At 41.8% G+C, this 72,089-nt stretch overlaps 1 protein-coding gene across 1 annotated transcript; it reads left to right on the top strand.

Moving 5' to 3' along the window:
* The first annotated feature begins 54,488 nt into the window (after window positions 1-54,488).
* Sprr4 (small proline rich protein 4) lies at window positions 54,489-67,392 on the top strand. Its single transcript, XM_057793828.1, has 2 exons — window positions 54,489-54,605; window positions 67,180-67,392. Exons 1-2 carry the CDS (start codon window positions 54,489-54,491, stop codon window positions 67,390-67,392), a joined length of 330 nt encoding a protein of 109 aa, XP_057649811.1.
* The last annotated feature ends 4,697 nt before the right edge of the window (window positions 67,393-72,089 follow it).

The following is a 72,089-nucleotide window of genomic DNA, read 5'->3' as shown; positions in this document are numbered from 1 at the left end:
CTTCTATTCTGGCTATTGGGGGTGGCTTGCCCATCCTAATTCAATAGCAGCTTGCACTAGTCAAACAGCCTCTGCTCTTAGTCCACAGCAGAGCAGAGCTCTATGCTTCTCACCTCAGTCTAACTCCCCATGAGAGGAGAGGAACCAGAAATATGCCTAGTGTGTTTAGAGGATCCACTGGGTCTGGTAAATACTGCGAGACTTTCCCTCCTGGCTTTTCTTTTTTCTTTTTTTTTTTTTTTTTTTTTTTTTTTTGGATTTTTCGAGACAGGGTTTCTCCGTAGCTTTTGGTTCCTGTTCTGGAACTAGCTCTTGTAGACCAGGCTGGCCTCGAACTCACAGAGATCCGCCTGCCTCTGCCTCCCAAGTGCTGGGATTAAAGGCGTGTGCCACCACCGCCCCGGCCCTCCTGGCTTTTCAACTAAAGATTGTCTTCATGCTTTCTGAGTCTTATGGCATGCTTCAAGAAGACTTTAGTAAAACAACAGCACATTGCACATAGTAGGGTGAGGAGGCAGTCTCTGGATGAGTCTCAGAAGAGAAAATGAGAGTGTCATTAAAGCAAGTAAAGACCCAACTATCGGTAAGTACAGAGGAAAAATGCCAAGTAGAATAGACAAAGACAGGTCATCATCACCACTGCTGCTACCCTCATGCTGTACCCTGCCTCCCTGACACTTCTGTAGCCTTTACCGCCAATGTCCACATCAAAACTCTAGCCACTCTTCTCCCTGGAGCCCTTAGCTCTCTTTCCATACCTTTTACACCACAGTCACTTGCCTTTAGCCGTTTAGCCATATTGTGTTGGCATTGTGTCTCAAGTTATAGAAAGCTTTTTTACTACAGGCTTGAGGGGATGCCAGAGACATCCCCATTGAAGAGTCCATGGGCACTCAAGCTCAGTCAGCTGGACAGCATTCAGCAGCCTTTTCATCCCTACTCATTCCCAGTACTCACCTCTTTAGGAATCTTCTCTTCAGAGTGATAATAACAGGATTTAAATTCTTCCCATATATAACGATATCACCTAAGCTCAGGATGAGGACCCCTTTCATCTGAACTATTTCAATAGACTCCAAGCTGCTCTTGCCTATTCTCTGTCTCTGAGCACCTTGCTATCTGTCCATCACAACATGTTCTTAAACTTTCCCTGAACCAGATCAGTACTTGGGTTAGCCCTCATCAGTGGTTCCCATCAGTTTGGTCCTATCATGAGGCATGAGGCACAAGCCCTGATAGCCATCAATTTGAATACAACAATCAGAAGTACCCATAGGAAATACAATGATTTTTGAAGTCTTGTGTCATCATTGTTGGAATAGATTATTGTGGTTTGAACCATGCACATTTGACACAGGCCTGTGTTTTGAGTATGCTTCCTAGCTGGTGGTTCTGTTTGGGAAGTAGGATGAGCTGTGGAACCTTTAGAAGACTGGGGCCTAAATGGTAGAAGTAGGTAGTTAGGAGCAGACCTTTGAACATTATAGCCTTCCTCCTAGCTTTCTGCTCTCTGGACCACACCATGTGACCAGTTCTTCCACATTTTCCCCTACCCCTTTCTAAAATCTCAACTGTTTTATAATCCCTCACCTATTATGATGGACTGGAGCCAAGAGGGAAAAGGGGGAAATAGGAAAAACTACAGGACACAAAAGTTCCAACAGCTGTGCCAAAACAACAAAAGAACACAAGAATCACCAAGCCATGCTCCACTGTGACTCACCCACAAACTGATAACCTTTCAACTAAAGAAAGAAAAGACAATGAGATAATTGAACTGCCAGAAAATACTTCAGGTCCATATCAAGAACTCAATAAGCAGACGAATGAAGTAAGAAGGTAAAATTGGGGATAAGAAAGTTACAAAAATAATTCAGGACCTAGACACAAAGTTACTAAACAAAATAATCAATAACTTGGAGGAAACCTTTAAAACCATGGAAGGGAATTTTAACAAGGAAACTGAGATGCTTAAAAGGAACCAAACAAAACTTGGAAATGAAAGAGTCAAGCTAATGAAAACCACAAAGGGAGGCATCATCTATAGACAAGACCATGCAGAATAAAGAATTTCAGGACATAATGAAGGTCAGGATAGTAATGCATATAGATACATGTGATGAGGCCAAACTTAAGAATCACCAGTGTAGAAGAAGAAGCTAAGATGAAGTTTCAGGGCTCAGGCAACTTATTCATTGTGATTATGGGTACAAATTCGCCAAAACTGGAGAAAAAATGTTTATCTAAATGGAAGAGGCATGTAGAAACACGAATAGACATTATTAAAGAAAAACTGCTTCCTAGCATACCCAAGTCAAGACGTCAACGATACAAAGAAACAGTAATGAGAGCTGTAACCCAGCTCACACATAAAGACAGAAATGCCAGAACAATTTCAGGTCTTTCATCATCAAATCTAAAAATCAGGAAAGCAAATAACTGCCAACCAAGATTGCTACCCTCAGAACCGTTATCTCAAAATTGAAAGTGAAATAAGAGTATTTTGATTCAACCACAAGTTAAGACAATTCATGAAAGCATAACCAGCATTGGAGGAAATTCTTAATATGAGAGAAAAAGAAGAAAGAGCTTTATTCAAGAGAAGGGAGAAAAGTATATACTTCATAAAAGGAAGAACAGATAAATAATGCAGATAGTTACAAATGAATATATATATATATATATATATATATATATATATATATATATATATATATATAGAGAGAGAGAGAGAGAGAGAGATATACATATGTTTAGGAGAGAATCTGGAGGAAACAACACAGAAAGCCACCAAACTCCTAATACTGCATAAGTGAAGAAAAGAATCAGCCAGAAGTACAACCAACAAAATCACAGGAAATAGCAAGTCCTTCCTAACAATAACCATAAAGGCAAAGAGAAAAGATTCAGACCAACCAATACAAAACAAACAATAAAATCTAACTATCCATTGTCTTCAAGAGACCTACATAAATATAAAGATGGTATAGCAACACTCATGACTCATAAAGTAGATTTCAAATCAAAATTCATCAGAAGAAACAAATATGGCCATTACATATTGATAAATAGAACATTTATCAAAATGATGGAATTTTAACTATTGCAAACATTTATGCCCCAAATCTTGAGGCTCTCGATTCTATAAAATAAATCCTAAAGGGAATAAAAGGCCATTTAAGTTCTGACAAAATAATAATGGGGGGCTTAAATATCCTTATTGATCTTTAGGTGGATCTTCCAAATTAAAAAAAAAAACAACAACAACCAAGACATTTCAGAGGTAAACAATGCCATAGATCAACTGGATCAACAGAAATCTAAAGAATAATCAAACCAATAGAGAAACAAAACATTCTTCCCAACAGCACACATAACCTTTCTCCAAAATTAAGCATATTACATGCTGAAAAACCAGCTATAGGAATACAAAATGTTGTCATTTCATGTATCCTATTTCACAGCAAATTAAAACTAGAAATCAATAGCAAAAGAAGCCTCAGAAACACACAAATACTTGGAGAATGAACAATACATTTTTGAATGAAGAGTGGGTCACTGATGAAGTAAGGGTTCCAGGAAAAAACATTCTAGAATGAATGCAAATGGTAGCACTATCTGACAGAATCTCGGAGATACAGACAAGGCAAAATCCTAGGAGGAAATCTCAAATAAATAATCTAACAATGGGCCTCAAGATTCTAAAAATAAAATTGGAAGTCAAACCCAAATGCAGTAAAAAGAAATAAAATATAAAGCAGAATTTAATGAGAAATTAAAAGAATGAAATCTAAAAATCAATCAAGAGCCAGTTCTTTGAAAAAGTTGATAGAATTGAAAATGCATGTGCAAGAAAAATTATATGAAGAGAATAGGTTGTGTTTAAGAATATGCATATATATGTGTGTGTGTATGCAATAACAATTAATTAAAGAACAGACCATAAAATTGAAGAAGAAGGGCAGGTATATGGGAAGGCTTGAAGGGAGGAAGGGAAGGGGAAATGTTGTGATTTTATTATAATCTTCAAAATAAAAACAATAATAAAAACCTGTAGTCAAACTAACAGAAGGAGAAAAATGACACAACTCAATGAATGACCTGAAAAGGAGTTGTTACAACAAAATCCAATGACCTTCAGAATAAACAGAGATTGCTTTGAAAGCATAGACCCTCCGAACGACAAGAAATGAATGAGCTTCTAATTTAAACACACCCACAACACGCCATGAATTTAAATAATAACTGAGCATCTCCCCTCAAAGAGAAGTTCAGAACTAGACGAACCCATTGTTGTCACTGGTGTTTGCATCTTGGCCATTCTCACTGGGGGGACATGAAATCTCAAAGGGGTTTTCATCTGCATATCTCTAGTGCATGAAAATGTTGAACATTTACAAAAATGTTTCTAAGCCGTGCGTTATTCTGTCTTTTGAAAATTTACTGGTTAGATCTTTGCCCCATTATTTAATTGAGTTGTTTTCTTGATTTTTGGCTTTTGTTTTTTCTTATTGTTTTTGTTTTAGTTCTTTATATATTTTGGGTACTAGTGCTATGTCAGATGTATGACTGGTAAAGGGGTTTCCTATTTTGCAGGTTACCTCTTCATTTAAATGCTAGTGTTATTTGTTGTACATAATTCTTTCATTTTCCTGGGGTCCCATTTGTCAGTTGTTGATTTTATTACCTGGGCTACCAGAGTCCTAGTTTCCCTTACCAGAGTCCTTATTTTCTCTCTTATCAGATCCAGGGTATTAGGCCTTATGTCAACACCCTTCTTCTTATGGAGTTGAGCTTTGTGTCTAGTGAGAGATAAGGAACCAGTTTTGTTCCTCTATATGTTACTATCCAGTTTGGCCAGCATCATTTGATAAAGATGCTCCAGCATAGATCTGCATTTCTTAACCTGCACAAAAATCAACTCTAAATGGATCAAAACCCATAATATAAATTTGAAAGCTTCTCCTGCAACGAGGGACTGCAGCTTCCCTAGCATGGATCCTATACTCTGCATACAGTGCTCTGACACAGGAGACTCTGGCCAGTTTATCCAAGTTGGTCCACAAGTTGAGAGAATCTCATGGCACCTGATCTCAGGATAGTGACATGGAGGAGACATTGAAGTCTGCCCTGACTTCAGAGAGAAGATGGTAGGGACAGAAAATGCTCTGTAGGTAATCTCCCAGTTCATGGTGAACAACATACTAACTGTAAATCTATGATTATCTTGGACTTTCAGCCCTATTTAATCTGAAACGCCTGCATAAAACCAGCTAGCTTATAGCAAAACTGGAGCCAGGGTGCCACCTAAAGCTGAAATACTGGCAATGATAGAGAACAACCAACGTGTTGCCAGTATTTCAGCACTAGGTGGCACCCTACATTTCAGATTTTGCATTAAGATTTATAACAGTAGCAAAATTATAGTTATAAAGTAACTACATAACTATTATTATTTTGTTTGTTTGTTTGTTTTTTGTTTTTCGAGACAGGGTTTCTCTGTGGTTTTGGAGCCTGTCCTGGAACTAGCTCTGTAGACCAGGATGGTCTCGAACTCACAGAGATCGGCCTGCCTCTGCCTCCCGAGTGCTGGGATTAAGGGCGTGCACCACCATCGCCTGGCACTACAAAATTATTTTATGGTTTGAGTTTACCACATGAGGAACTGTCTTAAAGGGTCACAGCTTTAGGAAGGTTGGGAACAACTGCTCTAGAGTTGTAAATGAATTCTGTTGCACCACGCTGACGTCTCCCGTGGGCGATCTGCACACTGGTGAAAGCACACTGCTGAAGTCGTTTATCAGGGCCACATTGCAGCTAGTCTCTCTCATTGAGTCTAAGAGTGACCTCACTGTGTAGCTTCATGCTTTGGTCTGAGGTAGGTACTTGTAATTCGTGTTTCCTTTTGCTGAATTGTCCCCCTTATCCTTACGTAATGACCGTGCCTCTTTCCCTGCTTTTGATTTAAAGTCTTTTTATTTTTAATTTGACATTCACATGGATATTCCTACCTGATTTTGGTTCCATTTGCTTGAAATATATTATTCTAATCTCTTGAATTTCAGTTCATGCGTGCCTGGAGAGAAACGAGCTTCTTCTGTATGGCATATGGTTTGTTTGTTTGTTTGTTTGTTTGTTTGTTTGTTTGTTTGTTTGTTTTGGGTACCAATTCACTCATTCTGTTCTTGTAACTCATTTGTGATACTCTTAACTCATTTGTGATCAGGGTGTTCATCGATAGGTAAGATCATTTGAGAGACATTTTGCAGTTTGACTTTATCATTTTCCTGTGATTCTTCTCTCTCTCCTTTTCATCTTCTCGTGAGGGTGCTTGACTTGCTTTGCTTGGATTCCTTGCTAGGGTTTTCAGTTTGTGGATTACAGTATTTGCTTTATGCATCCAATAGTGCATACAGAGAGAGTTTTTTATTATGACAAGTTATTTTGAATGATAACAACGTACAATTAGAAATAAAACTTAAAAGCCAGATGGAGCTGTGAAGAAAGGGTGAACACGCACCAGTGAGACATTGTCCTTGCACGCCATTGCTGGGTGTGCTCGATTCTTGACGCCATGCTTGTCTTTGAATGCTGTCTCGTCAATCTGTCCTTGGCTTGAGTTGTTTTCTACTTTAGGTGTCATACCAAGCCTTGAATGGTTTTACAATGCTGAGACCCTACAAATTTGTTTTTGTAGTTGTATTCTTACCAATTAGTTTCAAACAAGGGTTTACTTCCAACTTGTTAACATCTCCTTCAGCTCAAAGAACTACTTTGTGCATCCAGAAACACCTTTATTTCCCCATCATTTCTAAAGCATCATCTTCTAGATGAAGCGTTTTCCTCAGCCATCTTCCTCCCTCAGTATGGGGCAGATGTCATGTCACCCTCTTCCAGCTTGGGAGGTCTCTGCTGACAGGCAAGTTAGGGCACTCTGTGTTGCTGTTTGCTTCTTTTGTTGCCTCGAGAATGTTTGTCTTTGATGGAGGAAATTTTGAGTCAGGTTATGCACAACTGAATCGAGGCCTTCTTTTACTTGCATGTCTGTATCCTTGCTTATGTTAGGGGAGTTTCCGCTTCTGTCTTGAAGTAAGATTTGTACTCCTTTGGCTTCCTCAGATTCCCCCTGAACTTGAGGGTATAAATGAATATTTGCTTTTTTGTGTGTGTGTGTTGTCCCCAAATCACATAATCTCTAGCCCCTCCTCTCCTATTAATAAAAATATTTTTTCTAAACCTTTCCCTCAAATTCACCAATCAATCATTTTATGCACTGTATTCTGCTCTTAATGTTTTTATGTTTTTATGTTTTATATTTTTCAGATTAGGAGTTTTGGGGTTTTTTAATTTTTGCATCTCTCTGCAAAGTTCCTGGAAGATTGCTGTGTTGTTCTTCTGTGTTATTTTAAATCACTTTTTTACTTTCTTTGAAAGAGTTGTTTTATATTCCCTTTCAGAGGGTTTGAATACACCAGTTAGTATCTGCTCCGTCCTGGTGACTGACATTCACAGTTTATGTGAAGTCACAGTTCCCTGAGGGTTCTTGGTCCTTGATGGAACGCAGCATGACATACAGTGAAGTGTTTTTATCCCAGTATTTTACTCTGGCTTGGTTTGTTCCCTATTTCCAGTAATTCTAAGCATGCTGTCTATTTTCTTTGAGACTGGGGTCCCGTTATCACTTCAGTGCAGATACCATTGCTTCTTCTGCTGTTTAGCTGGAATGGTGTCAGCTCTAGACAGAAATTGCAGCTGATGTTTAGTTCTTTGGGTCTATGCACCTGTGTCTTCAACCCTCTCCTATGATGTCATTGCAGACCTTGGTGCCTTGTCTATCATCACTGACCTGTGGCTATGAACCATGGGATTCCTCTCAGTCCTGGCTGTACTCACCATGTGTCACCAGCTCCAGGTTTCTGTTTTATACTTGCAACCATAATGCCATAATACTCTGCCATATCTGTGCCAGAATCCTGTGGAGATCAACACACTGCTGAATAAGACTAAGAGCTGCATTGCTGCATTCTTCTTATTTCTTAGGTGGATCTGTGGCCCAAGATGACTGAATTTTGCCTTATTCAATTGATTTAATCCTAAGAATAGGCACCCATAAAAGATAGATACTATGTAGTGGGAAATCTTGACTGGTTTTAACTATCATTCAGAGCGAATTTTGTAATTTTGAAAGTGAGGAGGATTGGAAGTACATCCACAATGGCCGACTTTTGACTTACATGCTTTGGACAATTCACAAGCAAAAAGGAATGAAAGCATATTTTAAGCAATAGCCTGCCAACGGGTGAAGCACCCTACTGGTGAGGATAGCAAAATGTGAAAATGGTTAGTCTATATTCCACAGTTTTCTTTGCATTTTTCCCTACCCACTAATGTTAGGATGCAGAACTGCAAAACCGATGTAGAATGGCTTTGCTTAAACCCTTCCCCTAAGAGGAGGGGCACCTGAATAACTCGGTTTTGTGTGGCAACTCTCCAAACACACAGTAATGCATATGTCTCTCAAGGATTCAGAGTAGAAACATATGGTAAATGCACAGATGCTTCTACAAAAATAATTGCCGCTGTTGTTGAGCGTTGGCCACAGGTTAGTCAGTGCCGATTGTGTGCTCATATCTCATCTTCCCAACGCAGCAACACCTGAGGTGTAGACAGGGCAAGTTCATTGCTCAAAGTCACTCTGTTACTCACAGTGATCTAAACTCAGCTACGTGTGTGTCTAGACACTGGGCCCATAGTGAGTGCTTTGTAGCCACAGAGAGGGTCTATGGGTTCCTACATGGTTTTCCTCAGGGAGATGGCATAAGAGTGGGACTTGGAAGAATAGGAACCAGTGGACAGAGAAGGTGGATGAATAGAATTGGTGAGGTGTGGAAAACAGAGAGGGAGAGAAAAAAAGAGAAGAAGAACAAGAGAGAGAAAGAGAGAGAGAGAGAGAGAGAGAGAGAGAGAGAGAGAGAGAGAGAGAGAGAGAGAGAGACAAAAAGCTTGAACGACATTATGGGACCCACTACCCATCATGCTTTCCTATAAGATCCAGTTACAGTGATGGAGAAGAAAATAATGAAATAAAAGGTACATTTTCATTTTCAGTTGGTATGGAAAGATGGACACCTCCAGCCCTGACTGACCTCTTACTGGATAGCATAAAAGCCCTGGAACATGCAGGAATTCTGGGGGGAACCTGATGGGGAAGATGGGGTGAAATTGAGAAGCTCAGTGGGGCAAGTCTGAGGCAGGGGATCTTCCATGGAGATGCATATTAGGATTGATTTCCTGCAGCAAAGGGCCATTTGTCTCTTTGTCTACAGTAATCCCTTCCTCCACATCTCACAGTGGGGTACACAGTCTGACAAGATTGAATGTGCTCATACAGAAAAAAAATAAAGACTAAAATGTAAACCACTTTTCTAGAAGTAAGTAAACCTCTGCCATAGTACTGAAAATTGAGTGTTTTTTTCTTGGATTGTTTTCCCTTGTTCACATGAATATCCAAGAAGGAGACTGGAGTCCCAGCTCTCACCTGATCAACCCAATGTTGAACCAGAACCACCTTTCACAAGCAAAGCCTAGATCACATCAGAAATGACTCAGACTTCCCAGTCCCCCACACCCTGTTATGATAGTCTCTTCCTGGCTCTCTGATCGAGCCTGCTAGTCACCAAGCACTCTGCAATCCCACTATGCCAAGGGAACACATCAAGACAGCCTTTCACTCATAGACCTATTCATGATACCTTCCCCTCACTCCCTCCCAGCTCCCACACCTCAGAGTGGCCTACCTCTACCCCGATTAAATACTGCTACGCCGTGGTTTCTCCATAGCCAGCATTAACTGCCTGTAATTGCTACTTGCTGGCTTTCTAATTGTATCTGCGCACGCCATCTATCTTTCCACACCCAATAAGCTCACCAGACCTTGCGTGTGTCCTCCATGCCTTGAAAGTGTCAATGCTCTGGGGTTCTGTTTGGCTATTTTATCCTTTGGATGTTTGTGGGTTTGGTGTCATAACCCCCACCCCACCCCCAGGACAAAAAAGAAAGAAAGAAAAAGAAAAGAAAAAAAGAAATGTTGCCAAGTTGAATGTCACAAAACCTTCCCCCTCCATTTTCTTTCTGTGGCTTTGCACTCTCAGATTTACACTGAAATCTCTCATCCATTTTCAGTTGGTGTTTGTGTGGAATGTAAGATAAGGATCCACTTTTGTTCTTTTGCATGTGGATATCCAGTTTTCCCAAAATCATCCTTTACCAATACATCTTTTTGTGACCATTGCTGAAAACCAGTTGATCACATATGAGTGTGTGTGTGTGTGTGTGTGTGTGTGTGTGTGTGTGTGTGTTTGGAGGCATTCTCATGCACCAAAGATCTACATGGCTGTTTTATACCACATTTCTATTGCTCTAGTTTATAATACATTTTGAATAATGATATAACCACATTTGCTCTTCATCGAGATTGTACTCATTATTTGGTATCTTTTGTGATTTCATATGAATTTTAGGAATTAAAAATCTCTCTATAAAAATGAAATTGGGATTTTGATGGGGATCACATTAAATTTGTGGATGACACTGGATATTGTGGTAATTTTACACAGTATAGAATCTTATGGCCCATGAATATAAATTTCTTTCTGTTTCCTTACATCTTATTTAATGTATTTCAACGCAATAAAATTATCTGTACAGAAAAGGAAATGGCTGAGAAAAGAAAAACTACAAAATGGGAAAAGTGTTTACAAATAAAACGTGTGATAAAGAGCTGACATCCAAAGTAATATAACAAACTCCTAAAATCAGTAGCAATAAAGATAGTAATAATTTAATTTTAAAATTGGAGCTGGATAGAAGGTAGAACTAATGATTCACAAACAGCAGTAACTCCAGTTCCAGGGGGCAGATGCCCTCTTCTGGCTTCTGCAGGCACCAGGCACACGTGGTACACAGACATCCGTGTAGATAAAACATCCATACACTTATGTCTTAGTTAGGTTTCAATTGCTGTAAAGAGACACCATACCAACGACAACTCTTATAATGGAAAAGCATTTAACTGGATGGCTTACATTTTTAGAGATTTAGCCCATCATCATCATGGTGTGGGATGCAGCGTGCAGACAGACATGGTGCTGGAGAAGGAGCTGAGTTATACGGCATGACTTGCAGGTAACTAACAGGAAGTGGTTTGCAATACTGGGCATGTCTTAAACATATATGAGACTCAAAGCCCACCTCCACAGTGACACACCTCCAACAAGGCCATACCTACTCTGACAGAGCCACACCTCTCGATAGTGCCGTTACCTGGGAGATTATGGCAACCAATTACATTCAAACTACCACAACATATATTATTTTATTTAAAAATGAACAAAGGATACTAATAGACATTTCTCCAAAGAAACTACTCAATGGCCAACAGGTGCATGTAAAAGTGCACCTTTACATTATTAGATCATTAGAGAAATCAAATAAAAACCACAATAATGAACTGGCTATATGCCACAGCCATAGGCATTTGCTGTCAAGTCTGACTACCTTCTTAAGCTTGATTTCAAAGAAACACGCAATGGCAGAAGAGAATTGACTCCTGCAACTTGCCATCTTATCTCACATGTGTGGTGTGAAATGTGAACAACTGCTATATAAATAAACACATACATACATATACATACATACATACATATATACATAGCTGGGCATTGTAGCAATGCCTTTAATTATACCACTAGGGAGGCAGAGACAGGTTGATTTCTGAATTCCAGGTCAACCTGGTCTACAAAATAAGTTCCAGGACAGCCAGAGATTCGCAGGGAAACCCTTGTAGTGTATGAACTGCGGGCAGGCCTGCTTTTTGTCCCATCTGGCTCCCACACAGCTAGCTTTATACCCAAAACAACAACACACAAATTGTATTCTTTTAAACACTGCCTGGCCCGTTAGTTCTAGTCTCTTATCAGCTAATTCTCACATCTTGATTAACCCATTTCTATTAATGTGTGTAGCACCACGAGGTGGTGGCTTACCAGGAAGGATTCTAGCCTAAGTCCGTCTTAGGAGGGAGCTTCATTGCGTCTGCCTCACTTCCCCTCTTCCCAGCATTCTGTTCTGTCTATGCCACCTACCTAATTTTCTGACCTATCAGGCCAAGCAGTTTCTTTATTAATTAACCAATGAAAGCAACAGATAGACAGATGACCCTCCTCCATCAAACCCTATCTTAAAAACCCCCTAAATTGAAAAATAAACAAAGAAATAAAATTTTAAAATGTACATTATATCTATTAGTATCTTAGTGTTTTTTTATTACTGTGAATTGGCACGATAACCATGGCAACTTTTATAAAGAAAAAAATTTAATTGGGGCCAACTTCCTCCAACACACTTCCTCCAGCAAGGCCACACCTACTCCAATGACGCCATTCCCTGTGAGTCTATTGCAGCCATATTCATTCAGGCCACCACAGTTAGGATTGTTATTATAAAACACAAAAAGGTTTGAAGAACACGAATAAATTGGAATTCTTGTTAATCTTTAATGGGAATTTAAATGGTTCAGCCACAGTCTTAAAACAGTAGTTATTTGAAAATTATAAATATACAAATAATTCAGAAATCCAGATTTTGGACTATAGACAAACAAATAGAAATTTTGATCTCAAAGTGATATCTCCCATTATTGCAGAATCACTCACTATAATAAAGATATTGAAACAATCTAAAAAGGTGTCTAGCAGATGAACACACAAAGAAAAAGCCCTGTGTGCATACTGTGGAATAGTATGGTGGGCCTTTTCTGAAAGAGTGAAAAAGCAGTCATGACATGGATGACCAATATGCTACATGTGCTTAGTGACCTAAGCTGCTTACAAAAGGATAAACACCGCATGATTCCCCTCCTTGAGGCGTCTAAGACAGTCAAGCTCATAAAAAGAATGAAAACATGGAGAAAATAATGGCTGCTAGAAGCTTGGAGAAGTAGGAAGTTGGTGATCAATAGCTTTGAAGTTTCAGATATGAATGATGAGTAAGATATTGAGCACTGTACAATACTGTGCCCACAGTTAACAGCAAATAACATAACTAAAACTTTGGTGAGGCAATAGATATTGTGTGCAGTGTTCTCACTGAAATGAAGAAAAAGTTACCTGGAGGAGGGTAGGCATCCAGTGTTTGTCATCAACAGCAACACGTGTGCAAAATATCTGAAAATCAAGAGCTCTGTGAATGGTGTATTTTCATAGCATTCACCATTGTCTCTCTGGCTCACCCTAGTCTGTAACAGGAAGTTCTGTCTCCACCGCTGTTGTAAGATATTTATATACAGATCAATTGTGATCGACAAATAAAAAGCTGGATAACCGATAGCTAGGCAGGAGGTATAGGTGGGACTTCCAGGCAGGGGTGGTGGTGGAGCAAGGGAGGGAGAGAGGGAGACAGAGAAAGGAACTGGGAGGAGGAATACAGGTGCGTGCTTGATTTCGTCAGCACACTTGGAGCAAGCCAAATGTGCCATACTAATTGAGCCATGTGACAGAATAAAGATTTTTTTTAATGGGTTAATTAAGTTATAAGAGCTAGTTGGAGGAAAGCCTAAGCTAAGGCCAAGCTTTCATAGTTAATAATAAGCCTCTGGGTCATAATTTGCAGGCTGTCAGTCCAAAGATAGTCCAACAAAAAGCTTGGTACATACCATGAAGTTCACCCCTAGAAACTGGCCACTGTCTTGCACCAATTTCTGGACCTTCCCTACAGGTACCAAATTTTAAACCTGTGTAAATCTAGAAGGGTTATAGAATGATGGAATGGTCTCAAAGGGACTTTGGGGGAGGCCAAATACTGAGAAGGCAAAATTTTTCTAAGTCAGCATAAGTAGTATAAAGCTATCTCTAAATCAGAATTCAGGTAGAGAGAGGCAGGGAAGAACATGTTTGCCTTCAACTCATGATGAAGGTCTGGAGGAAACAGTACTGAGTGGGCTTTATGCTTCCTGGGAAGCTATGGGCAATAGCTTTGGGATGTTTGCTTTCCTATCTATGTGATACTGTAGCTTCTATGGGACTCTGTCAAGAAGCTCACTGTTATCTTACTAAAATCATTCACTGAATCTTTCAGGGGCAAGTTCTGTTTTATTTATCTCTGAATTCCAAAGCAAAGTTCAATGCCTGAAACAAGAAGCACTTGTTTAATGCTGAGTGATGTTTTTTTTGGGCACAACTGAGTGAGTTCTGCTTCCATACTGTGAATTTCCCATGGTTCTTCAGTGGACATGCCATACTGTGTTGTTGTTATCTAAGACCATACCCAACGTAGCCAATGATTTTGGCTTCAAAATCAAGTGCCATGCAGCAGAAGGAGAAGCCCAGAGAAATAAATGTGAAATTTGAGTCACGAAAACACCATTCTGTTTATACCATTCCTCAAAGAGAAACATAGACACCAGTATACATGAAACCAGAGCAAAATCTTCACACAAGTGTGCTTCTTAGTGTGTATGAAAGAAGTGTGTGTGTGTGTGTGTGTGCGCGCGCGTGCGAGCATGGGCACGCACGTCTATTTTGGAATGGAATAAAGAAGCTGTTGCTCACACAACCATCTCTTAGGCAGCCTCCCACAGCCTTCTATTTACAGTAGTCATTCAGTAAGTATTTATTGCGCGGTATCCCATATCAGAACCTACTGGAAGACATCACTAGACGATTCATGGCTTGCTTTGGTATTTAAAACTCTATTCCTCTTCCCCAAAGCAAATGCTTCTCTAGTGTTTTCTTTCACCCCGCAAGGCTTTATTTCTTGGAACAAGTACTGGGATCTTAGTCAAGGGGACTGGCTCTGTGCCTATCTTGGATAATTTTTCTAATGTGTTCTTGGATTCGCTTTGCCAGTATTTTGTTGAGGATTTTTGCGTCGATGTTCATGAGTGAGATTGGCCTGTAATTCTCTTTCTTGGTTGAGTCTTTGTGTGGTTTTGGTATCAGAGTTACTGTAGCTTCATAAAAGGAATTTGGTAATGACTCTTCTGTTTCTATATTGTGAAATACATTAAGGAGTATAGGTATTAGGTCTTCTTAGAACTTCTGGTACAATTCCGCATTGAAACCATCTGGTCCTGGACTATTTTTGGAAGGGAGGTTTTTGATAACAGCTTCTAATTCTTCGCGACTAACAGGTCTATTTAGGTTGTTCACCTGGTCCTGGTTTAACTTTGGTATATGGTATTTATCTAAAAAAGTATCCATTTCTTTTACATTTTCCAGTTTTGTGGCATACAGGCTTTTGTAGTAAGATCTAATGATTCTCTGAATTTCCTCTGTGTCTGTGGTTATGTCCCCCTTTTCATTTCTGATCTTATTAATTTGCAAATTCTCTCTCTGCCGTTTGATTAGTTTGGATAGGAGTTTATCAATTTTGTTGATTTTCTCCAGGAACCAGCTTTTTGTTTCATTGATTCTTTCAATTGTTTTCTGTGTTTCTATTTTGTTGATTTCAGCCCTCAGTTTAATTATTTCCATTCTTCTACTCCTCCTAGGTGAGTCTGCTTCTTTTTTTTCTAGAGCTTTCAGGTGGGCTGTTAAGTCTCCAATGTGTGCTTTCTCTGTTTTCTTTAAGTGGGCACTTAGTGCTATGAACTTTCCTCTCAGGACTGCTTTCATAGTGTCCCATAGGTTTGAGTATGTTGTTTCTTTATTTTCATTGATTTCAAGGAAGACTTTAATTTCTTTCTTTATTTCTTCCTTAATCCAGGTATGGTTCAGTAGTTGACTGTTCAGTTTCCATGAGTTTGTAGGCTTTCTGGGGGTAGCATTGTTGCTGAATTCTAGTTTTAATCCATGGTGATCTGATAAGATACAGGTGGTTACTAATATTTTTTTGTAACTGTGGATGTTTTCTTTGTTACTGAGTATGTGGTCAATTTTCGAGAAAATTCCATGAGCTGCAGAGAAGAAGGTATATTCTTTCCTATTTGGGTGGAATATTCTATAGATGTCTGTTAAGTCCATTTGATTCATTACCTCCATTAATTCTCTTATTTCTCTGTTAGGTTTCTGTCTAATTGACCTGTCCATTGGTGAGAGAGGAGTGTTAAAGTCTCCTACTATTAATGTGTGCGGTTTGATGGCTGCCTTGAGTTTTAGCAATGTTTCTTTTATGTACGTGGGTGCTTTTATATTAGGGGCATAGATATTCAGGATTGAGACTTCATCCTGATGAATTGTTCCTGTTATGAGTAGAAAGTGTCCCTCTCTATCTCTTCTGATTGATTTAAGTTTGAATCAACTTTGTTAGAAATTAGTATGGCCACACCTGCTTGTTTCTTAGGTCCATTTACTTGACAAGCCTTATCCCAACCCTTTACTCTGAGTAGGTGCCTGTCTTTGTGGTTGAGGTGTGTTTCTTGTAAACAGCAGAATGTTGGATCCTGTTTTCGTATCCAATCTCTTAGTCTGTGCCTTTTTATAGGTGAGTTGAGTTCGTTGACATTAAGTGATATTAATGACCAGTGGTTGTTAAATCCGGTCACTTTTTTAGTAGTAGATTTTGTGTGTTTCCCTTCTTTGAGTTGCGCTGGTGAAGGGTCTCTAGATGTCTGAGTTATTGTGGTCATTGTTGGACTCCTTGGTTAGTGATTTTCCTTCTATTACTTTCTGTAAGGCTGGATTTGTGGCTACGTATTGTTTAAATTTGTTTTTATCCTGGAAAATTTTGTTTTCTCCATTTATAGTGAACGAAAGCTTGGCTGGGTATAGTAGTCTGGGCTTGCATCCATGGTCTCTTAGTTTCTGCAGTACATCTATCCAGGACCTTCTGGCTTTCATGGTTTCCATAGAGAAGTCAGGTGTAAGTCTGATAGGTTTACCTTTATAAGTAACTTGGCCTTTTTCCTTTGCTGCTCTTAATATTCTTTCTTTATTCTGTATGCTTTGTGTTTTGATTATTATATGGCGAGGGGATTTTTTTTTTTTTTTTGATCCAGCCTATTCGGTGTTCTGTATGCTTCATGAACCTTCATAGGTATATCTTTCTTTAGGTTGGGAAAGTTTTCTTCTATAATTTTATTAAATATATTTTCTGGACCGTTGAGCTGTGCTTCTTCTCCTTCTTCTACTCCTATTATTCTTAGGTTTGGTCTTTTTATTGTGTCCCATATTTCCTGAATGTTTTGTGATGAGAATTTGTTGGCCTTGCTGTTTTCTTTGATCAGCGTGTTTATTTTCTCTATGGTATCTTCAGAATCTGAGGTTCTTTCTTCTATCTCTTGTATTCTGTTGGTTATGCTTGTTTCTGTAGTCTCTATTCGTTTACCTAGATTTTCCCTGTCCAGGCAGCCTTCTGTTTGTGTTTTCTTCTTTGCCTCCATTTCAGTTTTCAAGTCTTGAACTGTTTCCATTATCTGTTTGATTGTTTTTCCTTGGTTTCCTAGGGTATCATTCACTGATTTACTCAATTCTTCAAACTTTCTGTTATACTTCTCATCCATTTCTATAAGGGCATTTTTTACATGCTGTTTAAGAGCGTCAATCACTTTCATAAAGTCAATTTTTTCTACTTCTTCATGATTAAGGTGTTCATGTCCTCCTGTTGTGAGGTCGCTGGGTTCTGGTGGTTTCATATTGTTTTTCAGATTGTTGGGTGAATTCTTGCATTGACGTCTGCCCATCTCTTCCTCCAAATGCTCTCCTATGGATCTTCTTTTACAGGATCAGGTGTCCTTGCCTACTGATGTACCTTCCCAGTGATGGCACTCCCCAGTGATGGCTCTCCTGGTGCTCCAGTGATGTCTCTCCTGGTACCAATATCAGATCTCCGTGCCCAATGATGGCTCTCCTGGTGCCGAGATTAGCTCTCCTTGTTGGTTGGGTAGTAGAGTCCCTGCAGGGGGCCCAGGAAGTATAGGGGGGATGAGGAACTTCAGAGTTCCCTGTCCTGGGCTGCTGCCGCTGGTCACAAACTCACCCCACTGATGGCTCTCCTGGTGCCGAGATCAGATCTCCATGCTGGTTGGGTAGTTTGTAAACAAAGCGCCTACCTTGCTTGGTGCAGGCAGGCCAGTGAAACAAAGGAACTCCCGCCTGCCTACTTGCCCTGAGGATTCACCCCCAGTGCTCAGACAGGCTGAGCTGGATGGTGTTATGTGCCCAACGAGGGAAGGGTGCAGAAGGAAGAAGGGTTCTGGATGCAAGCTGGGTGGGATAGGAAGAGAGAGGCAATATGCGGGGAGTAGAGTCCCTGAAGGGAGCCCAGGAAGTATAGGGGGGGATGAGGAACTTCAGAGTTCCCTCCTGTGCCTATCTTGGGAAAGGCATGCATGGTTACATCCTCAGGGACTTAATAATATTTAGAATAATAAATCCTATACATCTGTTTCTTAAGAACCGAGAATTTTCTAGGATTCTAATAGAGCTAGGGAAGACTATGGTAGTGAAAAAAATGTCTATCATTAGACACATTTCTTGTGGATGAGGAAAGTTTTGTGATGAAATTTATATTTAAAGTTTCTATTTTAATTGTTTATTCTTTTTCTTTTCTAGTCTACAAGAAAGAAGCACAATATTGGAAATATAATGAAGGTGGATGACTTCATTCAATTTCTGTCCTCTCCCTATGGAGCAAAGCTTCATTTCCAAACAGAAAAATCTGTTTCCTAGGTTAGCTTTGAACTCCTGGCCACATAGTACCTCTGTCTTCTCTTTGTCATTACTGTTTTGCAGGTCTTCCATGTTCCATCCCCAGGAACTCCAGTAAAAGCCCACCCATGTGCCCATGCTCTATTCCCAGGGACTCCGGTAACAGCCACCATGAGTCAAGTTTTTTTCAACTTCCTTCCCAGCCTGAACGATAGTCAAACTACTTCTCCCATGTCTTCTATTGGGAGGAGGAACTTCTTATTGACCTCATGATGATCCAGGTCATCCATACCCAACTTCACTGCTTCTTAGTCTGCCTGCAGTGGTGGTTTCAAAGATTATCTGTGGGTGCATTCTTGGCCACCACAGGACATATCACAATTCTGCTTGATCATAATACGTTCTTAAAGTTATTTCCCTCAGACAGGTGTTTTTCTCTCTCCATAACCAGATTCTCACTGGACATGCAAGAGTCAGAGACTGAAGAGATGACTTAGTGGTTAAGAATATCTGCTGCTCTTTTGAAAAACCTGATTCCAAAGAGTCTGAGCTTTGCTCCCAAACCCCGCTGGTAACTACAGCTGCAGCAGATCTGACTCCCTCTTTCAACATCCATGAGCACCTGCAGAGACATGGCATCCACAAATGTACACACAAGCACATAAGCAAAATAATAAAAATAAACCTTTTAAAAAGATATTCACATAAATTTTGGTATTCACATAAATGTTGAGCTTCTTTATTTGCCTTCATATTCTTCATGTAGACACCAACAACTTAAATAAGAAAATTTACATTGCCACCATTTTCCATGGTACCCAGTCCTGTGCTTAGATAATGGTTGGTATTCAACAATGCTTAAGTTACATTAAGTATATGCTTTCATTAGTTGTCACAGAGGAACACTGCAAAGAGAAGCCCCTTGCATAATAGTGAAACACATTCTGTGTGTATGTGTGCACATGCACATGTGCGTACGGGAGCGTGTGATACAGGACACAGAGAGACCCACCCTTACGGAAGCTTGACGTGACTCAGAATTCCAGACACAATGTCTGATCTCCCTACCTGGAAGCAAACATGATACCTGCTTCTCTGAGTTTCACACACCCACATGCCAGTATTGTCCCTGTTGAGGGTGTGTTTGGAAAGGGAGGTGGAGGCAGGAAGGAAGTCACCACTGCCTTCTTCTATTTAGCCACGGCCTCATAACTGAGAATGAAAGGGTTTTATCAGAGACCAGGAAACAGGTACAATGAGACTTAAATCTGCCAAGACACGGACTTTAGCTCCTTTTTGTTGTGCTTTGTTGAATTTCTGTGCTCACTTTTTGGGATTGTGTGGTTCATGTCTATGGAAAACCAAGACTGGGTTTCTACCACCTAATTATATTTCAAAATGTGTATTTTGGTAATTTCTCTTTCGTTTTTTAAGAACCAAGACATGAACTTACATTTTCACATTAAAGGGATCTTGCCATGAGCACTTATATATCTAATACATACAATTCATCAGAACCAATTTACAGTACATTATAATGCTGATGCCTGCACAGCGGCCTCAAGAGTATTTGTGAAACTATTTGCTAGGAGGCAGTGGATGAAAGCATCATTTTCTCAGTGTGGCCACCGGGGTATGAGCTGAAGTGCGACACACATCTCCTACTAAGTGAGGACAAGAAGGCTGTCCCTTGTGGGGCATAAAAGGGCTGTTTAGGGTCCTGAAAAGGCATTCTTTATTGTATAAACAATGGCCAATGGCCTAACGCCATTAACTTTTCGTGGATTATACTGACCTAGACAGTTTAGTCACCCTTTGGAAGAAGTCTCTTTGCTTTTTATTTTACCATGCTTCATTTGTTTTAACTCCCTTTTTTTCTAAATTTCTCTCTAGTTATAAAGCCTGGGGAATAGGGAAGAATGGCCTCTGAGCATCTGTTACCCTTTAAGCAATTATATTCTTCCTTAAAATCTAATAGCAAGGGAGGGCCTGGAGGGAAGGCTCAGTGGTTAGGAGCATTTGCTGCTCTTCCAGAGGACCCACGTTCAACTGTCACCTCCCATTTAGTGTCTCACAAAATCTGTAATTCTAGTTCCAGGGAATCTGATAATTTCTCCAGGCCTCTATAGGCACCAGGCACATGTTTGGTGTACAGACACACATATAGGCAAGCATTCATAGATATAAAAACAAATCTAAAAGAATAAGGGATGCTTCCATCGATACTATTGTACAAGTTCTTAAAAATTGTATTTCTTAGCCGGGCGGTGGTGGTGCACGCCTTTAATCCCAGCACTCGGGAGGCAGAGGCAGGTGGATCTCTGTGAGTTCGAGGCCAGCCTGGTCTACAAGAGCTAGTTCCAGGACAGGCTCCAAAAAGCTACGAAGAAACCCTTTCTCAAAAATCAAAAAAAAAAAAATGTATTTCTTGTCAGGTGTAGTGGCTCAGTCTGAAAGTTCAGGGCTTGGGAGATGGAGGCAGGAGGATTTATTCAAATTCAACTCTACCTAGAGATAGACTCAGAAGGAAGGAAAGAAAGATAAACAAAAATTAGTCCCTTAAAGAGAAGCCTTCCCACCCATCCATTTTAGACCCAGATGCACATTCTGCTGAGAGCCTGACACGTAATGTCCAGAGCAGTCTCATCCCCCTTCCCTTTCCTCCCAGGCTCTACCCTTTAATAAGATCCACCTCGTCTATTTTCTTTAGTTTACTGTAGTTTTATGTTGGTGTTATTTTGATTTCCTATTGTCTCTTGGATGATTCCAAACAGTATATATAGAAAACCAAGTGAGGAGATGATTTCCACCCACTTATTACATATGTTATAATTTCTTTACTCTTTATTAGATCTAGATCCAGCAAAGAGATTCATAATTCTCCTGGATGCTCTTTAGGAAATAGTGACTTCCAGCTCAAAATTCTCTCTCATATTAGGAGATTCATAGCAACTATTCCTTTGAACTCCTAGACACTATGGATCTTAGGGATCTTTCCAGACCAGCAGGTATATTTCACCAAAACCATTTAAATTCCATAGATTACCACTTTGGAATATTTAAAAATAATTTTGAAGAGTGTCTTATAAACATGTCAAGACAAATGGCTGGCAAATCTGAAGCTGGGTGAAAGGTAGATCTAGAAGAGGACTTGTGTGTGTCACCTGTCTGTCATCCACGTTTCCCACCCTATGCACCCACTAGGCTTAAACATACAGATTCCATCACTCTCCAGTTTAGTATCTAAATGTATCTTATCTAATGTAATAGGGTATTTTACCTCTCTATGGAGGAGAAGCAGCCCTTCAAAGAGACATGAGAGTGAAACAATACAACATGACAGCGGTTTTGACTTGATGACAAGAGCTGACAGTCAGTGATCGCTCTTGGAAACTTTGAGTTCATCAAATGCATTCTTTGGGTTTTCTGCCCCTGTCTGTATCCATTTAGAACAACAAGGTATCCCTTAGAAATTCTGTGTCTTCATTATAAGGAGAGAGAAACCAGACATACAAAATTGGGGACCAAGCACAGCAGCCAGTTCGTAAACAGTTATATAAGATATAGTTCCATTCACCGCTCTGTCTAAACCTGGGGATCAGCAAGGGGAGCTGGGTTTTCATAGATTTCCCATGCAAAAACTATGAGACAAAAACATCTCAGTAGAGAAAAGGAAGCATCAAGCTGTCAACCAGGAATGGTGTCAGCTCATTTAGATGGGACATAACACATGAACAAGAGCATGTGGGATGGCGGGAGAAGAGGTAGGGCTCCTTCATGCTGGAATTCCAACTTTGTCCTGTAGGTGATGTTTGGAATGACAGTCCTTTCAGAGATTCTGTGGAGGAGAGTAACATAGGTCCATTTTTACTTAAAAATGTTTATTTTTATCTAATTTCAGGTTTATAGGCAGTTTTAATAGTACAGATATTCATATATATATATGTATGTATAACTAGATATACCCAGTTACACTCTTCTTAAATGTGTTCACTCTCTTTCTACCAAATGTTCTCTGCTTACAGTGTAGTTTCATGTAGATAAACCAATCATAAGCTGAAAACATTATAAATAAAAGTGATTTTAATGCATCTAAGCCATACACTTATAGCTTACCTAGTCTTATTAAATGTACTCAGAACAGTTATATTAGCCTACAGTTGGGAAGAACCATCTAGCACAAAATTTATATTATAATTTGTTGCTGAATGTTTTCTGTAATTTACTGAATACTTTATAGACAGTGAAAAACAGAGTATATGTAGACTCAAAATGTATGTTCTATTTAATATGTATCACTTTTGTACTGTTGTTATGGAAAAAATCATAAACCAAGTCATAAATCTATGATACATCTTTCCAGAAAGAGAGAGATAAAAATAGAGAGAGAGAGAAAGAGAGAGGGGGAGGGATGGGAGAAAAAGAGAGAAGGAGCTGTTATATGTAGAAGGGAATATGGAGTAAAAAAGATTTGAAACAGCATATCTCTCTCCATAGGCAAGGGCCAAAGCCCATAGCTTTATCACTATAAGTGACAGAGTCAGAGGTGATGTCTAGGGTCTGGCTGGGACTGCTGAGTAGGTAGTAGGTAGAGATTTTATTCCTGTAAACAGAATGTGAAAGAAAGGAGGAGGAACAGAAATTTAAGTTTTGAATGTATTGAAACAAAGGTGGTCATAGATAGCCAGATAAGGAATATTTTTAAACAACATATTAAATTTTAAAAAACAAATAATAATTTTGAATTATGGGGTTCAAGGTATGCATGCACAGAATAAAAACATAACATTGTGTTCAAGATGTACCATGATGTCTGGACATCACAGATCCGAAGTACAGGTAAAAGTCTAGGTCAGTACAGAGGTGGTGCGAATCACGGGAATGAATGAGTTTTTCAGTGAGAGCAGGGGCCTCAGGCACCTCCTGAGGGCCTCAGCCTTTCAGAGGCTTTATTCCATACCTCAGAACCACAGAGCGTAATCAAGCTATCAATCATCCTGCGTACCTCAATATTCCAGAATTCCTCTATTATAAAGATAAAACCACAGGGTCTGCACATGGAAAAGTCAGGTGTGGACCTTTACAGGCAAATTGCTCATTTCCTTTGAGGAGAGACTTCTAAGTGTCAGGAAGAGGACAGATGTGCAGAGGAGTTAATCCCCATGATCTGAGCAGTGGATCGGACTGGGAGACCTAGTTCCACCCCAGTGAGGTCATGGTGCAGGCCACAGCATGTCTCCCAGGAAAGAAGGTCAGGCCATAGTTGTGCTTTGTATGCTAGAGTCAAGGACAGGTAAGAGGCAGGAGTAGGCGTCGTAACAGGCCTGCTCCTGCCACCTGGGAAAGGTCTGGCATCCAGGTGGGGAGGGCAGGAGGAGGAGACTTTCCGACGGAGAGTGTGACATAAACCCAAGTCCTAATTTGTTTGTTTGTTTATTTTAGTTTGCTTTGGAATGGTTAGGTATCTAGAATGCAAGGCCTCTCTGATATTTTAATAAAATATGACTTCAAACAAATCACTTCCTTTATCTTACTCATTTGTTCCATATTTAGTCCTGGCAAGACATGTCCCACACTAGCATATATAGGTTTTAGAGTTTCACTGAATATAATTTTAAGTGTAATGAATAATGACATTTTGTGTTGTCAATTAAAAGCAAAGGTCTTTTACAATTATCACAGTTCACAAAATAAAGATAATTCTTAAAAATAGTAAAGAGAATAGTATCAAATATAAACCAACAGCCGGGCGGTGGTGGCGCACCCCTTTAATCCAGCACTTGGGAGGCAGAGGCAGGTGAATTTCTGTGAGTTCAAGACCAGCCTGGTTTACAAGAGCTAGTACCAGGACAGGCTCCAAAACAACAGAGAAAACCTGTCTCAAAAAACCAATATATATATATACCAACAAACTAAAGACCTCCCAAAGACATAAAAATTACTGTCATTAAATCAATGTCTCTAAAACATTCTCAACCTGTTGGTCGTGACCTCTTCGGCAAATTTCTCTCCCCCAAAATATTCACATTACAATTCATAACAGTAACAAAAGTTCAGTTATAAAGTAGTAATGAAAATAATTTTATGGTTGGCGATTACAATGTTAAAGGATCTGTATTATTAAAGGATCACAGCACTAGGAAGGCTGAGAACCACTGCTCTAAAAGATACAAACATGACTCTTCTGTGCATTGTTAAGAATGGTCTCGTCATTAAGCATATAATGTGTGATCCTATAGAAGCTAAATAAGAAAGTGAACCCAAAGAAAATCATATAGTCATCCGCATGGAGAGGGGGAAGTAGACAAGATTCCAGGGCAAAAACTGGGAACTTGCGGGTGAGGTGGCATGGGGCAAAGGGGAAATGGGATGAGAAATATGAGAAGGGGAGGATGGGAGGAGCTCGGAGGATTGGGATGGTTGGGATATAGGAAGGATGGATACGGGAGCAGCGAAGTATATATCCTATCTAAGGGAGCCATCTTAGGGTTGGCAAGAGACTTGACTCTTGAGGGGTTCGCAGGTGTCCAGGAATATGTCCCCAGCTGGTACCTTGGGCAACTAAGGAGAGGGAACCTGAAATGACCCTATCCTATACTGATGAATATCTTGCATATCACCTTAGAACCTTCATCTGGCGATGGATCGAGGTAGAGACAGAGTCTCAATTTGGAGCAACGGTCTGAGCTCTTAAGGTCCAAATGAGGAGCAGAAGGAGGGAGAACATGAGCAAAAAATCAGGACCACAAGGGATGCACTCACCCACTGTGACAGTGGAACTGATTTATTGGGAGCCCACCAAGGCCAGCTGGTCTGGGACTGAATAAGCATGGGTTGATTCCGGACTCTCTGAGCATGGCGGTCAATGAAGACTGATGAGAAGCCAAGGACAATGGCACTAGGTTTCGATCCTAATACATGAACTGGCTTTGTGGGAGCTTAGCCTGTTTGGACGCTCACCTTTCTGGACGTAGATAGAAGGACCTTGGTCTTCCCGCAGGGCAGGGAATTTGGACTGCTCTTCAGTATCGAGAGGGAGGGGGAATGGAGTGGGGGGAGGAGAAGAGGAGTGGGGATAGGGGGAGGGAAGTGGGGGGAGGGCAATATTTGGGAGGAGGGGAGGGAAATGGGAAACGGGGAGCAGGTGGAAATTTTAATTAAAAAAGAATAAAAATAAATAAATAAGTAAAAAAAAAAAAAAAAGAATGGTCTCGTTGTTGGTAGGGATCTGGGATACTCTATTTGACAGTCAGACTTCTTTCAGCTCTGGCAACATTTGTGCTTGGACACTCTGGTGCTTACCTAGGCAACTGTCTGGGGGACGGATGCCATGCCTGGCTCTGAGCTCCCTTGGTCATGGCTGCCTTTTCTTCTCCCCTATCCTAGAGATCAGCACATAGCAAGTACTCAAAGGGAAAAATTTCCCTCCTTCCACTCCCCGCCCCCGTCATTGTTCTGCTTCTTAGGTGCCTTGACCCACCACCACACACGTGTATGGACAAAAGTTTGGTTGCTATGCTTCCTCCTCCTAGGTCTAACCTCCATGTCCTCCAATTTTGTCACTTGGAATAACGAGTTCCCTTAATTCCTTGCCTTTCCTTCCAGCCTGTCAGTCCTCCAGCACGAATGTGTTCTTAGTTGGATCGTTCTTAGGACTGCTTTCCTTCTCTCTTTTGTTGCTGCTGCCCAGGGGAAGGGTCTTACCACCTCTCCTTCCCATCCACTCTGTGTGTCTCCCTTTCTCAGCTTCTCCTGTCCTGGTTCATTGTGTGTGTTCCTCCCTAATGCCTAGAGTGCTTCCATCTTGTTCCCTTCTTTGGCTTCCTATTCCCCATGGGAAAAAGCATTCCATACCCACACGGTGGCAATCCTCAGGTTAATTATCTTCTACAGCAGACAAAATCCTGAGCTTGGAAAGAGGCCAATTATCCAACAGTAGCACGCAGTAATTATTGGGCAATCTGAGAGCATACCTGGATTTCCCTAATACACACGCCTTGCCTTTATCCCTCCTTATGCCAATCAAACCTTCTTTAAAATTGTGGTATTCACCACTGCACTGCTCAGAGCCAAGGCCCAGGCTCCTGTACTGAAACAAATCTCCTGGCCAGTCTGGGGTATCAGACTTCTCATGCAGTCTGGTCCACAAGCTTTTCCACTGGTCATTGCCACTGACCCCCACCACTCTATACCAGTTTCTTTCATTCCAGAGACACAAAACACCTTCTCGCATGTGGTTGCTTTCTTTCTGCTATAATGCTTTAACTCACTTCACAGAAACTGATTTACTTCCAGTTCTGAATGATAATCTTTTTTCAGGCACTAGGAGACTAACAGGGAGTCTCCTGTAAGGAAATCTTTAGTCTAGGGGTTTCCCCATCTTCTCTGGTGCTTCATTGTTGGCGCCAGCCATGTCCCAAGGCCTTTTCTCTGGGCTCTATGACACACTGGTTCTTCCCTGTCATTGTCCAGGTCCTGATTCACAGTGTCAGTCTCTGAGCTCCAGATCTTCCATTGCATTGGGCCAGACACATGTTCCTAAGACCAGAAACCCAGTTCCCAGCCCAACAGTCCTTGGCATAGTCTGACCCTCTACACTTGCTGGCTGAATGGACTTCGTTAAGCTCAACCCTGGCCCCTCCTGGCCCAACTAGGCTAAAGTCCTTTTTGGAGCCAGATATGCTATTGGTGTTTCAGACTAAAAACAAGCACATGGGTATCTATTTGCCAGCCGTGGGTACCCTGGCCATGGGGGATTCTTTCCACATTCTCCTCCAGCACACACAGCTCTCACATCACCTCAATACCATTCTGTTTACATTCATGAAACTGAAGTCATGATGATAAGAGCTCCAAGGAAAACCTGTGCAGGGAATAACACCATCAGCTGCCACATAGAGTCTTGGGAGTATGGGAAGGGTACAGAGTTGGGATCCATGACCAGGTAGCAGACAAGGAGCTAAGGCAAAAAGGGTGTATATGCATGTGCTTTGGAAATTGGTAGAAGATACCACATTCAACCTTATCAACTTTTAGAGTGCTGGTCTATGATCCCATGAGCACGTGGGCCACAGTATGTGTATGTGTGTAAGGGAGATGGGAGATTGAAGAACATGACAGAAAATGAAACTGATGAAGGTCAATGGAAGGCATTATCCAGAGATTAAAATAACCAATGGCTTTATTAGTGACTTCTAGATTACCTTCTCCTTTGGTCCTCTGGCAACAGAAGCAATATTACATCATACATTTTTGAGGTTGCCGACCTCACCACAAAACATCTGTTCTGGGTGCTTAGGCACATGTAAGAAAAGCTTTACCAGATTTAGCACGCCAAATACACCAGTTAGTGGCTGTTCACAATTTACTCAACAATGTAGACATGATACTAAAGACCCTTGAGTTTCATTTACTCAGCTAATCTAAGATGAATAATAGAAATAAATATGTAAAGGAGAAGCACTCACTACCCCAGCACACTGGCACAGCTCCAGTTCCCAGATGTAGAACTAACTAGCAGAGCTCTTTCCTGCTTTGTTATCTTAGAAATAGCAAGGGCCTGACCACTTTCTTCCCTTGTGTCCTAGGCCTAGGGGCAGTACATGGGCAACTCAGCCTGATGAGTAACTGTCTATGCCAGAAAGCCTACCCATATGGCCTTTTCTTGCTGCTTTTGGGGTCCTGAGCTAAAACTCCTTCCTAATGCCCATTTAGGCACAGTTACTTCTAGGTGAATGATACCAGGCTGAAGGAATTTATCTCTTAAGAAGACCTAGATTTTTTGGGGTCTTTCTTAGCTCCTTGTCCACATGCAGACTATGGCCCAAGTTGATCAGGACTATAGTTTAATAAACATTTTGATATCTGTACTACGCAACATCTTATTTGAGCGATTTACTATGTACTTACAGTTGATGGCTTTGGACTTAGCTTCTTCACTAGATCCAACACGCCAGGCTGGAATTTAGTCCCTCATGCTAGTTTCCTGTTGTAACAACAAGACACATTGTTGAATTATTTGTATTTCCTTCTAGAAAACAGGAAGGAGATATGGGAAGGGGAGAAAGAGGAGTTATAGACAAAGAAAAAGAAAAGGAGAAGAGATGACAAAATTGAGAGAGAAGAAAGAGGAGGAGAGAGGAAGAGGGAGAAGGGGAGGAAGGAGAGGAAGAGAAGAAGGAAATGGGAGGAAGGGAGAGGAAAGGAGAAGAGAGGAGGAGAGGAGAGAAGAGTTCCCAAAGCTGGTAAGTTTCAGCTCCTGTGGTGAGCCCGTCCTTTAATCTTCATAAGAAAGGGTATTTAAACCGGGCGGTGGTGGTGGTGGCGCACGCCTTTAATCCCAGCACTCGGGAGGCAGAGGCAGGCGGATCTCTGTGAGTTCGATGCCAGCCTGGTCTACAAGAGCTAGTTCCAGGACAGGCACCAAAGCTACAGAGAAACCCTGTCTCAAAAAAAAGAAAGAAAGAAGAAAGAAAGAAAGAAAGAAAGAAAGAAAGAAAGAAAGAAAGAAAGAAAGAAAGAAAGAAAGGGGATTTAAAACAACCACTCTGTTTCTGTTGTTCTGTTTCTGCTTTCCTCAGTACTTCTCTGTCTGTACATATCTGCAGCACAGCTCATTAGAATACTCACTGTATTTTATAGAATAAAAATACCAAATAAATGCTGCTAATTTTTTTTTAATTTGTTAGAATTTTCTCCTTTGACCCAGACCTTTTTCTCTTTTTATTTTAATATGTGTGTTTGTGTGTGTGTGTTTCATTGTTATAGGGACTGCTCATTCAAGCACTCGGGACTTCCTGTGTGTAACAGCCATGCCATGTTCACAGCTTCCATCCTCACCCTGTACCTCTTACCTTTTTGCTTCTCCGTGTTCTGTGTTATACTCTTAGACACACATGAACACAGATCAGCTACCCACACAAGACCCACACAGACGTTTCCCCCATGTTAACACGAACACTTAAAAATCCTGTCATGTTACTTTGCCGTCCATTGTTGTTTAATGTTGCCACCATGAATACAGTAATCTTGTTATTCCTCCTATGGCTTTAATTCGATATCTGGTGACACTGAGTGTCAAGTGCCACAGCTGCCTTCAGTTTCCTTCAGCTACCTATTTAGTATTTCAAGATCCATCTTACTCTGGTATTGAAAGCTCAATTCCATGAAGCAGTTAACAACTGAACACATATCCTCCCAAGCATTTTGTCTTGGCTCTTCATTTTAATCCTAACTCCTGACATGCAGGGTGGTGTCATTATCCTCATTAGCAAACGAGGAAGAGGAAATGGAAGCTTAAAACATTAAGTGCTCAGTTACTCAAGCGGCAAAGGCAGTTCCCCAGCTGGAGCACCACGCCATCCTTCCTCAGATGGGACAGCAGTGAAGTCTGTGTCCAGGATCCCCAACAGGAGTGTGGAGGAAACCAGGGCTGCTGCCATCAGAGCCCAGACTCCACCACCCAGCAACCTGGAGTCTTCCATGAGCTCATGCTAACTCAATGCTTCCTACTTCCCCCACCCCTCCACCAGTGTTCATGATAATCACTTCCTGGGAACCCTGCAGTCTGAGTAACTTATACATATGCAGAGGAGCAGAGAGATAAGCATCGTCTACCTTAACCACCCAGTTTATCTTGATAGGAACTAATGGTTTTCCCAATAGCAGGCAGGACAGAGGGCTGCAGCCCCAAGTTCTTGCTTAGATGACAAGAAGAAGAAAAAATTCACATTGTCTTCCCACCAGTGCAGTCTGGTAGCTTCTATGCGCGAACAAATCAAAGACTTAATTTTCCTTAATTTAATGAAGCCCTAAGAGAACCAGTCACCTCCTCTGCCATTTCTCTGATAACAGAGCTATCTGAATAGACTCCCAGGGCTACCCCCAACCCCTCTGCCCACCAGAACATCTCAGAACTCTCCCCTCACAGCCCTCACAGCCCCCACGCCCAACACTGTCCTGAATGCCTGCTTGGGACTATCCCAGATGCCAAGGTTCTAAGTCAAAAGTCACGAGTGGATTTGGAAATCCAAGGCCAACCCTTGTAAAGCGATGGGGAGGCGGGGCAAGGGCGATGGTGAGGTCATTGTCATCCCCAAGTCCCGCCATGCCAAGAGGGAGGCTGCCACCCCTAGGGGGTGAGTAAAACCTGAAATTTGAGGAAGGGCAGATGGGTCCTATTGTGACTAGAGACTAATTAGTACACCCCAATCCTAGGCCACCTCATGGCCCCAGGCAGAGAGGTGACATGTATAAAGGTGGGCCAGCTGAGAGCGCCCCATACAGCTCAGCGTCTCTACACTCCAGTCTCTGGTGAACTCTGGTAAGTCCTTTGAGGTAGGACGCTCAGAGCTGCCTGGCTCTGTGTGTATTCCAACAACTGGGATTCGGTCTCTGGGTGGTCTGAAAGGGAGGCTTTCTCTGGGTACCTGCCTCTTCCCTACCATTTTAAGCCAACCTACATTGGACCTTCAAGTTATCTGGCTGAAGATCTGGGGAGACTGACCTGAAGCAGAAGAGGACTCTACAAGGGCTGGCAAGGTGCAGGCTTTGTGTTTTGCCGGATGTTAAGAAGGAACCAGGAGAGGAGAACCAGCTCTGGGCTCACCGGCAAAGTTGCCCTTCAGGGAGAAAATCAGGGTCCAGGGAAGAAGTGAAGCACGCTGACTTGGCTTAGGACAGAGTAGGGGAGCCCAGAAATACAGAACAGCAGGGACAGGACAGTGAAGCCTTAAGAAGACCCCTGCTCTGGGAACCATGAGACCCCTCCTCCACTGGCCTGTGCTGGGTGGTTATGGAACTGTGCCTCCTTGTCTTTCTGAGTTGCTTTCTTCAAAAGCAGCCAAAAGACTGAATCTAGATGGTTCCCTGCATCTACCTCTGGGCCTCTTGGTTTGGAAAATTCCCTTAGAGAGAGGTTAAGGTGCTTATTTTAAATTCTTATACATTTATTTGCTAAGTTGACACTGTGTTAAGTCAGTTCTGGAGCCTCTGTGGATGGGTGGGTTCTGATAGGCACATCCACGCATGTTAGCAAGCTCGGATGTATTTTACACGCTGTTTAGACAGCAACCCCGGAGGAGGTTGGTAAAGAAAATACATTGATGGAAACCAGTGCTTTAGGCAGGATCCAGGTCCCAGGAAATTCTGTCTTCGGATCCACAGTTTTATTTATAACATACATAGCTGTTTATGTCTATATCTTTCTTTCCTTTTCTTGGTGTCTTTTTCCTTCTTCCCTCTTTTGAAAAATTTTAAACATTTTTCTCCCTCTCATTCTCTTTTTCTTTTCCTTTCTCCTATCCCTTCTACCTCCCCTCATTCATTCCTTGTTTTTTGATTTTTTGTTTTTCATAAAGAACTGAAACAGCGTACAAACATTTAGTTAAACTTAACATGTAAGCAAGCACACACGCATACACACACACATGCACACACACACACACACACACACACACACACACACCTTAAATACATAAAACAATCATGTCAGGGTCAGAACAGCAGCATGTGGTATGTGACTAGCAAGGAGAATCACCTGACCCCAGGATCTTTGACTCAATTTGTCTCATTCCTTCTGTTTGTTTCTAGTTGGAAATCCAGAATGTCTCAGCAGAAGCAGAAGCAGTGCGCCCCCCCACAGCAGTGCTGCCCCCCACCCCAGCAGTGTGCACCCCCACAGCAGTGCTGCCCCCCACCCCAGCAGTGTGCACCCCCACAGCAGTGCTGCCCCCAACCCCAGCAGACCAAGCAGCCTTGCCAGCCTCCTCCCAAGTGCCAACAGAAGTGTCCTCCACCTCAGCAGTGCCAGAAGTCAAAGCAGAAGTGATCTCTCAGCTTGTGGCCAGAGGAGAATCGTCAGGAAGACAGAACACGACCTCTGTCCTTCTTGCCCAGCATCTGGTATTCTTCCCTGCACCAGCCATGTGTGCGCTCAGCCCAGCTTCTGGAAGCAGCCATAGTCCACACTTGGAAAATACGCTACTAGACTGGAGCTTCCTCTATTGCAGCCCCTTTCTTAATTAGCACTTGCAGTTCGCATCTCTGACAAAGATCTGCTTCTGAACTGCCTAATCATCTTCACTGACATGTGTCTACATCGCCCTGCTGGAAACCCAGGCGGCACGCCCAGGCGCCCTTTCCCATCACCCTTCCCAAACAATTAAAAGAGAATTCCTCTGGCACCAAATGTCTCTGATGATTCTGTTGTTGAAAACATTGCAGTTCTGAGGATTTGTATTCCTCTCCCAACCCAAACTCCCTGTGTATTGAGGAGAAGGGGCACCGGCAAGCGCAGTGCTAAAATACCAGACATTTTCAAGGGTCCTGTTGGGGTAAGGAGTGAGAGGTAGGGGCTTCCTCATCGAGAGCATGTGAGCATGTGTGCTCACTCGTGTGCTTGAGTGAGAGTGCGCGTGCACGCGCACACACACACACAAGCATACACACACCTGTAGAAGACAGGAGCACCATAAAGAAACTGTGGAACATAGTTTGTACTACAGAGAATGTGTGAGTTAAATGTGCTATCCTTGGTAAGAGAACTCAAGAGAAAATAAAAACTGCACGGTACTGGAAAAAGTATAGAAATAAATAAATTCTAACTCTGAGCACAGTCCAGGGCCTGATGGGTCTACGGAAATTAAAACCAGAATCTCAAAGTTCTCTCATAAGTTCAAGAGCTCATTTTTTTTTCAGACTAACCAAGTGTACAGTCAAGAGGTTGTCTAAGCAAACAGTGCGTGCCCACCATACTTGTACCCAGCTGCCACAATGAGATTTTAATCAGAATTCCAGCTTCTATCTTTTTTCCAGGTCGGGAATTCTCTTAGGCTATTTCTCTGGTTGGTAGATGCTTCAGGCCCATACATAATGTTAACTTCTTATCTCTGTTGTTTTAATTATCTGTCTCCATTTAGTTCTTTTAAAAAAGATTTATGTGACAGGCAGGAGAGATGCATCAGCAAATAAGAAAAATAGATGATGCTCTTACAGAAGACCTGGGTTCAGTTCCCTGCGCCCTTGTGGCTCTCACTCTTGTCTGTATCTCCAATACCATGGCATTAAACACACTCTTCTGCCTTTTTGGGCATTGGCCCCATATGATACACTGATACACGTGCAAGCAAAAAGACTCATACACATAAAGTGAAAATAAATAGGTACTTGGGAAAATTTTACTTTACATTTTCTATTTAGGGGTAATGTGTGCAAAAGTACAGGTATAAGCCACCCAACCTGTATGACTTCTGGGGACTGAAGTCAGAGGAAGACCAGAAAGGCTTCTTAACAGCTGCCGAGTCATCTTTCCAGATCCAAGCCCCATTTCTTTCCATTAGATTTGTTTTACGAAATCAGTCTGCAGATTTGGGCATTTAAACCTCCTGTTCTATACCCACATACCTTGTAAATGGTTCTGTGTTCCAAGAGACAGTCACTGAAAATCCACAGACATATCCGAAGAAGAAAATAATATAAATTTAAAAACTTGGTTCATTCCCAACAAATAATATAAACCCAGAGACTGAAAATTTAGCTTAAGATCAAAGGTTTCAGTGCCCTTGGATGGATGAGCAATTTTCTCCATTATGCATTTAGCCCACATATGCATTACGTATCAACATCTTCCCATTTGCTCATCTCTCTACCTGTCAATCATCCATCATGTGTCAATATATCTTGAAGCACCTCCTCATTTTCTCAGAATGGGATGAGCATGATACAAATGTAGAAATGTAGTGCAGGGCTCCAGGTCTCTTGGTTTAACAGTTCCCGTCAAAGCTGGGACACCAGTATTGCCAGGCAAACAGACAAAGCCAAATCGAATGAAGGGATGGCCTGAGCTGTACTTAGCCTCCTCCCTCATGGCCTTGGCGTATTGGAGAAGACACAGTGAGAACAACACAATCTTCTGAGGAAAGGAAGGGGAACCTGGTCTTGCTAGAGTTACAGCTCTTCTCATAGGAGCCTCAGATGTCTGTGGAGGGATGAAGGTGTGTCTGGGATGGGAACAGGAGTAGGAGAGTTCGGGTCTCAAAGGGAGGAGGGATCTCTTGAACTGCATTTAGTTCAAGCTAACCATGCCAGCACCCGGTGTTCCCAGAAAAGCCAGTCTTCCCATCCCTGACTTCCATAATGAGGTGGTAAGAAAACATGGCCACTCGTAGCTGCTGAGGATTACAGAAATCTAAGTGGAAGGTACCGGTTTTGTGATCTGTAGCTCATAACCCTTACCCCAGAACATTGCATTCAATAGAAACTCACCTGACGCATATATAAAAAAAAAAATCACCGGTAAGGTATGTAAGCCCTGATTGAGTTTCTAGGTGATGCAAATGCTCCCCACTCAGATGTCTGACTCAGGAGTCACCAGGTATCTCCAAGTCATGTCTCCTCTCCCTAATCCTTTGTTTGTTTGTTCGTTTGTTTGTTTTTCAAGACAGGGTTTCTCTATAGTTTTGGAGCCTGTCCTAGAACTAGTTCTTGTAGACCAGGCTGACCTCAAACTCATAGAGATCCACCTGCCTCTGCCTCCCGAGGGCTGGGGTAAAGGCGTGTGCCATCACTGCCCAGTTCTAACCCTTTATATTATCTGCCCAGAATTTCTTTTAAGTTGGCTCTGATGTCTTGTTTTTACTCGCCCCCCCCCGCCCATAACTTAACATTAAAACTTACTTTAGACTTCGTGTGCTGCACTTAATTTTCTCTTCCATTTATTTTCATATGCCTCCAGGTGCATGTGTGTCTCTGTGTGTAGTAGCTGTAGAACCCAATTTAGTAGTCACCATTCTCTTCTAAAATCTCCCTTTTAAAGAGCTGCTCAGGATGGATCCTGTCCTTGGAACAATCTAACCAGCCAGTTTGCGAAGTCAGTGTGGCTGTCAGTGAGGTCTAGGTGTTTTGCTTATGGAAGCTAAAGCCTCCAGAATAAGAACTGGGAGCAGTAAACCAAGGGAATAGCTAAATTACTGAGGCTTGGCTGAGGCAGCGGCTCCAAGAAGACAGCCACACTAACCTACTGTATCACAAGCTGTTGTTGCCAGTGTCATTATTCCCAAGACAGATGCAGAGATTGTCTATTTGCCATAGTAGAAACATCATGTAGGTGGTACAGCTCAGATTCAAAGTTCAGGTCTGCTTTTTTTCTCACCTGTGTTCTTTGCAGCATAAATATTCTCACTCTACTGGGGGTTGTGAGAAGCATAAAGTCTAGACATCCTTTCGGATTTTACCACCCACAGAGCCAAAAGGAAAGCAAACCCAGGCAAGCCTGAGCTCATACAGTAACACGCACGTTCTATAATGCAAACACACTTTCTGTGCACCACACAAATTCCACCAGTGATGTTGGTGCTCAAAATAATGTCTGTAGCTTTATGGACCAGCATAGAGCATTGGGAGACAAATGTGGAATGGGCATCTGAAGGCCTCTGATAAAGTGTTTTAATTTCCCCTCGGTGTGGCTGAGCAGGCAGCCAGGTTGGCAGCAGAGCATGGGTAGCCTGGGGAGTTGCTGTACTGGCTACTTGCCAATTGGGGCAGAACTATTTGAACATGTAACCATGGATTCAGCAGTACTTATGAGGACTGGAATGCACATGTGAGCATCAGTCCTGTGAACATTCACCTTTGACACAAAAAAATATTGCATCCACATGTCCGTACCTTCACACCTATACATTCCTGAGTCTTCCCATGAAGGTTCACCATACACTGATCCAAAACCACATGCTTACTATCCATCAGACTCAAATTTGTATTCTTCCATCACTAACATACCCCCATACACCCAAAAGCATGGACACATGCGTACTGTCATTTTTGATCATAGCATGACCTCAGAATCTGAGTCCAATCTCTGACCCCATGACTCATGTCTTTTCATTTTTCATCAGGTCTCGGACACAGCATAGCAGGATATCTAGCCAGCTGCCTTAAGTGAGTCTTTTTAGACTGGAGACTTCAGGATAAAGAGTTTTGATGCTGAGAATTGGAAGGTATTATGAACAGTTCAGAGAAAGAAAACTATTAAACACACACACAGAGAGACACAGAGAGACAGAGACAGAGTCAGAAAAAGAGAGAGAGAGAGAGAGAGAGAGAGAGAGAGAGAGAGAGAGAGAGAGAGAGAGAATCTCTCGAAGGATCCATGGGTGAACTACGCGGAGCATGAGAAATAATACACAGTCCTCATCTTGCCTCATCTTGGAGTCTAACTGACCTGAGGTGATATCTGAATCCTCTCCCCTTTGTGTTAAGTCGTATCAGCTAAACTTCTACTTTCTGAGCTGTTTAATTTGGATGGTAAGTCAAACTTCAAGGCCTGAATGGGAAACTCAAGCAGAAATTCTTCCTTTTCTTTGTCATATCCAAATATTCTGTTTTACATGCTTATTATTTAAAATATTTGAATACAATATATGGAGCATATCTTTCCCCTCCCTCAAGTACTACCCAACCAACTTCATGTTCTCTCTCTCTCTCTCTCTCTCTCTCTCTCTCTCTCTCTCTCTCTCTCTCTCTCTCTCTCTCTCAGATGGAGTCAGTTTTGTGTCAGTCTTCCCTGAATATAGCTGATATAGCCAGTGGTACTGCATTAGAGAAGATTAGTTTCCCTCTCCCAGCAAGTATCAACTGCAAATAACTACTTTGTTAGGCACAAGACTTTTGTGCCTATTTCCCCTTTTCCATGATGGAATTTTGTCTGTCTTGAATTTGTGTGGGTCCTGTGCATGCTGTCACGGTCTGTGGACATATGTCTGTCATCCCTGTTGTGTCTGGAAGATTATGTCTTAGAATTATCAATCATCTCTGACTCTTAGCATATTTTTATCCCCTCTTCTGTACGGATCCCAGAGCCTTGAGAGCTCCAGTTTCTTACTCACTGCTGATTGTCCTGCTGTGCATCTCTGTGTTAATTCTCATCTACTACAATAAAAAGCTTCTCTGATGAGGGTTGAGCAATGAACAGATTTATAGGTATAGCAATATTCCATTAGGAATTTGTTTATTGCTATGTTCATTTAGCAGAGTGGTTGTAGTAAGTTTTCTCATAGGGCCCATGGCCTAACTAGTCTGTTTCTTGGCCTAATTAATAGTATCAGATGTGAGTTCTACCTCAAGGAATGTGCCTTAAATCCAATCAAAAGTGGTTGGTTACTCCCAAAACATTCACGCCACTAGTGTGTCACTGTTACAGGGCACAGATACATAGCGGGGTAAGATTGAAATCCAATCAAAAGTGGTTGGTTACTCCCAAAACATTCATAGCACTATTGTGTCACTGTTACAGGGCATAGATACATAGTGAGGTAAGATTGAAATCCAATCAAAAGTGGTTGGTTACTCCCAAAGCATTCACAGCACTAGTGTGTCACTGTTACAGGTAAGATTGGTGACTAGTTTTCTCCTTTGGCAGCACCACCACAAATGCTAGGCTGAAACTTCTAGCTGGGCACCAGTTGATTCTCCATATTTTATGGCATAGATAAGTCATATCTTTGGAAATAAGGCTGCAGAGGATAACAAATACCATTGGCAATAACTAGTTATTTTTTGGGGTGGTCTATGGGATCACTTCAGCCAAATCTCAATATAATATAACCCATTTGGGGGACAGGAACTTTTATTTGATAGCATATAATGTGTAGTTAGACATTCTCTCCCTCATTATATGGTAACTCTACCTAAATTTTAATATGAATTTGTGTGTGTATGTGTGTGTGTATATGTGTGCATGTGTATAGATGTATATATGTGTGTGTGTTGTATATATGTGTGTTGTATATACATACATATATTTGTGAAGTAGTAATTAATGACTAGAGTCATTAATATGACTTTTCAAAAAGCCTTTAGTGTTAGTTATCCCTCCCCATAGTTCCTCCTTTACCTTGCCTTTAAAATCCTCTTCTTATTTAATTTTCCCACTTCTCCCTTTATTTTTTTATAACACTATATCCTATGGGGAAGAGAAACTTATTTTTTTAATTTTATTGGCTTATATTTATTGTACTTATCAATGAGCTTTACAGATATCTCATTCAAACACATCATGTACTTTGACTATATCCATTCACACCCTACCCCATCCTCTTTCTCCCCCTTTTAGTCACTTTCTTCCTCCACAGATTTTTACTCCCAATTTCATATAATATCTAAATGATTATTTCATGCACATATAGCATATGAAGTCATATATATATGTTTTATAAATTTAGGTCCACATTTGAAAGAAAATAGGATATTTGATTTTTAGAGTGTGGATTCTTTTATTAAATATGATGATCTCCATTTTCAGTTGTTTTTTTCCTACCAAGAAAGTAAGTTCATTATTCCATATTTTTTAAGAAAACTCTATTGTGAATATATGGTATTTTCATTGTGTATTAACTTGTTGACATCCATAGGCTAACTCCATAATGAAGCCTTTGTGGATAGTGCTGAAATAAACACTGATGTGCAGGTGCTTCTGTGGTGTGCTGACTTAGGTTCCTTTAGGATGTTCCTAAGAGTAATGTAGCAGGGTCATAGGTAGTTCTACTGTTGATATGGTGAGGAGCACCCATCCTGAATTGCACAATGGCTAGACCAACATCTAGTCCTAAGAGCAGGAGATCCCTCATCACTTTGCTGGTGTCTTAGTTACTTTCTATTGCCTGCTTTCCTTGTTCACTTTGAGACGTTAGTTGGTGTTCTTCATTGTATAGGTCTTTGTTTTGGCTACCAAATTGTTGAGATTTCATGGTGGACCTCGCTATCATTCACACACACACACACACACACACACACACACACACGAAAATATAGCTGACTCCCTGGTCCACTGACTCTTACAATCTTTCCACCCCTCTTCGGTGGGTGGAAGATTGAGCTTCATGTGTAATAGTTGTACACAGATGTAATGTATAGGAATGGGCACTGGGCACTAGATCATTTGTTCTCTGCACTTGTGGTAGATTTGTGCAGTGGTCTCCTACTAGAAAAATCAGCTACGTTGATGAGGGAATAGAACTACACTTATCTGTGGGTATAAGGACAGATTTTTAGAACACAGTTGGGAATTATACTTGCTTAGAAAAGTGGCAATAGTATGTTTTTTTCTAGGGTCTATGACTTCATTAGCTGTGGATAGTTGGCTATATTTACACTACCAAACATGAATTCCCTCCTGTTGAGAGAATCTTAAGTACAATTGGATGGCTATTGGTTTCCACTAGGATCTCTGCTATAGAAAGTCTTATTTCTAGTAGCCTTTAAGTTACCTGCCCACTTGAGCGTGGCCTCTTATACTATTTATGCCAATGTAAAGCATGTGTCTGTCTATTTTTCAGCTACAGGATTCGGTTGCTATTCTCCATTCCAGCAGAGGATTCTGACTTGTGAGTCTACCCCTAAATAATAACTGTCTGTTATTCTCAATTCTGAGCCAGTGTGGGATTTCTTTTAAGTGTCCTTCTTTATCTGGTGCCCCACCTGGATTCAGACTCCACACTTATTGGATGGACGGCCTAAAGACCTAACCAGTCCATGGCCCAGAAAGTCTTCCAACCCAGCCTGCTTGGCTTGCGTTTACCTAAGTTGTTTTTTGTAAAAATCCCTGCCTCAGCAGAACTTACTGCATGCGGCTACTTGGAAATTTCCCAATACACGCATGCCCCCCCCCTCAAATGCTGTGTTTCCTAGCACTGTTCCCTGTCATGGTTCCTTGATGTGTGGCATCTCTTGTGGAGCTTCCAGTTTGTGTTCCCTGCCCGTGACTTCTGGGCTTTTTGCTCCATGTATGAAATTGATTTAATTGCTTTTAATTTGTCAAGCAAAACATATTTCTCAGTATTTAACCAGTACCAAGGCAGGAAACTAAAACGGCTCAGGACCTTTCCTGTTGCCACTGGTGGCACTGCTGATAATCGCAACTCTGAAATCACAACACCTGCTAAACAAAAAAGATTATTATATCTAAAACAATTTATCAGATATCATAACAGGTAATTCACCTATATGGCAGACTACATTAACATTAAAACTTTTAGTAACTTTTTGGCTAATACTATGGATTGTATTTTACAAGACTTATATGGTTATGTTGATACATTCATTTATTGGATATTGAAACTCAGTTTTCTTCTTCATATTATATCCTTAAGAAAGTATGTGGCACTCACTTTTAGAAATGAAACAGTCTTTACTAATAATGAACAGCTACTTGACAGTATTAATACCATCAAAAATCAAAAGTTACCTGAAAAAATTAATACTCTTGAAAGGGTTAACATTAATTTGACAGACAAAATTGAATACATGTCTAAGGGTACTAAGAAATTATCTGAAAAAATTCATACTGTTGAACTTGGCAATCAAAATTTGTTAAAAAGTTATGATAGGTTAGCAGATAGAGTATCTCTCCAGGATGGCAATCTGCATGCTAACCAAATAATGTCCAAGGATGAGGTGTTTTATTTAAAGAAGAAACATCAGTCCTTGGAATCATAGGTGCAGAATGAGGACCAGAGGCTAGGTGCCTCAATGAAATCACTAGACATATATACAGGCCAGGAGATTCAGGATTTACAAAAGATAATAGCAAAAAGATTTGAAATGATTGAGGAAATTACTGAAGTTGATGAAGGGAAAGAAGGCACAAGGAGAGAACTCAACATTTCCAGTAGCTGTCAGAGATGGTTTACCTAGGATTTTAGCTTCCTACCCTGTAATCTACTCTGACAAAGCATCAAGTTTTAAGGCCCAAAAGGGTCCAAAGAAGGTAGATGGATACCTATAGGAATGAATGATATAAAAGAAATTAAGCAAGCTGTCATAACTTATGGCTTGCATTCTGCATTTGTTAAAAGATAATAAAGACAGGGCTTCTAGCATTAAGGTGACACCACATGATTGGCTTGAATTAGTTTCAGCAGTCCTAGATGGTGGGCCCCAGTTGATGTTTAAGTGTTATTTCAGAAAAGAAGCTAAAGTTTTAGAACAACATGGGAAATCAAAGGACTTGACACTCCCTGAGATCAAAATCTTGGTGAGGGCACCTATGCTGACCCACACGTTCAAGCATTTATGATGAACAAATATTGTCCTCTACCACAAAGCAGCCTTAAATGCTTAGGACAGGATTCAAGAACCAGAAAAAAACAAATTTAATCATATACCATGGTTAAACAGGTCCAGAGAAAACCCTTTAGTGACTTTTTACAAAGATTAATTAAGGCTGTAAAAATAGGAGTAACAGACCCAGATGCTAGATGAGTACTTATTGAATCTCTGGATTTTGAAAATGCTAACTTAGAATGCAAAAAGATACTTGGGCCTTTAAAGGTTAGATCAGCACCTATGGAGGAATGGATCCTGCATACAATGAACATTGAGACATTTAATTATAATACTGAATCTTTGGTAGGAAAAGCAATTTCCAAAGGAATGAGAAGATATCAAAATGCCAAATGTTTTAATTGTGGTAGAATAGGACATCTGAGAATGTATTGTAGACAAGGAATTCCTAGGAATAATATCTCCTGTGGGAATTGCAAGAATTGGAGGACTCAGTCTTCAGGTATATGTAGAAGGTTGACATTGGACCAATAAATGCAGATCAACAAAAGACAGATAAGGCAACCTGATATCATCAGGAAACTCCTTGAGGGGCCTCCCATAGGCCGGCAATTCCCAGTCACTGTAGAGGATATGTTTAACCAGGAAAATTAAAAAATCCAGAGCCTTCTGTAAAAGACCATACTGTTCTGGATGATGTAATAAACATGGAACATAAATAAAAAATTTCAGTAGGAAATAGGAAACATATATTCTGGCAGACTTCTATAAATGATCAAAGACCAAAGCTAAGAGTGTGTATAAGTGGTATTGTAATTGTTGACTTGATATACAGAGGTGCAGATGTGAGTATCATTACTCCAGAATCCTGGCATCCAAATTAACCTCCTCAAGAGGCAGATATTCAGTTACTAGGAATTGGAACCATATCTCAAGTTAAACAAAGCATGAGATGAGTTGACTGCATAGGGCTAGAAGGTCAGAGAGGGAAGCTGAGGGCATATGTGGCTAATATTGCAGTAAATTTATGGGGCCATGACCTGCTGTAGCAATGGAATGCCCATATTAACGTTCCTGCAGTCCTAGGAATTCATAAGTCTGGGAAGGATAATATAAGGTACTATACACAAAGGTCACCAGCCATTCAGGTTATACAGGAACATAAAGCAAATAACAAACCTTTAGAGGTTCCAACAGCCCTACCATTAAAATGGCTAACTGAGAAATTGATATGAGTTAAACAATGGCCTCTGGCTGAAGAAAAGCTGCAGGTTTTAGAACAAGTGATAAAAGAACAACTAGATGCTTGCCATATTGAAGAATCAACCAGCTCTAGAAATTCTCCTGTATTTGTTGTTAAAAAGAAATCTGGTAAGTGGAGAATGGTGACAGATCTAAGAGCAGTCAATAAGGTAATTCAACCTATGGGCCTTCTATAATCTGGAATTCCTCTCCCTTCTCTATTACCAAAAGGATGGCCTCTTATAGTTATTGATTTGAAAGATTATTTCTTCACTAGACCTTTACAAGAAAAGGATAGAGAGAAATTTACCTTCACAATGCCTATTTATAATTCTCAGCCTATTAGGAGATATTAATGGATCATCCTCCCACAAGGAATGTGCAATAGTCTCACTCTGTGCCAATACTTTGTTAGTCAGCCTTTGGAAATAATATGTAAGCAATTTCCTAAGTCTATAATTTACCATTACATGGATGACATTTTGCTATCTGATTCAAACATAGATACTTTAGAAAGAATGTTTGAAGAAGTAAAGAAAGTTTTTCTTAAATGGAGATTACAAATTGCTTCTGAAAAAAAAATGCAGTTAGGAGATTCTGTCAATTAGCTAGGTTATAAAATAGATTTAGAGAAAATTAAAGCACAAAAGGCACAAATTAGGAGAGACTGGTTGCAGACTCTTACTGACTTTCAAAGATTGTTAGGAGACATTTCTAGACTACAACTGACTGTTGGGATAACACCTGATCTAATAATTCACTTAAATAAAACCTTAGGTGGTGATAAAGACTTGAATAGTCCCAGAGAATTAAGTTAAAGCAGAAAAGTAATTGACAATTGTTGAGGAGAAATTACAGGAGGCACATGTGAATAGGATGAATCCAAATCTTAATTGTATTCTAGTCATATTGCCTTCCAGAATTTCTCCTACAGAAATTTTAATGCAGAGGGCCAATATTATCTTAGAATGAATCCTTTGAACACATAAACCAAGTAAAAAATTAAAAACTTCTGTGGAAAAATTCTCTGAATTAATTATAAAAGGTAAATCGAGACTTCATCAATTAGCAGGTATAGACCCATCAGAGATTATAGTACCAGTTACTACTGATGAAATAAAAAGTTATGGGAAGATAATGAACCATGGCAAAGAGCTTGTGCTATTTTTTTTTTTTTTGGAGAATTTAATAGCAATGATCCCAAAAGCGATAGACTTAACTTTATAAAGAGAACTTCTTGGATTCTTCCCCAAGTTGTACATGATGCTTCAATAACTGGAGCCCATACATTTTACACTGATGAAAATAAATCAGGGAAGGCAGGTTACAAATCAGAAGAATTAAGTAAGGTGGAACAAAGCCCTTATAATTCTGTCCTGAAGGCAGAATTATAAGCTATTCTCATGATGATAAGGGATTTTAAAGAACCTCTCAATATAGTTACTGATTCACAATATGCAGAAATAGTTGTCTTGCATATTGAAACTGCTGAATTTATACTAGATGATAGAGAGTTTACTTCATTATTTATCCAAGTGCAAGACATAATCAGAAATAGGTTAGATAGTTGTAGTTACTTTCCTCTCATGATTTGGCCAAGTTATTTATTATACAAGACTTAAACTCATTAGGATAGGATAATTATTGAAACATTTATCACATGTTTCTTGCTTGATATATTTGTTTTTATTGTATGTAATTTGTATTAGGTTCTTATTTAAACAAAAGGGGGGGTGCTGTAGGAAGTCCTACCTCCATTAGCCCTTAAGGTACCTGCTCACTTGGGTGTAGCTTCTTGTACTATTTATGCCGATGTAAAGCATGTGGCTGTCTTCTTTCCAGCTGTGGGATTCAGTTGCTGTTCTCCATTCCAACAGAATATTGTGACTTATGCGTCTACCCCTTAATAAATAACCCTCTATTATTCTCAGTTCTGAACTAGTATGGGGTTTCTTTTCAGTGTCCTTCAGATCTAAGCTGCATCATTGGGGCTAGCTTGTCATTTTGGTCATTGTTGTTCCAGGCTTTCCAGCTTGGTAGAACCATTAGTTGCTTTTCTTCCTTGACAGCTTGCATAGCTGCTTTTGTTATAATGAAAGTTAGTACTTAGGAAGCTAGTCAAGGTTAGTTCTGGTTATATTCCTCCAAGTCCTATATCCATCATGGTGTATCCAGCACTAATATATTACTTTCAAGTCCTGGCAGCTAATCAAATGTAATGGCAATAACCTATATTGTTTTGTTGGTCTCTTCGGGTGCCAATAATGCAAAGGGAGGTTTCTGGTGCCTGGTATTAGGGAATTGTAAAGATAGCTTATGACACTTGCAGGAAACATTGACACTCCAAGTGAATTTCAAACTAGTTACATATGTATATACGTATACTTATATTAAAATATGTTTGTAAGTAAACATAAAACTAGTTTCCCTGTTTTTTTTTTCAGTCATCCTCCCTTCCTAAGTGAAGTCTCTTAGCCATATTTTTCCATTTCCTCCCTTAAAGCACCTATGAATTAGTCTCTCTCCAGAGCGCGCGCTCTCTCTCTCTGTCTCTCTCTCTCTGTCTCTCTCTCTCTGTCTCTCTCTCTCTCTCTCTCTCTCACACACACACACATACACACACACACATTATGTTCTCTTTATAACAAGATTATTCTAGGTGATTACACTCACATATATAGATTCAGAACTAAGATCCACAAGTAAAAAAGAGCATGTACCATTTGTCTTTCTGGGTCTGGGTTACCTCACTAGCATATTTCTTGGTTCTAGCCACTTCACTTCAAATTTCATTTTTCTATACAAACAAATAGTGTTTTATGTTATGCATAAAATTTCTGTTATCCATTTATCATTTGAGGTTATTTCCATTTCCTAACTACAATGAATAGAATAGCAATAAACATGGCTGGTAATAATCTATAGAGTAGGATATCAAGTCTTTGGGACTTGACAGCTATAGTATTCATATGCCAAAAATCCTATAGTTGGGTCACACTGTAAAATTTTAACTTTTTGAGAATTATCCCACATTATTTCCATAGAGGCTACAACAGTTTTGTTTCTGTACAGTACATAAAGTGAGCATTTGAGCAAAGAGAGGGAAAGAATCTTGCCAGCTCTACCTCTGATAAAGAATCAGAATATTCTAGGAACTCAAAAATCAAGTCAATAAAACAAATTATGCAACTTAAAAAATGGGCTATGGGTCAGAATGAGTTCTGAAAGGAAGAAATAAAATGGTTAAGAAATAGCTCTAAGACATCTTATTAATTAATGAAGTACAAATTAAAACATCTTTCAGGTCCCATCTTCCCCGAGTCAGAATGACTAAGTTCAAAAAACAGCTGAACAAATGCTGGCAGAGATGTTGTGAAAGGGAACGCTCACTGTTTGTTGGATGCAAGCGTTTGCCTTCCTGGTGGAGTGAAGTAAAATCTCACTATAGATTTTAACTTACACTCCCCTGAGAAAATGTTTTAATGTTTATTAAATATTTGTAATTCATCTTTTGAGAATTCCTATTCATTTTGTTTGCACAGTTACTCACTGGGTTAGTTGGGATTGGGAGATTTGGTTTCTTGAGTTTTTAATATATTCTAGATAGTAACACTTGACAAATGTATAATTAGCCAAAATTTTTCCATCATTATGAAGACTGTGTCTTCATTCAATTGTTTTTTGTTGTTGTTGTAAAGTTCTTTCTAAAAATATTGTGCCTCCCTTTTTCCTGTTGTTGGGATTACTTGGGTCATCTGAGTCCTGTGCAGAAAGCCTGTATCCATGCTTGTGTTTTAAGTGCTTCCCTTGTGTTTCCCTGTAACAGTTTTAGGCCTTGCAATAACATTTTTGAATTGATTTTTGTACAGAATGAAAGATATAGACATATTTCATTCCTCTGCATCTGGTTATCTGATTCTCTCCAACACAATTTGTAGATGTTGTTTTTCTCTGGCGACTATTTTTAACATATTCATCCGAAGTCCTTTGTCTGTAGTTTTATGGGTTCACTACTGAGGTCTTTGTTCTATTCCATTTGGTCTTTGTGCCGGTATTATGGTGTTACTATGGCTGTCGCATTGTAATACTTCTAGCATTGCGCTTTTTCAAAAATTTTGTCTTTTAAGTTTCTGTACAATTATATGCTGCATGTTCCCCTTTCCAATTAGTCTCTTTGTCACTTCTACCATCACAACATATGCACATACATGATTTTGTGTGTCTATATTAAATCTAGGAGCCACAGATTAAAGAAGACATTAGCTATGTGTCTTTCTGAGACTGGATTAATTCAATTAACATGCCCAACATTGTTCTTTTTATTCAGAATTGCTTTAATCAGTTTTTAATTCTTTCATATGAACTTTAGAATTTTTTTCTTCTTCTGTGAAGAAGAATTTTGCTTGGACAGCAATGAATTTGCAGATACCATTTGGCATTATGCCATTTTCACAATATTAATTCTGCTAATCCCTGAGTGACAGACCGTGGTCTTTCCATCTTCTAGGGTTTTCTTACATTTCTTCTTTCAGCATTTTTAAGTTTTTATTGCAGAAATTTTTCTTATTGTTGATTATGTTTATTCCTAGGTACTTTTTCTGAAGCTTCTATGAACTGATTTTCCTAATTTCTTTCTCAATAAGCTATGGGCATATAGGAAAGCTACTGGTATTTTTTATAAATCTTGAATCATATTACTATGCTGAAAGTGTACATCAATACTAAGGGCTTGCTGTGAAGTCAATAAAGTCTCTTAACTGTACGATCATATCATCTTCAGTAGGGCTATTTTGATTTCTTACTTTCCTATGTTTCTCGATCATTTCTTTCCAATTTCTATTGCAATAATTAAGACTTCAAACCCTATTGTAAATAAAAGTGGAGAATCTTGTTCCTTATTTTTAGGGGAAATGTTTTAACCTTGCAAACAAGCCTGTACAATTATAAATCTGAAAAAGCACACTGCAAACCTGAATGAGTCAGAGGAAAGAAAGGAGATCATTTCATACTGGCAAAGGGAACAATACAAGGTAAATCCCATGAGGCCTCTCCCTACACAACTATGGGAACTATGAGTAACTGAAGCAACCTGGAAACAAGAGAGTTGGTCTTTCCTAGAGAAGAACACACCAATTGGTTGATCACTGCCAAATAGTGAGCCCTGAAGACATGCATACAAGTAACATTATATGAACTGAGCAGGTTACTTAGAAATACACATGTATACACATATACATAGTATGCATGTACATATACATTTACACACACAATAAGAATTAATGAAAGAAGTAGCTGGGTGGGTTGGTACACGCCTTTGATCCCAGCATTTGGAAAGCAGAGGAAGTCAGATCCCTGTGAGACTGAGGCCAGCATGGTCTGATTATGAGTTCCAGAACAGCCAGGGCTGTGTAGAAAGGCCTTGATTCTAAAAGAAGAGGAAAATGAGGAGAGTCTCCGTCTCTCTCTCTGCTTCTCTCCCTCTTGTGTTGGCTTGAGGCAACACAATAATATTGAATGACTTCAACACTTCACTCTCACCAGCAGATTGGTCACCCAGACCCCCTAAAATATTGACAGAGAAGCATCAGAGTGAAATGACACTTAGATGAAATGGACTTAACAAACATTGGCTCCACATTATACCCAGCAGTTGCAGAAAGTGTGCTCTTGGCAGCTTATAGAATTTGCTCCAAAGCAAACCCTATCTTAGGACACACAAAAAAAGTCTTAAAAATATAAAAGGGAATAGAAACAATTTCGTATTTTCCATCTAACAACAATGGATCAGAAAATAAAACTAGAAATCCACAGCAAGAGAAACATACAGAAAATATGTAAAATTGTGGAGATTGTAAAATATATTATTGAGTAATAAATGGCTCATTGAAGAAATCAAGATGAAAAATTTAAAATTCCCAGATTCAAGTAGATTCTTGAATGGTAACGGGTGGCTTAACCTTCCATTCTCCCTTTCCTCCTTGCAAAAGCGGCAGTCGAAACCCTGATAGTTGACCTAAATGTTTCAGAAGACTGAGAGCTGAATAACATGAACCAAGAGTTGGGAGACAGATAGAAATAAAGAGAGAGGAGGGAGGGAGGGAGGGAGGGAGGGAGGGAGGGAGGGAGGGAGGGAGGGAGGGAGAGAGAGAGAGAGAGGGAGAGAGGGAGAAAGGAAAAAGAGAGAAGGGAGAAAAGAGAGAAGGGAGGAAAGAAAGGAGGGAGAGAGGGAGAAAAATAAAATCTTGTTTTTTGTTTCCGCTTTGTTTTGCTTGGTTTTTGTTTGTTTGTTTTGCACACAAACAAGATTTCCAGAAAGCAGTCACACTGAGCTAGATGGCATGTAAGTGACCTAAAAGAGTTTTAATGTCACTGGGCTTTAATAAGCCCACATCATCTTCAGTGCCAGGTGTCTGTGATTCCCTGAAGAATTCCAGATGGTTAGAGCTACATAAACAAGTAGAAGGTGGGTTCACCCAACCCTGCCACACCCTCAAAGGTGTCCCAGGTTTATCCACAGAGTTTACCAGCACCTGGGGACATGTGGGCACAGCAAGATGTGTGCCCAGCAGCAGACAATGCTGGGCAGCACTTCACTCATCCAGGGGTCTTGAAGAAGGTTCTGTGGGCTGGCCTTTTCAGGCAGCCCTTTATCTGGAACCTCCTCTGCTTACAAAGGCTGATGGTCTCTAGGAAGAGTCCATGTCAGAGGATACCAAGGTCACTGTAGCTCCAGATAGAGAGTACTGGACAGAGAACTTGAGACCGGAGATGGTGCCTTGGCTTTTCCCCAGGCGTTTTATATGGTTTTGATCAAGCCCTTTCTTTTATCTAGGTTTCATTGTCCTTTGTGTGTGATGTATACACACACACACACACACACACACATATCTATATCTCTATCTATCTATCTATCTATATCTATATCTATATCTATATATATATCTATATATATATCTATATATATATATATATATATATATATATATATATATATATATATCCAGCACAGGGCAATCTCTGGGTGATGGCATTTAATGTTTGGCTTGTTGGATTAATGCTCAGCTTCATTCCAGTTCTGACTCAATATGAAATGACTCACTCTAATCTTTATTTAATACCTTCTCCCAGCTAGTCATAGGCATGGAAAATTTTAACAGAGGAGAACTGGGAGGGTAAGGTCACTCAAGTGTATCTACACAGAGGTGTGAGAAAGCTTAGAGAAAACCTGAGCTGAACGTGAACTCGGCTGCCTCCAGGGAACCAACACTTGCACAGCTTTGGTGCTGTTTGAAAGTGGGAGGTGGTCATCATAACAAGACATGAGTCAACACTCTTCTCCTACACAGTAGTCATTATAGCCATTTTAATTTTGGAAATGACGAAAACAAGACTCAAGGAGGAAAAAAAGCAACACTTGGTCAGGACCATCCAGTTGTAGCTGAAGAGCTGCCTGTCAGAGAAGCCTGTCCTGCCACAGCATCACGAGTCCACCATGGTCTTACTCATATGTGCAATGTGAAAATCAGAACCACAAACCAGAAATATCAGTCAAAGGCTACAGGGTTTCGGGGGCAGGAACGAGTTCAGAAGGCTGCAGTAATAGTGTATTGTATACTTGATGAGTAGACTTCAAACAGTCTAATCACAAAAGTAGATGGTAAGCATGTAGGGTAAAGTGTATATTAATAATCTCAATGTAGCCATCCCATGGCGTGATTATCTATAACTCTTTATATGTATATATCTTATTTTTTTCTCTTTTTTTCCTTTGGTTTTTCGAGAAAGAGTTTCTCTGTATTGTTTTTTTTAAGCCTGTATTGGAATTAGCTCTTATAGACCAGGCTGGCCTCAAACTCACAGAGATCCTCCTGCCTCTGCCTCCCAAGTGCTGGGATTAAAGGTGTACGCCACCCCCACCCGGCTACATATATATTTCAAAAAATTATCTTATATATACACAATCATGCATATATGCAACTTTTGCTCATTAAAGTTAATAATCTGTTTTAATTTTAAGAGAAATAAAAGATGCCAGCATTAAAGAAATTTCAGAAAAAAATAGAAACTTTCTATAACTCTAAAATTATTTCAAAATAATACCTGTTTAATCTCTTTGTGTGTCTATCTCTGTGTTTGTCTCTCTCTCTGTCTCTCTCTTTGTCTGTCTCTGTCTGTCTCTTTGTCTGTTTCTCTCTCTGTCTGTCTCTTTCTGTGTCTGTCTCTCTGTCTATCTGTCCCTCTCTGTCTCTCTGTCTGTCTGTTTCTCTCTCTGTCTGTCTCTGTCTTTCTCTGTCTATCTGCCTCTGTCTGTTTCTCTCTCTGTGTCTGTCTGTCTGTCTCTGTGTCTCTGTCTGTCTCTCTGTCTATCTGTCCCTCTCTGTCTCTCTCTCTGTCTGTTTCTCTCTCTGTCTGTCTCTATCTTTCTCTGTCTATCTGTCTCTGTCTCTCTCTCTCTCTGTCTCTGTCTCTGTCTCTCTCTCTCTCTCTCTCTCTCTCTCTCTGTCCTGCCTTTCAGGCAATCCCATCCTTTGACTCCTTTCAGTCCTTGGTTAGACTGAAAGCTTCCAGGACAGGCCCTTCCCAAGGTCTTCTCCCTTCCCCCAGCTGAGGGAGAAATCTAGGTGATTATTTTCTGCAATGCTTAGCAGGCCAAGAACCCCTTTTTTATTTTTGAGGAAATAAAATATAAATGGTAGAAAGTGTGCATGGGTTGGAGTTTTGCTTACATCACCTCATGAAGTAAGGTGAGAAAGTCAGGGTTTCTAAGACTGGTTGACAGCAGTCAGCTCATTCCCTCTGGGATTTATTCAATGTTTGTGTTCCATTCTGCATGAAACAGCATCAGAACAGTGGTCTTTGCTTTGGGAACCTGCATGTAGATGAAGTGTGTGTGTGTGTGTGTGTGTGTGTGTGTGTGTTCATGTGTACAGTATAATCTCATTAAGAACAGTCTGAAAAGGGTCACTAACTGACATAGCCTTAAAACCTTTTTCCTGTTGAGGAGTTGGCTCAGTAGATAAGAGAATGTGTTATATAAACATGAGGACCTGAATTCAAATCCCCCAAATCCACATTAAAAAGATGGCTGTGCCTATCTGTAGCTTCAGTGCTGGTCATTCTGTGAGGAAAGGAAAGACTGGAGTATTACTGGGCTTTCTGAGCCCCAGACAAATACCAAGTTAAGGGAGAGCCCCTGCTGAGGAGTCTGGATACCCTCTGAAGTAGCCTGCGGTACTTAATAGAAGAATGTTCTCTGTCTCCTTCCAGGAAGCCAGCAGCCTGAAATTGAGGGAAGGGTGGCAGTGAGAAGGGGGATGGGAGAGGGACCACACATGAAGTGTACTGAGGGAGATGCTCCCTCATGACTCACCTGCCGGCGCCAGCATAAAGCATGTGCAACTCAGCCCGGGGCTGACCCCAAGCTCTTTCTGCCTCTGGATTGGTCCAAATGGGATCCCTTTCCCAGGGCTGAAAGTCAGCATTCTTTGTGAAGAAGGGTTAGTCTCCATGAGGATTCTCCTGTAAATAAACCAGATAGCAACCCAGACGGCTAACGGGCCAGTCCCTGAAACAGGGCACCTGGCTTTTACTCAAGTCTCACAGCTCAGGATTCAATTAGCCCTTGGCGCGAGCGATCTCCTGCCAACGCCACTCAGCACCAACTGATGCATTTACAACACAGCCCCTATATCGAAGGCTCAGGGAACGTCAAGGGAGATGGGGTGGAAAGAGTGAGAGAACTGAAAGTCAAAATGTCTGATGTGAGAAAGTATTTTTAATATATGAAAGAGAAACGGCACCCATGACATCTAAAATCGTCGTCCCCAAACAAGACCTGCACAACACCAGGTAGCAGGATGTAGGCTATGTTCTCCATCCACACTGATTCCCCTGAGCCACAGTCTTTCCTGTCCCATGCCGACAAGCTGGTTCAACCTTTCTGTCAGATTCTCACTATCACCTACAACTAGCAAAGGGACCCTAGAAAAGCTCTGACTTTAATGGAGAAGTCACTGATCCTGCCCCTAGAGGGAGTCCTAGGGACATCCTAGGCGGCCAGGGGAATGAGACCAGGACCAGCTGTGAGCTATCTGGCCCTGATTTTCTCTGCCAATAAAGTGAGGTGGAGCAATCACTAATGTCTCAGCCAAGTATCTCCCACCCTGTGGGTGAGTCACGGCTTCCTGAAGAACAAATGAGGAAAAGGTGTACTGACTCAATCCACCAGGAGGTGGCACTCTGCCCTCACCATCTAGAGGCCGAGTGGGGAAAGAGATGGATTAGTTCGCTTCCCAATCACAAACAGAAAGTCTTTTGGAGGAAACCGTCCATTCCCCACAAACAGATGCCCCATTCCTGAAAGGTGTTAGCTCAGGTTGGCTGTCCCACATTACTTTCTTCCCCTCCCCTATATGCCCCACTTCTTCACAGATGGTCAAGCACACATGTGCATGCACAGCCTTGGCTGCCATGTACAAATCAGACGTTAACAATATTTGATTGGACCAGAGTCAAGTTGAACTAAAGGAGAAACTTCTTTTTTTTTTTTTTTTTTTTTTTTTTGGTTTGTCGAGACAGGGTTTCTCTGTAGCTTTGGTGCCCGTCCCGGAACTAGCTCTTGTAGACCAGGCTGACCTCGAACTCCCAGAGATCCGCCTGCCTCTGCCTCCCGAGTGCTGAGATTAAAGGCGTGCACCACCACCGCCCGGCCAAGGAGAAACTTCTTGATAGAAAAAAAAGCCACTTCTCAGAGAGCCCAGTAAATTCATAAGGCTCAATTGTGCTCCCATTAACTAATGAAGCTCAAATCCCAGTAGCTTAAACACAATTTAATCCCTCACTTGCCCTGTTCATCCACAGAGGGCCACCTGATGTCCTAATAACCATGAATTTTGCTTCAGGATCCACACACATAGAATCCCCTCCACCTGGGACATGGCAAGTCCTCATGGCAGAAGGGAAAGAACATGGTGAGCCATAGCTCCAAATTTGCATTTTATGGGCCAACACAGGAACAAAATGGTCCAGGAAGAGGCTGGGAGTGTCTAAACCACTGGGACATGTTGAATCATGCAGAGGTCACAGAGATGGAATCTCTCCATCACAGCCACACACAAGACAATGCATGCTTGTAGACCCTATCGTCCGACCACATACTTTTTAAAAACACTTATTCAAAGTGCATCTCCCAGCGACCAGGTGCCACACAACGTATGGTCAAAGGAAGGACTGTTCTTGCTGAAGAAAGAGGAGGGCAGACAGTTTAATAAAAAGCAGACAGAAGACAGTAGGACAGGAGCTTCCTGCATGGAGCTGGGCTCCCACCTAAATGTAGCGTGTGATGTGAACAAGGAAGAAACGGGCCAGTGACTGAAGTACAAAGAGGACTGGGTCAGGCACACAGCAGGGGTAGGCTTGGCAGAGAGGCTTGCTAGCAAGAGAAAGACAGCACATTTCTTAAAATAATAAAAGTGTACTGTATATTGTTCATGATGCTTTGCCACTGGGGTGGCAGAAATTTTTCACAGAAAGACGGAGGAAGGAATGGCTGGGAAGGGGAAGTGCCGGAGCCTTTTCACAGGGGCCAGAGTGTGGCAGCCTTTTCAAAACCGCGACAAGAACTGTGATCTTCATCGCAAGACCTGTGGGGAGGCCCTGAGGGTTTGGGCATGAAGTGGTTTGGCCGCTATTGACAGAAGCTGCCGTCCTGTATCTCCTCTTCCCACCCAGCCCAGGAGGATGTGGGATGGATGTAGAGGGGGTGTTTGGACACCTGCTGAGCAAATACTCAGGTGATCACAATTCAGTGTAGCAGCTACTCAGAGCCCTGGGAGCCCTGGATGTGAATTAAGGGTTTGGTTCTCACAGGGAGCTAACTAAAGATGGTTTTGCTTTGTACCTTCTCAGTTCCTTAAGCTGTGGTGGAAAAGCAGGTACTAACCAGCCAGGCCAGAACAGCACTCACTATCTGTGCATAGGTGTTTAGTTTGGTTCTTATCTCAGCCACCACCACTGAGGCTGCTCTGACCTAGCAGACAGCCCGAACCCCCGTCTCCATCTCAGGGCCCAGGAGATGCTCGGGCTCCTCATGGACAGAGCTACAGATACAAGCGACCTCGCTCCCCAGCTGTCTTCCAGAAAGGGAGCTTACTTCACCATGACTGCTCCTGGCTGGATTTTAGCTGACATTATATCCAAGAGCTCAGCAGACAGCATTTTAAGCAGGGTCTTGTCACTTCTGGATCCACCTGTGTGTTTTCTTGAAGACCTTTACTAAATCATGAAGTAAATATTTATCATGAAATAAATATCTAACAATCTAAGAATAATTAAAACAAGATTTTTTAACAGATAGTTAAGCTAAATAAGACTGAGAAATGTCTAGATCATGTGACACAAGCTTTATTTCACTTTGTTTTACCTTTCTATTTATCTATTTGCTATTACTTTGTGTATACGATGCGTATATGAGTTCAGACCCACGGTGGGGGTCAGAGGACAACTTTCAGGACTCGGTTCTCTCCTTACATCATGGAGATCCTGCCAGAGTCTTGTCATGAGGTTTGGTGACAAGTGTCTTTACCTGCTGAGCCAACTTGCCAGTCCCAGCTAGCGCTTATTATTACCAGAACATATATCCAATTTTGTACCTTTAGTACCCCCGGGCCCTAACATCTGCTCCCCCTTGACATTAATTCAGTCTCCTCACCCTCCGCCGCCCCCCAGGTGTACTCTTACTACCCTGGCTTATCTCCAGCAGGAATCCTGCTAGGCTGGTTTAGCCACAGTGGCCCTGATACTCACACTTGTTTTTGCTGAGTTTCTGTCCACAGGCTCCCACCTGCACCTTGAGTACAGATCCCATCAGAGTAGTTGAGCCAGGACGCTCTCCCCACTTCAACACACATTCTCTCCCTCGCGCACTGGGCCTGACTAAAGTTATCTTTAGGAGGTAAGAGTCACTGGATAATCTTTTCAAATCACTAAGGTAAATCACAGGAAAATTCTCAAAGGGAAAAAAGAAAGACCAGGAACAATTTTCTAACTCATATAATATACTTTTTAGGGGTTCCTTTTTATTTTACAGCTAATAGCTTATTTATTTATACATCATTATGGTCATAAATATATATTCAAAACATAATTCAAATTTACTGGTACAATAATCTGCATGCATCAATGAATCATCATATATGTACATATGTAAATGCATGAAGGATAGGATAAACAGAAATTCATCAAGAGGATTTAAGTTTACATGAAGTTTAATGTTCAATAGTTGTTGCTTTGTAACCTTGAAACAAACTTTCCATAAAAACTTTTTTCTTAAAAAATTATTTTCTTCAGTATCTTGACAAAGAATATGTTTGAATCTTGATTAAACAATCTGCAGATCTTGATGGCATGAATTCCCTTGCCCCACATATTGCTTTGTTCTTTTTGTTGCTTTATATAATAATCACTCTTTTTTTTTATTTCTTTATTGACTCTTTGGGAATTTCACTTCATGCACTCCAATTCCATTCACCTCCCTTTCCCCACTCCACCCCACCCTCTTCCTCCCCTCATCCCTGCCACTCGCCACCTCCCCACACACATATATAAGGAAACAAATCAAAGTAAGCAGTCAAACGAACAAAAGCACACACACACACACACACACACACAATCAAACAAAAGCCCACAACAAAAACAAAACAAAATCCACCACAGTGGGAAAATCTCTTTGCTTCTCCTTCCTTCCTGCTTCTCCAGCACCTCTTCGTCTGTCCTGGGGGCAATGGAGGCTCCGGTGTGCCCTAGAGCACACCTCATTGTCCTATCGGTTTTACTGTGCAATGAGTCACCGGTCTGGTTCAAGGTCTCTGGTTTCTGGTACACCATCATCAGTGAATCCTAAGAGGAACTCCTCTGCGATAGCCTGTGGCTGCCACTAGTCTTGGAGATCTTGCGGGTATCAATCCACAGGGCCAGTCTCTTCACCAGCTCCATCCAGCTGGTCTTAGATGGGGTAGATATTAGGGGGGTCAACCCGAGGCCCAGCTGTGAGCCTTGATAGCAGCCAAGCTGAGTCCATGCTCCTGGGGCCACCCACCTTAGGCGAGTGGGTGGAGTCTGTTCCCCTACATGCATGCCCTCAGGGTCAGTTCACCCTGGCCTGTGGTGAGGGGTAGGAGCCATCTCTCCAGCATGCAGGGGCCATTCTCTTCCTGTAGTAAGCAGCGAGAGGCAAAGTCAGCTTTCCCAGTACCAGAGAAGGTTATGGCCGGCTCAGCATGGCACTTTGATTTCATCTCGCATGGTTCTTAGGGCCTCCTGAGGTGACATAGACCACAGACATCCACACAGACCTCATCTACAACTAGGCCACGGACCCAGACATGGCCTTCGGCAGCAGCTTGGACTGGTTGACATTCTGACTCTGGGTGAAGGGACTGGTCACTCAGGTGGGAACTTCAGCAGAGACCCAGTCACAATAGGACCATGGACCCTGACGGGGTCCTCAACAGTGACTGGGTCTAGATGTCATCATTGTCCCAGAGGCAGTTTGGCCCTGAGACACCAACATGGCCCTTGGTCTCTGGTGTCGGCACAGCTTTCCATGGTAAGAGGTACACTGGGTATCAGCGAGGACTTCGGCTGCAGTAAGGTCACAGACCCTACTGTGACCCTCAGCTGCAGCTCTGCCCCAGACAGCACTATGAGCTTGTGTAGCAGTTCAGACCAGTCAGATCTGGATATTTCCTGGCCCTTGGACACAAACCTGATCTCAGGTAGCTGATCTGACCCTGGGCATCCTCATGGAGCTTGGTGGCAGCAGGTACCCCATACATCAATCCAGACCCTGGCTGCTGTAGGACCACAGACCCTGGCATGACCCTCAGCAGCTGCCTGGGCCTAGATGACACCAGGACCCCAGGTAGCAGTGCACTCAACCCATATCTATATGGTCCCTGCTGTGACATGGCCCTCAGACTCCGACCAAGTTGCAGTCTCTGGCCCAGATTCCTGGCCTCAGCATTGGCCCTAGTGACAACTTGGGCCACAGATTTCAACACAGACCCTGGTTGCAGCTGAGCCATGGACCCAGACATGGTCTCAGGTAGCAGCTCAGCCTGGTCGACACCCTAACTCCAATTGGTAGCGGCTGCAACTTGAATTAGAATGGCTCTTGTAGAACTATAGCTCTATACATCAGTCAGGCCACAGTTTGTAGCCCAGACCTAAGGCTTCATGTGACCCTCCATGGCTCCCTGGGAGATGGGGGGTTCAAAAGAGACCTTAGCTGCGACAGGACCACAGACCCAGACATGGTCTTTGGCAGCAGCTCAGGCCTGGTTGTCTCCATAGTCCTAGGGGGCAACAAAGGCTACCATGGCCCCAGTGGCAGCATGGATCATGGACCCAAACACAGACAAAGGAGGCAGCCAAAACCACTGAAATCAGCATAACACTCAACAGCACCATCAGAAGTGGACATCAAATATGTCCATGGCTACTGAAGGGCCAGGGACCTCATATGTTCCTTGACAGCAACCTGGCCCAGATACCATTGTCATGGCCCCAGGTAGCAAGCCTGACCTGAGCCTCAGTCTGCTTCTCGCTGCCATCACCACGGGTCGAGGGGGCAAGCAAGCGTCCAACATCCGCGACTCCTCACCATAATCGTTTCTTTCTTTCTGCGTCTTTCCATATCACACAAACCATTCCGTTTCTCTATTGATCCCAATTCTCCACTACTTATTTTCTTATTTTAATAAGGCACATATGCCTGGCACACAAAGGCACTGGGTGCACCCCTTGGGGTTCCAGCCAGCTAACCCCAATCTGTCAGGGGTTTCTATCAAAAGGACTTCTTTTTTTTTTTTTTCTATACTCTTACTCATCTGTCCCCAGTTGAGTTCCCCTTCTTAGCACTGTACCAAGATCTGCTCCACAGAGCTAAGTACCAATCAGCCAGCCATCAGGAGATCCATCCAAAACAATCCCATCAGCCTGCTAGGTGGTTGGTCAATGGACTGGCTAGTTAGACAGCTAGTTTGTGGGTTCCTTTCTTGTTTATGCACTCAGCTAGTCACTCCTGCCTCATTTCACTCTCTCTCTCACTGGGCAGCATCTTTTAGTTGCCGGCCTGTCCAACTACTAATTAGTCTATCATCTGGCCAGTCACCAGTAACTGGAGTGTGAGTTCTATCCTTAACATCCTTTCTTGCTCACAGGGAACTTATACTTTCCCTGGGTGTAAAAATTTCTTACATATGTATAAGGTATCCAAATACTCTTACAGTAAAGATGGACTTTCAAGTGTGTGGGTTATAAAAGTCATAAACATCAACTTGAACTTGAGGATATATGTTAGTTCAGAAAGAACTAGAACATGGGTCCTGCTTACAAAGCCAAAATGAGACTGCAGAGATGGCTCAGTGGTTAAGAGTACTGTCAGACCTTCTAGAGGACCTAGGCTCTATTCCCAGCATCTACATAGTTGTAGGCAGAGGCTTCTTTCTCATTTCCCAGCTGCCCAGACCCAAATAAAAACACAGAAACTGTATTAATTACAACACTGTTTGGCCAATAGCTTAGGTATATCTTAAATGAACCCATTTTCTATTAATCTGTGTATTGCCATGAGGATGTGACCTACCAGTAAGGTTCTGACTAACAGCTGGTGTCTTTCTCCTTAGGTGGCTACTTGGTATCTCCTCAACTCCACCTTCTTTTCTCCTCTATCTCTGCTTAGAATTCCCTCCTTACTCTATTCTGCCCTGCTACAGGCCCAAAGAAGATTCTTTATTAACCAATGATAACAGAACACATTCATAACATACAGAGGGGAATCCCACCTCACCTCCCCTTTTCTGCTTGTGGTTTACCAGTAAGGTTCTCTGGCATCTGTTTCCTTTGGCAGCTACAAGGCACATCCTTGACTCCACCTACTTTCTCTCTATATCTTTTCCAGCCTGACTATATTCTGCCCTGCTATAGGCCAAAGCAGCTTTTTTAAATTAACCAATGGTAGTAAAACATATTCACAGCATACAGAAGGGAATCCCACATCACATAGTGGCTTACATCCATCTGTAACTCCAGTTCCAGGGGATATGACACACTCTTCTAGCCTCCAGGGCACAAGTCATGGTTGTGATGCACACACATACATGCAAGTAAGCATAATTGCAGACAAAATACCCATTCACATAAAATAATAATACAATTTTAAAAAAACTAAAATCAAGTTGTTTAATGCTTAGTTCATCTATTTACCCACTCATTCATGCATCCCTCTGATTGGTCATATTTATGGAGTACATATATATGGTTAGTGCAAGGGATTAGATGATAAAAACTGGTGAATGATAAAGGCAAGGCATCTCCTAGCATCAGGGAATTTAGATTTAATGCTGAATTTGCAGGTATCTTACAGTTTATAGCATATTATCATCAGGATATTGTATGTGAAACATTCAGAACAGGTTTAGATAAAAAGTTTACAGTACTGAACAAAAGAGGCAAATACATCATTTTTGAAGATTAGGAGAAAAGGGCTGTGGAGAAAATGGTGTCTAAATTTAGTACTTTCTAAGGTCTGGGGACATAATTCAGTAGTAGAACATTTGCCTAGAATGGGAAAGCCCTTGAGTTTGATGCTCAGTACAAGAAAAAAAAAGGCGGGGGAGAGGGGTGAAGAGAGGGGAGGGGAGGATATGAAAGATGGGAGAGAAAGAAGGAAAGGAAAGGAAACAGAAAAAGCTGAAGGAAGACTGTTCTTAGAGTGAGCTTCTCTGACAAAGGGGGACAGGCCAGTTACCAACTGAAAGGTCTAGGCAGGAAGGTGTAGGGCAGACCTTAGAAACACAACACTCCTCTCCTACACAGCATGGTAGAAGCTAAGGATGCTGTCAGCTTGTTCAGAGTCTCCAGACAAAGTCTTGCTCATAAATCCTCACACACTACTCCACCAGGAGCATGATAAACTGTAACTACACCTCCTTCAGAAGACTGCATCAGTCAAGGCTTTCTTGCTAACCCATCCTTGGCTACTTGAATTCACTATTAATCTTCCTAATCAGACACAGAGATCATTAATGCTCAAGGAGAAACAAGGGATAAATTTACAACACTCATATTGAAAAATGGGAGCACTGAATCTCAGGAAAGTTACACAATGCCAAGAACTCACAAGCAATGAGGAGTGAGTAACAGGAAAGCCTCCTCTGTCTCTAACTCCTAGTGAGTTCCATCACAGGAAAGAGACAAGAACCTCAGCTCCACTGGACCTCCACCAGGCAGTTCTGGCAGTCTTCCCAGGGACACCCCACCCTCTCCATGGTGTTTAGGTTCCCATGTTGGCCTTCCATGAGTGTTTGATTAGAAGCAGTCTCTCACCAAGCCCAAGGTTTGCTTTTCCTCTCTACTTTATACAACTAACAGTGTCTCTCAGATCTTCTAGAAATATTTTATGTGTTGTGAGAGATGGGGAGACAATAGGTGTTTGCCTTCGTCCTCCCTCCCCCCTCTCTCCCTCTCCTCCCTCTTTCCCCCACCTCTCTCTCTCTCTCTCTCTCTCTCTCTCTCTCTCTCTCTCTCTCTCTCTCTTTCTCTCTCTCTCTCTTTCCTATTTTCCAATCAGAGTACTTAACAGCAGCACTGAAGTGTCTTACTTGCCAACATGTAAGTTAGAGGGTAGAATAATTTCTTACATTTGCAAAAAGATCAAAAGTTCTCCTTGTAAGCTGCATCTGTGTAGGTTTGTTGACAGACTAATTAGTAGAGGCAGAAACTGGAAACTCGAAACTAAACCGTTCTAAGTCGAGACTGTTGGTTATGTGTCAACCAGAAATTAAGATAAAGCCAATGTGATGTGACTGCTACTGCAAAGATGAGCTGTCATCTGCTCAGATGTAAACACAACGACTGGGAAGACAGCAAGGATGCAGGAACTGTGCCTCCTCCACCTGCCACTGTCCTCTACCAGCTCAGCGCTCCTCTTGGGCCAGCACTGTGTGGTCAGCTAGAGCACGCCGTTTGCGTGATCAGCTAGGGCACGCCGCTTGTGTGGTCAACTAGGGCACGCCGTTTTGCTTTCACTTGTCTTGTTTTTGGAAATAGCTTAATGAATGTATTCCAACTGCCTCTCCATGGGGCCCCCACAACTTCTTTACTCAGAAGTCCTGAGACAAAGTGGAGACGTGTCAGAATAGGGGGTAAGATGACTGGCATCTCCTCTGTAAGGAGCCTCCCATGCCAAAGTCTGTTTCCCGGTCACCCCGTTGTTTACTTCTAGGGTGGGGCTGGAGTTTCTCAAGTTTTGACTCACCTTAAAAAATGAGTCTTACCTGTATCCTCACCTCCCTGACAGTCATAAGCACCACCTGTTCTCAGCTACCTGCTCCTTAGAGCTGTTAGGGATAGGACCTAGCATCCTAGGTCCGGTAATGCATGGCACTTAGAAGATGAGAAGGCAGGTGTGAGACTCGGGATGGGCCAGTTGACAGTCCCATGGTTAGGCTGGGCCAGTAGGAGTGGAGCTGGGGAGGAAGGGTTGACATTGTTTCTCAGGGCTTGCCCTGCCTGGAGGGTTTTGATTACACGGGGTGATTTGAGGGGTGCCAGGAAGTCTCCCCTCCTCCTTTGAAAAAATAATCCACTGATCCAGCAGGTTAGGGTGTCTAGAAACCAGCTATGGCAGCTTTTGAAGACTTGGGTCAGCTCTCCTGGAAGGATTCAGGGTCTAGCCACCATGAGAAGAATTTTCTCATCTATAAAGTATACAAAGTTATCTTTCTTCAAACTTGTGAGCACTTGTTACAGAAGTGCTTTACTCTTAATGATTGATAAAATGTACCTACACCTTTCAGTTTAAGGCAAGACTTAGTTTGGATCTCCTCGAGGAAGGAGGGAGGACAGGCTTGGTGAGTGGAGCTCCTGAGTGCTAGAGAAGAAGATGGGGCAAGAAGAGGCGGGAACCACCAGAACTGCTTCCTAATTTATCCTGAAAGAAAACAGCAGAGGCTGTGATGGTTCCAGAGGTTCAGACATTTTATAGATGAAGACCTGTGATCGAACCCCAGCTTTCTCATGCAACCTTTGTGTGACCTTGGGCAGGGCAGGCTCTCATTCTAAGTCTCAGTTTCCCTCTCTGTAATAGAGGGATAATCCGGCCAATAACGAAGCTGAATGCCAAGAATTAGAAAGGTGTAGCATGTTAAATGCATATGAGGTGGACTGTGGTTATGATATGTATAATCTAGCAGATGTGTCCCTTTGAAGTGATAACATTTAGACCCCTGTCTCTCCTGGGTAACCTCTGAGATGATGCTTGTGTTACAAGCCAAGTTTCTATCACTAGATAGAATTCTGTAAGGTTAAACAGAGTTTGTTTATTGATAAGGAGGCAAGGGATGGGATGGAAAAATAAAGTCCACTCTAGGAAAATCCTGTGGGCAAATATGAAATAAGAAGATAGAGATCATGTATATGTGTACATGCATGTGGGTCTGCACGTGCACGCACACACACACATGCTTACACACACACACACACATACACAAACTAACAATTATAGCTTGCAGGTGCCAGGTTTATAGGCATTCCTTGATCTATGACTCTGTCAAATGCTTCTTGCTGATATTTCTCATAAAGTGTTTACATCCGGAAGAGCACAGAGAATGGGAAGGTGGGGAGAAGAGACTGCAGGTGGGGAGTGGAGGCTGCAGGTGGGAAGCAGAGGCTGCAGGTGGAGAGCGGAGGCTTCAGGTCAGGAATAGAATGAGGAGGCCAGAGATGGAATGCAGTATCTGGAATCCAGAACCCAGAATATCACATTCTTAACATTGATGGCTGGTGAGGAGGAGGTGAAGGCCTGGCCTAGAGGGATAAATTAAAGGAAGGTTAACTTCAAAATGAAGTTGGGCTAAGGCAGCAGGTATTTGTATGTGAGGTTATGTTCAGAAAAGCTCATGAATCACGGCCCCCACCCAACGGAGGTCATTTGTCCACTGCCGAGATGCTGGCTTCTGTGGTGTAGTGGAAATAAGTCCTGCACAAGCCCCCACCTGGCTCCACTCCTACTGTCTGGAGCTGACGAGCAGATCATTTGACTTCCTTAGGATTGTTTCTTCAAACTGTAAAATCAGATTTTCATGATACAACTGAATTTTCATGAGGATTAAATGAAGCAAGGGGGTTTGAGATACTTAAGAAAGTACTTGCGGAGGCCTCTCACTCATATGGCAGCCTTTTCTTTGTCTGGGCAGTGGAATAAAACCAAGGGACTTGTCTTCAGAAGTAATCCAAAGCTTGGGATGGGTACCTGGAGCTAGGATGGTAACAGCCACAGAAACCCTGCTTCCCTCCACTCTACTCCAGGGAGCCAAGTGGAGGAACAGTGCTCCTTTCTCCTACTTGAGAAGGCTCCTAAGTAGGATTGCTGGCTGCCTTTAGCAAAAAGAAATAGCGACTGTCCAGTTAAATGCAAGCCTAATATAAACATTGCCAGTTTCACACAGCATTGAAGACATCCTTTAGAATGAAGTTGGAGTTTATGTCTTATATTTTGTGTGGCAAGCCTACCATAAGGATCAAATCCTACCTCTGTGGCCATCACTAATATCCATGAGCAGCCACATCCGGATGGGTGGTGGGGCGGGAGGGAGCAACCTCAGTGCGACTCAACTCTTTCCATCATCTTCTGCTTGTGCTCCCAGGGAGGCTCAAGACACATGGCCTCTCTGGATCGGGGAGCACATGAACCTGATATTGGGGAACAGAGGGGAATTGATGGCTCCAATGTCTAGTCTCTCCCTCTCTATAAGAATCAAAGTTCTTTGAGTCACTCAGATTTGAGTTCAAATCCCTTCTTGCACACCTGATACCCAAATAATGTTTCTATCTGCTAAGTAGTGGCAATGACATTTGACTACAGGAAGTATGATTTGAAATAAAATAATGATGATCTCTTGGCGAAGCAAGACGATGCTCTACAAATGACAGCACTGAGAAAGAAAGGATGCTCATGGTTTTGTCTGTCTCCTCCTATGTTCCTCACCAACATTTATTATACTATTCAGTCTGCACCACAGCTTCTCACATTTGTCATGATTTTAGGCCTTAAATCCCGTGGGCTGGAGAGATGGCTCAGTAGTTAAGAGCACAGCCTCTTCTTCAAGAGGACCCAGGTTCTGTTTCCAGCACTCACGTAGTGGCTCACAACTCTCTGTGACTCCAGTCCTAGGGGATCCATTGCCACAATCACCAGTGTACACATGGTTTACAGACATATACACAAGCAAAACATATATGGGAAATATATTTTTAATAAGTCTCGAATCCTTCAGTTCAAGTCAGCACCTTCAGCTATAGGGACCAAGAGTTTTGGAAATGTCAGGTGGGTGGTTTTTATCAAAACAGGCCAGTAAAGCAAGTCGCTGTAGGAAGTGCAGGTGAGAGAAGTGGGTGAGGAATTGTCTGGGAGGTGATTATCAGGGCCACACCAAGGGCCTGGGGCAGGTTGGGGGACCTTATAAGGGTTTTGAGAGTGGCTGTATATGGATCTGCTCTCTGCCTCCTCCATTCCGGTCCAGCTCACAGTCTCTGGTAAGCAGGAATGCCTCTGTTCTCCTGGGTTCTTTCCTTCTTGTTCTGCCTCAAGCCGCTAGGCCAAGCTCCTCTCCTGCTCTTGAGTAACTAGAGAAGTGACTTAGCCTCATGACCATTATGCAAAGTCACAGTAATTATCACCTAGGAAACTCTATCTTCATTCTGCACCATCGATAGGTGTGATTTATGTCCTGATTTGAGGCTTGACCACTCAGCAGGAGAGATTTGATTTTCTTTTTTTCTTTCTTTTTTTTTAGCTTCTTATTGGCTAACTCTTTTTTTAATTTATTTATTATTTCTGCCTCCTCCCCACCACCACCTCCCATTTCCCTCCCCCTCCCTCATCAGCCCGAAGAGCAATCAGGGTTCCCTGCCCTGTGGGAAATCCAAGGACCACCCACCTCCATCACGGTCTAGTAAGGTGAGCATCCAAACTGCCTAGGCTCCCACAAAGCCAGTATGTGCAGTAGGATCAAAAACCCATTGCCATGTTCTTGAGTTCTCAGCAGTCCTCATTGTCTGCTATGTTCAGCAAGTCCGGTTTTATCCCATGCTTTTTCAGACCCAGGCCAGCTGGCCTTGGTGAGTTCCCGATAGAACATCCGCATTGTCTCAGTGTGTAGGTGCACCCCTCGCGGTCCTGGGATTTGATTTTCTCACTGGAGTGGGTGCACTTAGAGCGGTGGCATTTCATAATAACTCTGGGTTTTCTCTAAAGCATGCTCATGCTCTCATCTTCTGGTTGGTACACCCAGCAAGTATAAAGTTTTGCTCTCAGACTTACAGAACGGTGTGTTGAATGCTGTGTTTCAGACTCTAACACTCTGTGTCTTACTCTTCTTATTCTGCTGCTCTGCTTCCCAGGACCTATTCCTCCGTTTATAATGTACAATGGGAGGAACTCTACCTGCAAAGAAAGACAGAGACAGAAAGCCTCAGAGACCTGCCGGGCTCATAGCATCTATTAAGGGTGCAGAAGTATGTCTGGCCAGTCAGTGGTAGATTTGATCAGTGGTAGATCAGATCCTTCCTGATAAAACACACATTGAAGCCATGTGTTCCCCTGTTCTCCATTAAGGGCCAGAACCTCTATCCGACATCCATATCCTATGATTCTTTTTAGCATATTAATGTTGAGCGGGGACTAGAACTCTGAGCTTTCTGTTAGTGGTTCATTCATTCTCCAGACCCACTGATCTCATGCCATGACACCGTTTCTCGGAAACAGACGCTGCTCACCTACCTTAGCCAACCGGCATTACCCAGACCCACACTTTGAATTCATAAAATGTCTGAGCTTCTTTTTAATCTTCTACTCAATATTCTGCCTAATTCTTAATTAGACTGATAAAACAATCATGAACTCAGTTAAGTCCAAAGTCCATGGGCAGATGAAGGCAGATAGGAACTCAGAGTAGCATGGAAAGAAGACAGTGAGAAAGGAATGCCACAGTAGAGGTAGGTGAGTAGTTCATTAGCTGAGGTTGTTCATCATCTTTGACTATTGGTGGAAAATACCCCTTGAGGAGACAGATGGGAGGATGCATGCGGGGCCCTTCTCATTGTGTCTTCATGGATCTCCTGCAGACTCAGCTTCTCCTGGAGCATGCCTTCCCAGCAGCAGCAGCAGCAGCAGCAGCAGCAGCAGCAGCAGCAGTGCGCGCCTCAAGCACAGCAGCAGCAGGTGAAGCAGCCCTGTCAGCCACCTCCTACCAAATGTCAAGAGGCATGTGTGCCCAAAACCAAGGATCCATGTGCTCCTCAGGCTAAGAAACAATGCCCGCCGAAGAGCCCAGCTCAGCAGAAATGCCCTTCAACCCAGCAAGACCCTAAGTGCAAACAGAAGTGAGGATGGACTGGCAACCATCACCTGCCTACCACCCAGGCTACTAGACGGAGCCTTGTCTTCCTCTTCCTCCTATACCCACTGGCTCCAAGATTTCCCCCTCTTTCTACCCATTTCCAATGGAGCAACATTGTAAGACTCCTTATCAAACTCATTACATATGCTCTTTTTTTCTTCAAGGCTTCATTTATATCCTATTCTGATGTCTCCCAAGTGGGCATGAGAGAAAATTCAATATCTTCAGCCTTTTCATTGATCATAATGACCTCTCTCTATGCCTGTTTTCCTATTTACCCTAATAAACATGTGCTTCGCGTAGCCATCTGAGTCCTGGGCTGCCGGCCCCTTTCCACTATCCATTCACCATCACATTTCAGGAGGTGAGTGTATGAGGACATGTCCCCTGGAGTTTAGGAAGCCACTGGCATGAGCACAGTTACTTTCTGGTGGCCAAAGATGAAGGGAGGCTAGCTCCTGACACATCTGAGCTCAAAGAGTGAGGAAAATAAGCCCCCTCCCCACTAACACCATCTGGGGAAGGCCAAAGGGGAAAGAAAACCTTTAGCTCTCACTAGAAATTCAGCTCATCTGAAGATGGAGGTTTCATGCTTGGAAGCTGTCATTCTGCAAGGGCAACCAGAACAGATGCAGGTGACGGAGGGCAGCAAAGCATTGTACAGCCAGGTGCAAGGGACTTTTGCATGGATTTGTTTATTGCCTATTCTTTTATTCTTGAACTCACTCATACATGCTCATTCACTCACTCATTTATTAGTTTATCATGAACTTAATATTCCACTTTGCCCATGCTGGATCTCCAGACTATCATGAAAAAACTTATCTTGAGTTTAAGTCTACTCTTGAGAAGTCAGAGATGTTTTCTTACAAAGAAAGATTTGAGCGGGCATACATGAACGTGTGTGTGTGTGTGTGTGTGTGTGTGTGTGTTATGTATCTTCTGGGCTGGCCATATACAGAGAATTTGTGCAAAGTACTTGGCTTGGTGAGTTCACCTGAGTTCATGTAGCTTATGGAGGAGGTCCCACGTTTACAGTTGATGTCCTAACTTCTTTGTTTTGGTATAGGCTGCTTGTATTAAAAAGAAGCTGAATACTGCCAGCTAGAAAAAGACACAAGTCCTTGAATAACAGAACATTGAAGAGGAATAAGGTGGAGACTAGAGAGATGGTTCAGTGATTAAGAGTACTGGCTGCTCTTTCAGAGTTCAAATCCCAGCACCAACCCAGTGACTCACAACCATCTATGTAACTCCAGTCCTGGGGGATATGACACAGTCTTCTGGCCTTCAAGGGAACTGTGCATGTTTGTACTACAGAGGTGTACATATAAACAAAACACCCATGAACATAAAATAAATAAAAAATTTTAATTAAGGTATAACTAAACACAGGTTTTCCTCTGTTGAGCTATACTTTTCTCAAGGTATTTACTCATGTATGTGGAATTTGATCAATGTCATTAGTGATGCCAATAACAAGTTAATTCTTCACTGAATGTACTGGCTTGAAAATGAATTGCTAAGCACCCCCTTCAACTTCCCTTTAAAATCACTATTAAGGGCTGAATATTTCTGAATGAAATACTAATCATAATGGATACAGATGTTAGCCAGTGCTGTAAAAACACAGTGGGTACTTATAAGCTTAAGAAATCCTGGATAGAATTTCTGAAATCCAAACTCTGCATCCCCCATAACCCTACATAAAACCCCCAGTAAGTAGAAAGACTTGTCCTTCTTAACAGGACTTTGTGGCTTGCTGTCATCCAAGTCATGGGCAGTCTGTGGAAAAATGGGTCTTTAATGTCCTAGCTGTGACCCTTAGGTAGGTTCTGGCAAGCCCTTCCACAGACTGTGGAGTTCTGGGGCTGACAGAATTGCAGTACTCCAACTCTTTGATAGGCAGAAACAATTGAAATTCTGTTATCTGTGTTAATTTAGTGGGGGGAAGGAAGAGACTGATGCCTGACCCCCCACCCTCCACCCCCCCACACACACACCAGTGCCCATGGAAAAAGTCTCATTTATCTGACAATGTATGAGAATCCAATTCCTTCATAACAAAATGCTTTTGTGTTATTCCACCTTTCCATGGTCCACAGAGCATACTTATCTGTTTCACGGAAGAGACTATGGGACACAGAAGACAAGAAGCATTCTGGGATCAAGGGGAGAATACCCCACAAGATACAGAACACACATTCCCCTAGTGACCCAATGACCTTCTCCTGTAAGTAGGTCCTACTTCTGAAAATACCTATTACCTCCCAATAATACCCTTAAATTATGACTTAATTTGTTTATCAGTTGATTAGGTGAAAGATTTCAGGATCCAGTCACCTCTCAGTGGTTGGAATTCATTGGCCAGGGACTAAGACTAAAAGATATAAGTGTTTTGGAGGAAATTTAATCTCCAAAGTGTAACATTATTCCTTTGGCTCCCAAACGACTTGTGTTCATCTTATAATGCAAAATACACTCGATACACCTCCAACCTCCAACAGTCCCCAAGTCTTAATGTCTACAGTGTTGTTCAAATTTTTCTCCTTTTGCTATGTGAATGCTTGCCCTCCATATTTGCTTACATTTTTAGGTGAAAATATAATTACTTAAATATTTTGATTGTTTTTATTTTATGTGTATGGGTGTTATGCCTTGTGTATGCCTCGGCACCACTTGTGTCCAGTGTCTGCAGAGGCCCAAAGAGGGCATAAGATCCATTGCAACTGGAGTTCCAGATGATTGTGAGCTGTCACGTGGGTGCTGGGAACTAAACCTGGGTCTTTTGGGAAAGCCAACAGTGTTCATAACCAGTAAACCTTCACTCCAGTCCCAAATAATTCAGTAATTAAGCATATTATTATTTTCTTTAAATTTAGTTCTATATACTTAATTACCCTATTAAATTATGATCCCATAAAGCACAAGGTTCCTATTGATCTCATTGTTCCCAAATGAAAAAGTGATTAGCTATTCAAGAGTGCAGAACTTCTCCTGAGAGCAATCAAATAACTTACATCAATCCAGGGAACTGGGTGAGGGGAATGTACATCTGGACAAAATTTAGATCAGCAGCACCCATCTAGGCCTTGAAGAGTCCTGTGAGAGGGAATCACAGGAAGGTGAGAAAAATCCCTTTTACTGTGGAAGGATTTCTGAGTTGTGCGTGTGGACGGAAGGAAAAGTCTGGGCTTTCCACTGTGAAGGGCTCCAGCTAAGGACAAAGAAACAGAGTGTTTTGGATGCTTTGGGGGGTCTTCAAACAAGTTGCTGATTTTTCCACTCAACAAATTTAGTGACTTTAGCTGGGCAGGGGTGGTGCATGCCTTTAATCCCAGCACTCGGGAGGCAGAGGCAGGCAGAGCTCTATGAGTTCAAGGCCAGCCTGGTCTACAGGAGCTAGTTCCAGGACAAATTCCAAATGTACAGAGAAACTCTGTCTCAGAAAACCAAAAAAAAAAAAAAAGTTTAGTGACTTTTGACAGTGATTGCATTTGGATACAAAAAACCTCCACAGAAAGTCCCATAAGAAGATCTGTGCACAGATGGAAGATGAAAAGAAGGAAGCTGGAGCCTGCATGGAGGTGGGAGGGGGAGAGGACCAGGGACTTTACCACAGTTACAAAATGAAATGTCGGGAGAAGATACAATCTGTTAACAACCATATGGTGGCTGTTTTGGGGAGAGTCCAGCCTGGAAATCCTGACGTGATAGAACTTCTTGAGATCCTAGAAAAGTCAACAGTCTATGGATAAAGGTTACATGATGCATACATCCTTGAAATAAAAGGAAACCATACTTAAGATTTGATTAGTTTTGTCTTCACTTGTTTAACACAAATAAGAGTAAAGGTACCCATTAAATGATGTCAATGAGCTTAGTAAGGTGAATGAAAGTTACAAGATATTCATTTTAAAAAACTAAGAAACAAAGAGATGTGTCATGTCTGCACACTGGAAGAGTTTATTCTGTAGCATGTGTCAATTAGCCTTAAATCATGGAATAAGCTATGAAAATTAGAATGAAATGGTGTTGGGGCAGCACTGAAGACCATTTCAAGAGGCAGATGACACCAGAGGTCAGTGAGGCTGTGTGTAACTAGAAACTCTATTAAACACACACAGAATTCTGAAACCTGCGCCTGTATGTCCATATCCCAGCGGCTTCACTCTTTAGACACAAAAGAAGGGAACACGCATGGCTGCCAACACATGTGTTTGTAGTAGTATTCATTCTAATAACCTCATCTGAAAATACCCCACGTTTCCACTGGCAAAAGTGTGGCCAGATTAATCACAATATAATTCCATGATGTATACCATACAACAGTGAGATTGGAAGACGCACACAGTGGGGACGAGTCTCACAGCCACGGCAGGAAGCAGATACTGAAAACACACGTTCTAGGACTGCAAAGTCAAATGACTGGAAGAAGGACCTCCGAGGGAGCTGCTGCCATTTTACCTGAGAGCTAAACTCATGTCATCTTGTGAAAAGGAATTATCTGTATACATTTCCCTGTCAAAAAAGCATTTCTATGACATTTTAGACATTTTTCTCACTGTTCCTGAGCAGAGTTCAGCACTTCCCACCTCCATAGCACCCGCAAACACTATCCACATAGCAGTAACTGGCATTTCTGTTTTTCCGAGTGATGTCATGGCAGTGCTGGCCACCACAC

The sequence above is a fragment of the Chionomys nivalis genome, chromosome 18, assembly GCF_950005125.1.
Source record: "Chionomys nivalis chromosome 18, mChiNiv1.1, whole genome shotgun sequence".
NCBI classification, from domain to species: Eukaryota; Metazoa; Chordata; class Mammalia; order Rodentia; family Cricetidae; genus Chionomys; species Chionomys nivalis.
The sequence above is the reverse complement of the archived record's forward strand: the minus strand, read 5'-3'. Positions and strand labels throughout refer to the sequence as shown.

What these genes read in the sequence shown, in the direction of transcription:
- Sprr4 (XM_057793828.1), top strand. Translation starts at nt 54,489, where the DNA reads ATGGCTGGGAAGGGGAAGTGCCGGAGCCTTTTCACAGGGGCCAGAGTG. An exon ending in CCTGTGGGGAGGCCCTGAGG is followed by an intron (nt 54,606 to 67,179) that starts GTTTGGGCATGA and finishes CAGCAGCAGCAG; the next exon opens with CAGCAGCAGCAGCAGCAGCA.